Source organism: Aplidium turbinatum, chromosome 16 (assembly GCF_918807975.1).
Source record: "Aplidium turbinatum chromosome 16, kaAplTurb1.1, whole genome shotgun sequence".
In the NCBI taxonomy this organism is placed as follows: Eukaryota; Metazoa; Chordata; class Ascidiacea; order Aplousobranchia; family Polyclinidae; genus Aplidium; species Aplidium turbinatum.
Window position 1 is genome coordinate 6,598,694 of NC_137487.1, and position 72,089 is coordinate 6,670,782.

At 38.7% G+C, this 72,089-nt stretch overlaps 4 protein-coding genes and 1 long non-coding RNA gene across 5 annotated transcripts; all 5 read right to left on the reverse strand.

The window, feature by feature from the left end:
- Window positions 1-6,069: 6,069 nt before the first annotated feature.
- On the reverse strand, window positions 6,070-9,988 carry LOC145785840 (HIG1 domain family member 1A, mitochondrial-like). The gene is made up of 3 exons (XM_082597547.1): window positions 9,851-9,988; window positions 9,065-9,177; window positions 6,070-8,257 (listed from the first exon to the last, which is right to left on the reverse strand). Exons 1-3 carry the CDS (start codon window positions 9,942-9,944, stop codon window positions 8,162-8,164), a joined length of 303 nt encoding a protein of 100 aa, XP_082453673.1. The 5' UTR covers window positions 9,945-9,988; the 3' UTR covers window positions 6,070-8,161.
- A 13,905-nt stretch (window positions 9,989-23,893) lies between these two features.
- On the reverse strand, window positions 23,894-27,117 carry LOC145786018 (uncharacterized). Its single transcript, XM_082597707.1, has 3 exons — window positions 26,899-27,117; window positions 26,169-26,293; window positions 23,894-24,401 (listed from the first exon to the last, which is right to left on the reverse strand). Exons 1-3 carry the CDS (start codon window positions 27,080-27,082, stop codon window positions 24,387-24,389), a joined length of 324 nt encoding a protein of 107 aa, XP_082453833.1. The 5' UTR covers window positions 27,083-27,117; the 3' UTR covers window positions 23,894-24,386.
- Window positions 27,118-34,812: 7,695 nt separating this feature from the next.
- LOC145785565 (ribonucleases P/MRP protein subunit POP1-like) lies at window positions 34,813-53,374 on the reverse strand. The gene is made up of 20 exons (XM_082597224.1): window positions 49,078-53,374; window positions 48,435-48,498; window positions 47,675-47,776; window positions 47,279-47,341; window positions 46,782-46,879; window positions 46,252-46,362; window positions 45,862-45,937; window positions 45,349-45,515; window positions 44,654-44,867; window positions 44,217-44,316; window positions 43,636-43,742; window positions 38,435-38,524; window positions 37,999-38,142; window positions 37,683-37,768; window positions 37,079-37,256; window positions 36,664-36,851; window positions 36,404-36,504; window positions 35,873-36,258; window positions 35,548-35,785; window positions 34,813-35,238 (listed from the first exon to the last, which is right to left on the reverse strand). Exons 1-20 carry the CDS (start codon window positions 49,129-49,131, stop codon window positions 34,902-34,904), a joined length of 2,904 nt encoding a protein of 967 aa, XP_082453350.1. The 5' UTR covers window positions 49,132-53,374; the 3' UTR covers window positions 34,813-34,901.
- Window positions 53,375-55,988: 2,614 nt separating this feature from the next.
- LOC145785826 (DNA primase small subunit-like) lies at window positions 55,989-57,488 on the reverse strand. Its single transcript, XM_082597534.1, has one exon. The coding sequence runs from the start codon at window positions 57,486-57,488 to the stop codon at window positions 56,184-56,186; it is 1,305 nt and encodes a 434-aa protein (XP_082453660.1). The 3' UTR covers window positions 55,989-56,183.
- A 5,330-nt stretch (window positions 57,489-62,818) lies between these two features.
- Window positions 62,819-64,266, reverse strand: LOC145785343 (uncharacterized). The gene is made up of 3 exons (XR_014291160.1): window positions 64,132-64,266; window positions 63,374-63,495; window positions 62,819-62,931 (listed from the first exon to the last, which is right to left on the reverse strand). It is a non-coding gene; the product is annotated as an uncharacterized LOC145785343 (long non-coding RNA).
- Between the last annotated feature and the right edge of the window lie 7,823 nt (window positions 64,267-72,089).

A 72,089-nucleotide genomic window follows, 5' to 3' on the forward strand; every position in this document is an offset into this window, starting at 1 on the left:
AATTTTTCAATAACAGTCTGATTCAGCGTTTTTCAACTTACTTTTTCTTACTTGCTATTGCTTCCCCAAGGCAACAAAAAGCTTTTGCGGTATATCATTAGGAGACAGCAAAAAGTAAAAAAATCTCAGAAAATGTCAGTCAAACACTAGCAGTAGCTGTAATCAGGGCCTCTCAGAGACATTTTCACTAGGGTACGAATAGTAATTCTGGGGCTCCCTCTCACTCTGGGCCCCTTTTTTCATGGGCAAAACGCTTGATGTTTGCTTAGGCATATTGCACACCATACAACATTTTACTGCAGAATTGGACATCTGTGCGTAATAATAGTAGGCAGGCTGCAATAAAACTATTATTTAGTGTTTTGTGTTGTGCATATCTTGTGATCTGTCACTCGCCAATTTGTGCATCCTGCATTGAACTCGTGTGTCAGTTGTTGATGGTGCTGTTGAGAGGTGTCGCTTGTAGCCTACAGCTTAATGTAAAATTTTTAAATTCATTCATTTATTTCTCTTAGATGTAGCCTATAATTATTCCTGATGAGGACACTATGTGGTGTCGAAAACGTGGATTTAATAGTTTATTCTGTGTGTTTAATAGTACGGTAGTAGTCCAGTTTTAATCCGGTGATGTCCCCGTTACCGAGGGTGGCCGGATTCACCTCCAAGTGCCGCAATCGCCTTCACACCCTGCCTCCACATCGATCTGTCTAACGCGTCCTCTCTTGTCAAGCCCACCTTGCTGCTTTCCTCTTCAACTTGCCTTTTCCACGTTTTCTGGGGTCTTCCTTGTTTTCTACGACCCTCCACTTGCAACTCCAGCGCTCTTCTCAAAACATCATCTCCATCTCTTCTCAAAACATGCCCATACCACAATAAAACATGTTAAATCCGTTAACGTTACTGAGTGTAATACGTATCTAGTACAACAAATCAAGAGCTCTCTTCTGCCAAGGCTCAAATATAACACAGGCTATTAACTTTTTCATTCACCACATGCCTAGCAGAGGTGAACGAAGTCACTTTTTTTTTACTCTTGCTGCGCTCCCTGCTCCGAAGTCATTTTGAAGTAAAATAAGCGTGAAACTACCTTGCTCAAATAGTTTTTAAAAAACACAAAAAAACCCAAACTACCTGCGGGCTTTAAAAAAAACTAGCTGGTTGGGTTTTCAAAAAGCCCGGGTTTTTCTCAACCCTGCTTTTGCTCAGGGGCGCCGGAACGATTTTTGACTGGGGGGGCAAGATTACAAAAAAAGGGCACTTTTGTTTACTAAAAGGCCAATTTTTTTTCAAGTTTTGAGATAAGATATAGCGATAATGCTAATCTATCAGCTCACTATGTATTGAGTAATGATAGCCTACAAGTGTCCGGTAGCCTATACGAAGAAGGGCATCATGCTATGTTATATAATGATGTAACCTACTGTCCAGCCTTAAAGCAGCCTGCGGCCATGGTCGCTAAGTAGTGCTTGAATGACCGCCGGTGCAACCTCCTCAATCTGCCAAGTTTGGCCGCCGGTCTCTTCTAGCCAATTATTTAATTTCGCAATAGAATGATCGTGGATCAACTGTCGAAAATATGTAGTATCAAAGAGTGACGCAAAATTAGGTCAGCGCGTCATAATCGCCGCTGTTGCATTGTGCGGGAACATTTGTTATTGATGGAATATATTAGGGATACCATATGTCCTCTTTTAAGAGGATTTGTCATCTTTTTTGAAGAAAAATAAATTGTCCTCCGAGGACACCCAAAAATGCTCAAATGTCCTCTTTTTTTACACTTTCAGTTTTCTTGCTCATATTTTCAAAAGGATTTCATTGTTATGTAACTTTTTTGCGATTTCCAATCATTTTTGTACCAATGCAACAATGTTGATTTATAGATTTATTTTCAAAACAACATTGGTGTAGACCTACTAAGTTATTTGATCTGTTGTTCTAAAGTCTAAACAATCCTAGACACGTTCATTGAAACACTACATTGCTTTGCGATTGTCCTAGGTAGCTAAATGTCGGTCAGCGATGAGTGTGAGCGGAGCTGCAAATCTACTTGTGAGGGAATTTCCTCATTTGAGATCTGATCAACAATTTATAAAAAAGAAAAATTGGGACAAACTAAAAAAAATTGAGAAAAAAAAAGAGTAAATCACAAATAAAACACTAAACGCGAAAACTTGCAAAAGAGTTTGACATGTTTACATTTTAAGGTCCTCCCACTTTTACAATAAATTATTGTTTTACACAGATCTATTTCATATTAATTCAGCGCTTGTAGACGTTGCTGATTACCAACTTAATAGTTTGGCTAATTTGTCAAGTGAAGCAAGTCGAAAACAATATCCAACTACAGACAGCCTATTGCAAAATAAATCCTGGCATGGATACTTGATTGATTGAATCTTTATCCTGGGACTGGGAAAGCTTTTTGCAGAGCTTAATCCTGGCAGTTTCGCATACTTGTAGAGGCTTTGAATCACTGACGCAGGCCCGGTCACCGAGATTGACAGAGTGAAGTTTCCGATTGTTGAAGTTTTGTTGCCGGGGAATTATTCCATCCATTAGATGCCGCTGAATGGAGAGCAGTCCTTAACGTGCGTTGCTCAAGCGCACAACCCGAGAGTCGAACCAGCGCCGCTTGATCTTGAAGCTTCTTCGTTCCAGAAGTGACGCGCTAACCAACTGAGCTATCGGGGAGGACTTACAAATTATGTAGGTGCAAATGTAGAATGAATTTAATCTATGATGCAGCTACAATATGTTAGTATAAGGAAGGAAACAGCCTTTTAGTTGAGTCTGTCTTTAGCATTTCATTAACAGCTGTATACAACTTCAATTATATTTCATGCAAGTAATTTTATGATTTCGTTAAAGCTGATCCTTGTTTTTCTGAAAAAAGTTAAGGAATGGCTACCTGCAGATACTGCTTGATTTGTCACATTTTTATTTTGTCTCACAAATTTAACACATCAGCTTACAAAAAACAAATTTGTGTGTTTTTTTGTGTCTGTTTTTTTTGCTGTAACCTTTGCTGCATAGGTTTATAATTATCTAAAAGTATGTAAAAAATTCTTCATACGTAACCTTCTACTTGTATTTTACTCGCTGGCGAAACGTGTCCTCTTTTTAGGTGATGAAAATATGGTAGGCCTAGAATATATCCATCTGCGATCACCAGCGCTGTAAGTCTTGTTTGTAATTTCAGACGTTTATTTTAACAAAGTCTTAATCCGAAGTGCTAATTTACGTCGGCTGGCAATATTGTCATTTTTATGTCGATTCGATGTTGTCGGACATTGAATCGTTGTTTAAAAGAAGAACTGGGTTAGTTGAGATCCGAGGGGAAAACATTTTTTGATCATATTTTGCAAATATTATGCTTCTTTTAGTAATGTCCTTCATATCATTGAAATACTTATTTTATTACCTTGCCGTCATCGTCAACACATGTCGAACGTTGCTAAAAAGAATTCTAGGGGAGTGGCGAACTTTTTTAAAATCAGCCACATTGGAGACACTCATGCGAGTGTCGTTAGATGGTCCCGCAGTAATGGATTACAATCCCGATAAAGCAGTTATTGCGTGGTGCAACGATTCCATTGTAAGACGTCGCCCAGGCCTAGACTTCAACAACGCTAAGTGATTATTTTAGCATTGTTGCAAGTTTAATTCTATTTACTTGTGCTATCGATATTTTTAAATATTATTTTGAGGCAAAAATAAAAGATTATAATTAGGCTAAAAGCGAATAGCAGAAATTGTTATACTGCAAAATGTGCAGTAGCTTACATGACTTTAAAAGGGCAACCATTGCCCCCCCTGCCCCTCCATCTGCAGAAAAATTGAGGGCAGGGGGGGCATCCGCCCCCCCTGCTTCCGGCGCCCCTGCTTTTGCTACACTATGGCTATGCCTGGCTTTAATTGTTGGGGGGCCCGAAAAAAAATCACAATTTCGGGCTCCCCAACAATTATAGTTCTGGGCCCTCAAGGGTACGCCGTACCCCCCTCTCATAGGCCTTGGCTTTAATCAAAATCTGCAAAATGTGAAATTTGTTAATTTTTCTTGCTCGCTCAAACACGTTTTATTCACCTCGGCTATATTAGACACGTGTATAGTTGGGGATTGAGGGAGTAAAATGTTTAGTTGTGTCCCCCAAAAAAACTAACCAAATGATGCAACATTTCGAAGTAAACACTGCTCACTCACTCATATAAACTACAGTAGTTAATTAACAATTAAATATTGATAAATTTCAGTGTTATTCGAGATAGGATACGAAGTGAAAATACTATCGGTGAAGGTGGGGATATAATAAAGATAAATTTTGGAAGTTTTGACTTGCTGAAAGGCTACAATATCGCAACAGGCTATAGGCCTACTGACAAAATTTCAAAAAATAAATTGTTGAAATCCTTCTGTGGTCGTGAATGATTTTTTTTTGAAATGCTGGTAAGTTAACTTAATTTTTAAACTAAAACTTTTACCCAATCCAATTTGAATTTGATTCCATACAAAGTGTGCATCTTGATAAAAAAATATATTGTTGCTCCTAAAAATGTTTAAAAAGTGACCAAAACAAGATTGTATTTGTCAATTTCTTTCTGGGGGGCACTTAAGCCTCTCCACACCCTCTTTCAATTTTACGGACATTGAGTTATGCATTGTTCCTTTATAATATAAATTTTGCTATGTTAAAACTCTGGTGCTTTCCCAACTTTTTTCTAGATGCGCTACTGCATTGCCATTAGTGGTTCTTCGTGATCCTTATACATTTGCAGTTTGTAACCTATTATTTTGTTGTTTTGGGTATGGACAGCTTTGTCTGATGCAAACAAATAATTAACTATTTTTTTCTAGAGTTGTTCACTTTTTGCTAAAATGATGAATGTAAATTTTTCCCCCATATTGAAAGAGTTTGCGGCCTTAAACGTTTTCTGGTCCTATTTGAGCGATCACGAAACATAGGGGCTCAATTGCGGGTTTAGGGTGGGGGGACGAGATGGTGCTTACACGACCCTGGTCAGCTGAATTGAAGGACTTGGAGGCTGGAGCCAATGTTTCGTCAGATCGTCAAGTGTGCCGAGACCTGTTATTTCGTTGGGAGGGAAATACTTGGGACACCTGAAGATGGTGTGGGTTGGCTATTTGCTCCGTCGTATCTGCACCGGCACGCAGCAGATGCCTTCATGTCTCAACATGTCGAGCAAGCATTGAAACGTCCAACTAATAAGTAAAATTTCTTAATGATTATTTCATTGTTGATTTAATTATCGTGAAACCACACACATGTCTAAGAGATTGTTGGATTAAAATTTAAGAAATGCTCTTAGGCATTGCACACGACAATAGCAAATAGCCTACTGGCCGTGAACTGTGACAAAAATCCTGACTTTTACTGATAAGAAAATGAAAGCAAAAGACAAGCATAAGCTGAGTCGGATACTTTGCCAAAACATGGCAACCTTGTCCGCAGAAGTCTATAAATAGAAACTGACGTTCAAAGAAAAAAAGCGATTGAGTAAAACTGCTATGACGCCATGTCATTAGGCTACAACAGGAAGTAAATATGTGATTTGAAGTAAAGCCGCCTACAAAGCAGTTTTTCTTGGTTGGTAGTAGTTGAAGTGACCACCAACGTGAAGCCTTCGTTGTCTCTACCCTGAGCCCACATATGTTTGTAGACAGGGCTGTTGAAGGCAATTTTGCCTCGGTACCAATGAAATCCTAGGGCCCCAAATGGAGACACTTAAAATAACGCCTTAACCAATATTCAAAGAATGTGCTGTGGTTTTTTCAAGTATCTGGGCCCCTAAAATTACACCGCGCCCAAAAGTACCCCTTGCACACAGGCTAAATCACCAATTTCTTGAGCTCAACCACCTGCTTTAGGTCTAGGATATACAGTAGTAAGCTACATAAAAATTCACAACCACTTAAACATTTTTCAAAAATGGGAAAGCTAACTGGAAAAGGCAACCTGGTTCTAAAACACTCTCTCAAATGGGCAATCTGCCTAATATCAGAAGCAATCACTAAAAAAACAATAGTTTTGTTTGTTAAACGTCACATGCAAATTGTAGCAATAGTTGGGTATATCGTGTTGAACCAAAGATATAGTTGATTAAAAGCAGCAATACATGCAATTCACAACAAGATTGAAAAAAAGAAACATGTCTAAAATCTTATAGCGAACTTTGTTGAACGCAGACTCAAGAATGTAACTTATTGAAACCAATTCAGCAAAAGTTACTGATTTAACATCATTTCAACGTTTGGCGATATTAAAACGATGTAGGAAACGATAATTTTTGCTGAATGGGAGAAAATCACCTCAAATTAGTTGAAAGAATTTAGAATGTAAAAATAGCAACTGATTTGCAATTTCTGCGTTTGCAAAAGAATGAACGAGTAAAGTGGAAGTCTAATGGCTTGCAAAGTTCAATAAATTTAATGGCGTACCGGTATAGTTCGTCATTTCTATGTTTGCAAAAAAACGAACGAGTAAAGTGAAAGTTCATCTAGTGACTTGCAAAGTTCAATACATTTTAAAAATTTCATAGTTTTTAAACTTAACAAATAAAACATCACTAAAAATCTTATATTTCCAAGTCAAACATAACAAGAGTGCAGCAAATGATGGATTGTGGAATCTTTACTCCCGAATTAAGAAGCTTTTTGAGAGCTTAATCCTGGCAGTTTCGCATATTTGTAGAGGCTTTTGAACTACTGGCACAGGCTCGGTCACCGAGTTTGACAAAGTAAAGTTTTCTCTTGTTAAAAACAGAAATTTTACTAATTAATTTTATTTTCTCTTGTTGTTAAAATATTGTCTGTAAATTATTCCACCCACAAGCAGCCACTGAATGGAGATCTGTCCTTGAAATACGTTGCTCAAGCGCACACTCCGAGGGTCGAACCAGCGCCGCTTGACCTTGAATGCTAATGCAAACACATCCTTGGCCTTTCAAAATTATCTTTAACGGGTGATTAGGTCTGCTATTTGAAAAACTAAAGGACCACATTTTCATTTGTAGAAACGTCAAATACATGAAAGAAAAACTGTTTTTCAAAATTGCAAGACAATTAATACTACTTGACGTGGCAACGCAATATAACAGCCGATTGTAGCAAGAATTGATAGCGATTGACACCGGTGTTTCGCCATGAGGCTGGGCTCATCCGTATCGCACCAACAATTCATGCCACATAACATCGAAACGCCACCTTTACCAGTCAGTTGCAATCTTACGGTTGTAGAACGAAAACAACCAAACCAGCATGTGTCAAGGGTAAACAATTGACTAGCGAGCATATTACACCGCGATGGTGAGTGATTCGCAAAAAGCTCGCTGTTTTAGCGAGTTAAGCCTTGTGCAAAAAATTCTGCTACAATCGGATGCCGACAAATATATACTGTGCAGTAGTTAATCGGAGTCGTACTGACCAGCGAACATGCTACACCACGATGGTAAGCGACTTGCAAACAGCTCGCTGTGTAGCGAGTTTAGCGCTGTGCTGAATGCCAGGAAAAGAACCCTTTCTACATAACATTTAAAGTTGTAATGAAGCTAATTGACATCAAAAACGTTCATCATGCGTTTACAATTAATCTATTACATTTAAATTTATAAAAAGAAACAAGCATTGCCGCAGAAGCAGTTATTACGTTTACTATTCATAGATATTGACTAACAAACAAGCCTACAGGCCAGAAACAACTTGAAAGCTAGTTTACTCTGAGCAACTACTGCATTCACCAACAAATTGCGTGGTTTGTCAATAAAAAAAAACAAAAGCGGAGCTCAGTATATGAAAAGAGCAGAACTTGATGCAGATCTCATATTGCATAACACTGGACAAAGACAAAAAAGCACAATACAGTGTTGTGCAAAAGTTTCTGTTCATAAGTTTGGCTATGAACAACAAAATCGATATCTTCATAGCATTTCAGCACAAAAAAACGCTATTATACACAGATGCATTTGTGAGATCTTGAGCCATTTTCATGTAACATACACCTTAGCCTACATTTATATCTTTCAATTAAAAAGCATATTTAGAGTAAACGCTACACAAGAACACAACATCCATGCCTAAGACTAGATGTAACTGTTTTGGAAAAACACAAATTGAATTACCAAAGGCAGCAGAATTGAGCTAAAACAGCTAATCTCTTTTTGACGTCACTTTGTCATTCGAAGAATGTAAGCTCTGGTATCGATGATACAATGAATATGCCACACCACCAGTTAGAATAGCAACCTGGAAAAGCAAAACGCAGTCAGTAACAGAAAAATACATATTATAATTGCTACAGACCAATGGATTCAATGGAAAAAGGACAGTATCATTTCATTTGTAATATCAATAAGTTACTTCAAAAAGGTTTTTAGAACATGCATTATGAAGCTGAGCTATTAATGATGGGAAACTTTATCTCGAACTGAGAAAGTTTCTTTAAAACCTTAATCCTGGCAGTTCCACGTATGTTTTTAGTTTTTGAACCACCGAAGCAAGTCCGGTCACCGAGATTAAGTAAAAGCTTATGCTTGTAGGTGAAGTGTTGCTGCTGGGAACATTCCATCTACAAGACGCTTGGTTAGAAAATTGTCTTTGCAAACACTCCAAGTGCCAAACCATGATGTCATCGTTTCTTTGTTCGCAAAGTCAAGCTATCTATTTAACTGAGCTATCAGGCAGACTTAATTTGACAACCAAGTAGAAATTTTATGACTTTAGTCACCTTTATAATTGAGAGCAAGCTTGATAGTTTTCTACACGCATTTAAATGGATCTGACTGAATTGTGCCATGTTGATAATAATTGTTCAATGATAACTATTCTAGATGAATCTGATTGTATTAGTGATAATTTATCATCTTTTTCAAGATAACATTTAAAATCAACAATCAGAGAAACAATATTTTATATATTATATACTGTAGGTTGGACTTCAAAACATGAAGCACATTTCAAACAGTTTTATTCTAAGTACTTGCATGAAAACAATGATATCGCTTATTTTATGCTCAGCAAAAACTTCATGTTCATTTAAGCTTTTAAACTTACAAAACTTCCTTGAGCAGCCAAACGAAGGTTGATGAGATACAAAGAAAGGCGAATCCTTCTTGTCTTTAACCCATACAAACCCCCACCAACCACTGTTGCCAAAGCAATAGAACCTACAAAAATAAACATTCATTGAATTGCACATGTGCACAACATCATGACTCATACTAAAGGTGGCATGGTAAATAATTGATTGTGAATAGACATCAATTAAATATGATATCCTGTTAATTGCAATATCTCACCATAGGCAATGCACTGTGTTTGAAAGGTATATGTTTCCTGTGCAAATCCACATGTACGCTGTTATAGAGATGGGAATCAATACAAGTACCGTACTGTATATATATATATGCAATGAACAGATGATTATCACCATTACAAGACAGCCATTACAATGAGGTAAACTTGCTTAAAACTATTTACAATGTATGGCCCTTTAAAATTTCAGTTTAAAGCAATCGTTTTTCTTTTGTCAAGATGAATGTGGTTTAAATCCACTTAATATCTCCTTATCTGTGTGTCCAGTTTTGTAGCAAACAGACCGTGCAAGAGAACTGTTTAATTATGTAAAATAAAATAAAATTTTGTCACAATATCATTTGTTCAACAACTTATCATATATATCTCACTCTTCAACATTGGTATCCTACGTTAACTTGTTACCACAACAAAAAACAAGCATAATTTGTATCTAGCTAAAACATTATCCTAAACACATCAAGTTCTCAACAAAAATAGATAAAAGTGTGCACACTGCATAATGTACTAGCCTATATATTATACCTGTGTAAAAAACTGGCTTTTCTTGGAACTTTGCTAAGGCTTTGCTCAACCCTGATGGTGGGCTACTTGACGCAGTTGAAGATTTAGAGTCCATTTTTATTGAATTTCACATAAAATTATCTAGCCTATATATAAGTATTTTTCTTTAAAAGGAAAAACATGATTGTAAGCAACTAAAAATCCAAGCTACTTTGCTCATTATTTTATCATCAAATTACAAAAGTCAACTTGAAAAACAAGTTAAACACAATGGAAATTCATGCTAAGGCGTAGTTTACTTATCTACTTACAGTTTATCACTATGCAGTGCATAATGCATATACATAACTCGGAGCTGGTGCACAAGTTTCTGCCCTGGTCAATGGTCATAAACGTAACTCTACCAAAAGTATACAGATTGATAGAATATAATTCATGCTAAATGGTTTAAATTTCTAGGCTATTGTGCAATTCTGTATGTCTAAAATGTGTGTAGACTTTCACAAAGTACCTTTCAAACAAAGCTATATATTCCATTCTCTATATAAAATATAGTTACGATAATACTTTCTAAAACCTTTACAGGTTGTTTCACACTAAAAAAAAGATTCAGAAGGTCCTTAAATAAGGTGACAGACTAACACTGACAGTAGCTTGACCTTGACCAATAATCGAATATTCCCGAAAATCTTCACTTGATACTTGGAAGCGCAAGCGAATTTGCCAGATGTATTTAACATTACAAGCCCAATTACTATTGAAAAGTAGCGGAATCGCGGAACTGGCAACCTTCAGCGCGAAGAAGCCACCAGCTGATCTGCTGAAACTTCGCAGCTTTGCAAAACGCCCGTTGACAACTGCTGAACACAGTTGCCAGATTGTTGTTAATTGTTATGTCAATCATTATTCAATTCAATTCAATTTAATTCAATTTATTTTTCTTTGTCAGAATGTAAAAGAAATAATATTGTGAAAAAGAAATACGGTAACAAAACCAACAAAAGGAAAAGGTGGCAAAACCTTAATGGTTGAAGAGGTGCATGAAAGGATCTAATATTGCGGTATATGCATCAATAAATATAGTTAAGCACGCCACCAAACCTGATTATCTTGGTTGATTCCAAAGAATAACCATTTTTTGCGGTAATTATCAATTTTTTGTTGATACTTACCAATATCTCACCGTATTTCTGGTACCTACGCTGTACAATTCTCCCAGTAAGTTGCGTAGAACCTAGAACGAAACTGACATGCCCAGAAGTCTAAAATGAAAAATAAAACCAAGAAAAATAGTGTAACAACAAAACAATGTTGATCTAACTATTTTAAGGTCCTAATACTGACTCCAATTTTTGTACAGTAAGTTCAAAACAGTCAAAGTTCTAAAAATATCATAGCTTGGGATTTGGGAAAATGTGCACTGCACCCTGTGGTTTGCAGGATATATTGATTCACATTCATTGGTTACTTCACCTGGCAACATTTGCGTACGTGACTTCACTTTAGCAATGACGTAAGAAAATTTTTTCAAATAAATCTGATTTCGAAACAAGCTTTTCCTTTGACGTCAGTGCAGCATCAGTGCCATCGTCACCTTCCGCTTTCCTAAACGTGTCAAGTTGCAACGTGACAACAGCGTTTGACAAAGAAATCTAAGCTAGCGTAAGATTGTGAAATTTCCTGACAAATGATCTGGTCGATTTTCGATATGATAGTCTGTAGCAGTGGCTCTCAACTCAACCTTTTTCGGCTTACGGCACCCTGCAAACAACTAAATAATTTGGCGGCACCCACAGTCAAACCAAAAAGTTTCTGCATTAAGTTAAAATAATTTTGAAAAGAGTTTTCGCAAAAAAAAGCAACTAACTACAGCTCCAAATCATATCATGTAGGCGGCTAGGCCTACAATTCAATGAAGATCGCTTCAAACGAAGCCAGTGCGAAATTTGCGTTGAGTTTTAACGCAAATCCTTTGTCTTTTAACGCAAATCCTTCAAATATGCGCCTTGTCTGGGCGCATATTTGATAACGCTACGGTACTTTAATAACTTGCGACACCTTTGCGAAACGTAAATGGCATCTTTGGGTGCCGTGGCCCGTGGCACCCCGGTTGAGAACCACTGGTCTGTAGGCTATTGGTCACAGCGGTCAGTAGCGTAGCCAGGAATTTTAAAAGGGGGGGTTTTGACCACCCAGCGGCGGGGGGTCTGGGGGGCCTCCGCCAGAAAATTTTGAAAAATTACTTTGAATTTGGTGCATTCTGAGAGCATTTTCAACAAAAATGTGGGTACGAATCAGGGATATCTAGAGAAGGGGATATGAAGGCTCGCAGCGATTGCCTTATTCTCGTGACACTACCAGGGCGGTAGTTTGTAGTGCTTTAAACATGTGGTTCTGTTTAAAATCGTAGAGAGTTTTGTAGTGCAGCTGGTACAGTGAGCTACAGGAGACAGTTAGCAAATGTTACGTAGAGCATATTCAAAGAATACTTGCTTACAAAGACAGTTGAAAAGTTACCAGTAAGCTGTTTTTTTGAACAAAGCCTTCGCAGTAGGCTAGATGTAAAGCAAGTATATGGGTAGTTGAATTAACAAGCAACCATGAGCATGCTGTGAATATCCAGGCCTGATGCTAATAGCGCAATGCAAGTTATCATAACAAAATTTATTAAACTAGGCCTACTATCGGTGCCAATTGTCATTTTACGATAAACACAGATTATTTACGATAAACAAAAGCCCTTCTATTGTCAGACGTAATAAAAGCCTTCGTATCCCCTTCTTTAGATATCCCTGGTACGAATATTTCTGTAAAATGGTGCTGTCTGGTAGCATAACAAAAGAATAAGATCATGTTTTCTTCGGCATTTTTTGGAAATAAAGCTAAGTCTCTGTGTTTTCTTGTTGCTAATTCCTGGCTGAGATGTTTGAATGTTTGGTATTGGCAAAACTCGCTCTTTTAATGCAATTTTGTATAATACTAGGCAATTTTTTATTACACTGAAAGCATCATTCTCAATATCGTGACGTCACACGCGTGCCAAAGGGGGGTTGTAACCCCAACCCCCCCCCCTCCTTGGCAGGCTTGGCTACGCCACTGACAGCGGTAAACCATAATCTCTTCATGGGAAAATGGGGTGCATTCGCGGGTGCATTCACTATCGAAAATGGGGTGCAACGCGGTACACCACTAAAAACTTGTCACTACAATCTAAACTACTTAGTTAAAAGACGGAATTTTTGACAGCTAGCAAGCAATAAGCAAAACAGTTAAATATGCGACCAACTTCCAAGTAACAATTTTAAGAATGATCACAATACATGGCCATATCTCAAACGCACGTAAGCAGTTATGTGACGCAATAATGAAAGGAATTGTGAAGCAGTTCAAACAGGTGTTCAAAGGTGGTGATGCAATGTTTCATCAGGTCTTACAAACGATGGTGCAATATTGGCTCATTTTTTAGGAAAAATTCCATGACGTAATACGCTAAGATTCAGTAGACCTGAACGGCTTTACATGACGTTTGATTTGGTGAGCAATTGGCTGGAACAGCTATACATGAGTAAAGAATAGCAGTCCGCATGGGCTCCGTTAGAGGGGGGCCGCGGAGGTGATTACTCCCCCATCAATCGGAGTGGGGGGTAACTAATGCAATTACCCCCCCCCCCCCCACTAATGTAGAGATAAAAATCTCATTTTTGACATATTCTTTTACATTTGTGTTTTATTTTCATGTTTTTTTTTTTTTTGCACAACTTTTGAGGTTTTTGCTTGGAAGCTCCGACTCGCAAGACAACGCCAAGTCATCTAGTGATGCAAACCAGATGCATTTAATTTCGCTTTTACCACTCACGAACAAAACCACTACAGTTGCACTGTTTCAATGTCTTTATATTTTCGGTTGTTGTAAAAGATAATGCAGTTTAGCGTTTATTTTTTTTTTTCTGAATTGAATGTAGGCCTAGCCCTAGACCCAGTGGCGGATTCAGAACGTATTTTATGGGTGGGCCTAGGAAATATTTTGATGGGACTTCACCAGCAGTGCCACGGCGGGCCAGCATACAAAAACTTAGTGTTACCGAATATCTCTTACAAATGCTGTGAAATAATGAGGCCACAGACAATTTAGTGCCACTTGGTTGTTCAAGTGTTAAACATTAACATGTTTTTTTTTTCAAGAATCCGATTTTGTGTGGGCCCACTGTTAATCTGGGTGGGCCTGTTCTGTACCAGCCTGTACCAATTAGGTCCACCCGGTAGATCCACCCTTGCCTAGACCCTAGAATCCTAGATGCTGAAACTTTTTCTTTCACTGCGGAGGTTATGGCACAAGTTAGGCTATCGTGTTGTATTCATGCAATATTGTAAATTAAGTTATAGAAAGCTTTGACCTTAACGCTTTCGATTTTTATATCTGACCATTTAGCGTCTGAAGTGCAAAATTTGGAGGACTTGAGCCAAGGAAGAATACAGAGAGGAATTTTTGCGTACGTCCCCTTTTCCACTCAAAATTGTCTAAAAACCTCAAAAAATGTGGCAAATGTTAAAGAGCTTTTGCTCGCGATTTCAGATTCGTTGAAATAATTAATCGATTTTAAATCGTGCTTAAAGTGCCTCTGACAGGAAAATAAATTTGCTAAATTTACCTAAGATACCAAAGAGATGACACTAACAAACTTCCCTGACCAGCAAATAGTAAAAAATATCAACAGGCTAATAAGTTACACGCTTGCAAACTTTCGTTCACTTTCGGCAAATCTGGCACTCATTCAATTGCGAAAATAAAAACGGCAACCTCACTGTGACGTCACCGTGGGTGGGAAGGATACATTCTTTCTCTGTGGTGAGTTGGTAAGGTATGGTACGACTGCTTCAAAACGTCAATGTGTGGGGCTCTATTGGTCTAAAGCATGTGCAAAACGAGAATTACCGAAAGGAAAAAGTCAACTTATTATTACTATCAGGTTTACATCAAATAGATTGAGTTTATTTTTATCAAACAGCATCTCAATTCAATTGAAATTGCAGTTTTTTTAAACTCTTGTAGGGCTACAGTTTGGATAATTTTTTATTTGTCCTAATCTGGCTATAGCCATTTGCAGCGTAACGGCAGTATCTCACAGACAGTACACTTAATTTATGGTTGAGGTAGGCCGTTGCCTGGAAATTGCTGTTTATGTGACAGAGTCAGTGACAAAGACGTGTGCTATATTTTCATGCTTTCAAACAAAACAAGGTGCTGAGAAGAAAATAGTCAAAGTTTTCTTCAAGTGTTCGAAAGTGGATGGACCATACAAAACTAGTCGTATATGTTCACTTCAATGGAGATGATTTTGTTAACACCACCAACCCGATTTGGATCTTCTCAGCAATGAGTGGCGTGCTGGGAACTGTAGGTGGTGCGTTTGCCACAAGTGCGAGTCTATGTCCCAGCCCAATGATTGTGTATGTTGCCATGAAGTGCCATAGACGAAAGGACTTTTGAAGAAAGACGCATCTAGCTGTGTTACCAATTTGACCGATTTTGAGGCACACTTACATCTTGCAGTTCTGAGGACCTTTTTTTTATGAGGAGCCGGAAGAACTCGAGAAAAAAACAATAAACCGAAAGAAGAAAACGGAGACCTATCAAAAGAGTAAGGATGCTACATTAGGCTAAAAATACCCTAAACGCTAAAGAATGCACACTAAACGAAGTGATTTTATTTCCTTGCAGGCAGTATCGGTAATTAGTCGCTTACAGGTATGTATTGGAGTGGATACTACAAGGTGGTGCTCTCGGAAGCAACAATCGGATTGTGCTGCCTTCATGCATTGTTTGGCGAATCCGAAACAATTTTCAAGTCCAGATGGCCGTTACACCGGATTTCAATGGCCAACTGAAGGCACATTATGAGGGAGAGAGAGAGAACTTTTATTTATTTATGAATAGTGATGAATGATGATGAATTAAATATGAATGATGATTCGTACGATTTCTTCATTTTTCACTTCAAGTATATTTTAGGTTTTGTAGGAACGTATCCAGTACAGTTTTATTAAACTGCAAAAAACAATAAATCTTTGAAAAAAGCAACCACTTGTACCAACTCCGACCAAACTGTGATCCACCAATTACATCTAGAAAGCATTTGTTTCATCCGTCGCTAACAACGCCCACCCACGATGACGTAATACCACCAAAGTCGTCCCAGAGCAGTGAAATATGGAGTTTCGCCTGTGGTGGCGCTGCGGAACTGTCGTTTTGTATAAATTTCGCCCTAACCAGTCGAGCTTTGAGGTTAAGATTAAAAAGTTCGCTAAGCATAATTTTGCGCTAGAAAATGCTTAGAAAATTTACTATACTTGGGTCCAACCTGTCAGGGGCACTTTAAAGGCAAAAATTTTGCGCCTTCGGCGCGAAACGTGCCACCTAAAACGCTATATAAGAAACTGAAGCTTTCTGTAATGCGAGGTAGGGTCTGGGTGGCGACATCCCGGAAGTATAGGCTATGTGATGCAATAATCCAATAAGCCCCCTGTCGATGTCAAAACATCGTTCCGGCCCCTGCTTAAATTACCCCCACTTGTTACGGACAATCTCTGTACAAATCAAACGTCACATAAAACCGTTGTCTACTGAACCTGACGTCTTACGTCATATGGACTATTGCTAGAAATAAGCAAAGATTGCATCACCTTTGTCACACCTGTGAAGCATTACATCATCGTTAAATTTTGAATTACGAGATATGGTGTAAGCCAGATTTAACAGGTGCTTGAATTGCTTCATAATGCTTATCATTATTACGTCACAGAAGATGGTTACGTGCGTTTGGAATATTGCAATCTATTCTCTCATTCTTAAAATTGTTGCTTGAAAAGTTGGTCGCGTATTAAAACGGTTTTGTTTGTGCTTATACCAACTAGACGAAATTTCCGTCTTTATCTCAGGAATTTGTATTGTAGTGACAAGTTTTAGTGGGTACGGTGTTTCTTTCATTTTTCGACAGCCTTGGGGCTATTTTTACAGAAATAAAATTCTTGAATAGACGTTTTTCAGAAGAGTGTTTCTTTCGGTCATTGCATACAGACGAATGGATCCGGGAACTTTATGTTACAATTTTCCCACAAAGAGATTATGGTTTACCGTTGTGACCATAAATAATAAAGACGGATTGTTGTTGGTTGGTAGGCTACAGAAGCACAGAAATAATAAAGACGTATTGTTGTTGGTTGGTAAGCTACAGAAGCACAGAAATAATAAAGACGTGTTGTTGTCAGTCCCAGAAGCACAAAAGAAAACTAAAGACGTTTCTTCTCAGTTGGTACTGAAGAACTTCAAGCTGAAAATTAAAGACGTTTCTTTGTTGGTTCTGAAGAAAAACAACATTGACATTCATTGGCAAGAAAAAAGATTAAAGACAATCGATCTGTGCTTGAAGATTCAAGTGGACGAATCCAAGCAAGTTTGTGGAACTTTCAATAGCCTAGATTGGAAGTTTCCAGAAGTGGTAGGATTTCATATACCCCTACAACTACGGTATTGTGCATTTAAATTCTTTTTGTATTTTTACAGTCATTGCAGTTAAGTATTTTATAACTACTGTAATATTTTGTGTGTTTGTGTAACTTAATTTTTTAATTGTTAAATTAACCTCCAACATTTAATATGTCTACACTCGGTGGCGACAAGGACTTGACCGCCGTCGACTCAACTGAGTTTAAGCCTGATGATGTTCTTTGCGGTCGGGCAGGCCATTCTGGGGAGGGACCCAGTAACGATGAGGCTAAGTCAGTTCGAGAGGCCCGGCATATTAGAAGGGATATTTTGGCTCAAATTGGAAAACTTTCTGTAGCCCTAGGTTCTTTGGGTAATAAGCAGGAATTGTTAATTTTTAGATCTAAGTTATTTACTTTAGAATAAGAATTACGGCATTTCCATGCTCTTTTGAGTAAAATTTTTAACTCTGCAATTTTGGCAGAACTTCGTAATAGGGTAGATCCCGAATTTAACTCGTTAAAAAATAACTTCGAACAAAAAGTAAGTGAGTTCTCAGATATGTTGGATGCTGACATACATCCTGAGGATAGCGCCTCAAATGTAAGCACTAGGATGTCTAGGAGCTCGTCACGGATAGTTGCACAAATTAACCTGCAGCTGAGACGAGAGGAGCTCCAGATACAAGCCGAAGCGAGAGCTGCTGAGGCTGCCACGATAGCTGAGGCCGAAGCGAGAGCTGCTGAGGCTGCCGCGAGAGCCGAAGCGAGAGCTGCTGAGTTCGCATTCAAAGACGCTCTGTTGAGGGCTGAACAACGTAAAGAGGTAGTTTTAACTGAATATCGATCAGAGGTGATCTGTCGGCGTAGTTCTAAGAAGGGCTCTTCTAGCCATTCCAGAAGTGAACATCAATCGCAGTTTAATTTACATAACCTTTTCCAGACGCCTGTTCAATCCGTGGGTGGACCAGTGCAATCCACACGTTTTCAAGCTGTTTCAGGAGGTCTCGGGACCGCGGCTAAGGGTCTTCCGAAGGCTCTAGAGCCAACGCCCGAATTATAACCGAACTCCTATTCCAGAGCGTACAGGTCACGGGGCCGCCATTAGCAGTAATGTTTTGCCCCCTTCACAGTTTTCTGCGCCGCTAGTTTTTGATCGCCCAGCTACACGTAATCTGGGTGGTTGTGAGAGGCCTATCGCGTCTCCTGAATTTAACGTGTGTGAGGATCGTGATCGGGCTGTGCATGTGACTGAGCCCCCTGAGCCTCTTAAGGGATATAGCTTGTCTTCTCCCGCTAAATCGAGTTCTCAACAACAGGATTGCTTTTTTGAATACCAAAATAGTAGGACGTTTTTCGATAAGGCGGCCTTGATTGGTTACGATGGTAATAATATGCCATTTGTCTTCTTTAAAAATCGTATCATGGCATTGAGGTCAACTTCGCCTTTTAAAGGGGACTCGTTTGACTTTGTTACAAGCAGCTTGTGTTGAAACAGCTGCGCAAACGATTGCTAATTTGGTTTCTGACACTCCTGGCTTGTCGGAGAAAGACAGGATAGAAATGTCGTTAGCTCGCTTGTGCCAACGTTTTGGAGTTCGTGGAGGTCTTTTCGCCGAACCGGAAATTAGAAAGTACTGCTATGGTAGCAAATTAACTTCGATCTCTTCCAGTGATTTGAAAGAATTGAAAGATGAATTGTCGCAGTGTCTGCTTTACGCGCAAGCTTATGGTCAGCGTGATAAATTGGAAGGGTGTTTTGTTTTGGATTTGGCTAAGTGACTTCCGTTTGACGCTAAGCAACGTTATCTTGACTTTTTAGGTGATCAATATGGTAGCACTGATGAGTCTACTTTTCAGAGTTTGTTCGATTTTGTAGTACGGGAGGAAACGCGCAAGTCGACTGATTTTAGCATTATGCTAATGGGCGATTCTGGTGAGTCGCAGCATTTTAAAAAGTCTGGCAAAGGAAAATTGTCTTCATGTCCGGTTAGGCAGACGTCGGTAAAACCCCATGATAATGTGATGTCAGGGAGTTCGCAGTACTCGACTGCTGTTGGCGCACCGCGCGGTGGTGAGGCCAGACGAAGAGACCTACCGGCATGTATTTATTGTTCGTCACCGGGTCAAGTCAAACATCATTCTTTGTCTAATTGTAAAGAATTTTTGCGCTTGACACCTAAAGATCGGAGAGATGTTATTGTGAAAGCTGGCAAATGTTCGAATTGTTTGCGCCAGCATATGGTTAGGGACTATAATCATGCAAACAACTGCCATTAGTGTGGGCCTAACAACGATAGGAAACACTTTTTTCTTCTGCATGATTTTTATGTGACGTCACGTGATTCTCTGGATTCGATCGGCAAAGATGATGCTGGTGCCAGAGTTCCTGTGCGTGATGTTAAGATTGGAAATGTTAAAGCAGCCTTCAACCGCATTACTGCTGTTTGTGTTTTGAATCCAATGACGGGTAAATCCAAGTTGGTGTGTTGTCAGCATGATCCTGGTTCGCAGTTGACGTTTGTTTCGAGTGATTTGGTGTGCGAACTTGGCGTTAAACCGTACGATAAAGCCGATAAAGCGTCGTTTGAAATAGATACCCTGGTTGGTCAGAAAGCTACTTGTGCTGACATTGTTAAACTCAACATCAAGTTGTTAAAGACGGATGAATTGTTTTGTGATATAACTGCGGTGGTTAACCCAGCTTGGGCTGACGATGTTAAAACTTTACCGCATAAGCAGGATTTAAGTAGTTTCCGTCATTTTCATGACACGAATATGTTTTATTTGAGTGAATGTAGTACTGTAGATGTACTGATTGGCAACGACAACGCTTATTTAATGTGTGCTAAAGAAGAGCGTCTTAGTGAAAATCGTAGTGAACCACATGCTTTACTCACTCCTCTCGGCTGGTTGGCTTGTGGTGGTAAGTCACCCTTAGATGAAAGCGTTGCTAACGTGTGCAGAGTGCAGACGTCTTTAGAGTCGGATGTCATCTCTGGCTTTCAGTGTAAAATTGAGTCTCGTGATATGGAAATAGCAGACCTAAATAAAGTCATTCAGGATTTGACCTTGCAAAATGAAACCTGTGAATTGTCTCGCAATGACATTTTGGCTAGAGAACTTGTTGAACCGAATATTGAGTTGAAAGATGGTCGATTTAAGATACCTGTACCGTTGAAGGAAGATACTGATTTACCTAACAATTTTGTGTTGGCGTCAGATAGAGCTGCTGCTTTAAGAAAAAAGACTTTAAAACAACCTGAACTTTGTGATTTCCTTACTGACACCATGAAAGATCTTAAATCTAATGGTTATATTGAGCGTGCTGGTGAAGCAGGAAATGTCAAGGGATTTGAGTGGTATTTACCATACTTTGTGACGTCACAATTAAAAAAGCGCATTGTTTACAATGGCAAGTCTGAATTTCGAGGAACTTGTGTTAATGATGTAATGTTTTCGGGTCCTGACTTGTTAAACCTCTGGCAGATGTCTTGGCTAGATTTCGGCTTAGTAGATTTGGTTTCGTGGCCGATATGACCAAGTACTTTTTTCACATTTTGGACACTTCAACACGCAAGCCCAATTTCATTGAACTGCTTACGTACACAAGCAGTGCTGTTCGGATCGTGAAAGAACGCCCTTTGGTACCTTTGAGTGACGACCCTAGGGATTTTACTGTCATCACCCCTGCCTCACTGTTGACCCCATATTTAAACCCATACTGTGCTGTTGGGCAACCACATGATCGTGACCAACTAAGAAGGGATTATCGGTTCAATTTAGTACTTTCTCAGCAGTTTTAGAGTACTGTAAATGGATCGATTTTTACTTGCCAGGGCTTCAGGGCTGAAAAAATGGTTAAAAATGGCCGAGAATTCGGAGCCTGGTCAACTTGTAGTGGTGGGTTCTCTCCAAGACATTGGTAAACGTGGGAAGTATCAACTTGGGAGGGTGCATGAGGTAGTTCCACAAATTAGGAAAGGGAAGCCTGTGGTTCGTAGAGCTAAAGTTGCCGTTTGCAACTGTGATGAGAGTACGGGGAAAGTGAAAGTAGACTACGTGTTGAGGGATATTTCGTGCCTCGCCCCCGTAAAGAACACTTAAATGTTAGGGTTTGAGCCTAATTCTGTCTGCGGTGGTCGGCCATTGTCTGATCCCAGAACAGTCGGTTATTATCGCAACCATTGTATATAGTGTGTACCTATTATGGTACCAATTTCATGTATCTTCGCGTATTATTCTTATTGTTGTTCATTATTTGCATGCCCTTTGTATTTGCGTATTAACTTAAACGTAAGTGATTCAAACAATTTGTGTATCGTGTGTTTTTATTTATTGGCTCACGATTGTCCTTCAATTTTTTTTTAGTTATGCCATGTTAGACTGTCATAACTATTATAGGGGCCGCTATGTTACGGACAATCTCTGTACAAATCAAACGTCACATAAAACCGTTGTCTACTGAACCTGACGTCTTACGTCATATGGACTATTGCTAGAAATAAGCAAAGACTGCATCACCTTTGTCACACCTGTGTGTAAAGCATTACATCATCGTTAAATTTTGAATTACGAGATATGGTGTAAGCCAGATTTAACAGGTGCTTGAATAACTTTATAATGCTTATCATTATTACGTCACAGAAGATGGTTACGTGCGTTTGGAATATTGCAATCTATTCTCTCATTCTTAAAATTGTTGCTTGAAAAGTTGGTCGCATATTAAAACGGTTTTGTTTGTGCTTATACTAACTAGACGAAATTTCCGTCTTTATCTCAGTAATTTGTATTGTAATGACAAGTTTCAGTGGGTACGGTGTTTCTTTCATTTTTCGACAGCCTTGGGGTTATTTTTACAGAAATACAATTCTTGAATAGACGTTTTTCAGAAGAGTGTTTCTTTCGGTCATTGCATACAGACGAATGGATCCGGAAACTTTATGTTACAATTTCCCACGAAGAGATTATGGTTCACCGTTGTGACCACCACTCTCAGGAAGTGTCCGGAGCCCCTGGCAGTTCGTCTTGTTAGTTCACTATAAGTTACGCACCCGACTCAAGATCAAGCGGCGCTGGTTCGACTCTCGGGGTGTGCGCTTGAGCAACGCATTTTTAGGACTGCTCTCCAATCTCCACTCAGCGGCAGCTAGTGGGTGGAATAATTCCCTGGACACGACACTTCAACAATCAGAAACTTCACTCAGCTAGTCTCGGTAGCCCTCCCTGCGTGAAAAGCCTCTACTTCTACAAGTAGCCTATGCGAAACTACCAGGAATAACCTATCAAAGCTTTGTCAGTCCGAGGATAAAGATTCAAAACCTTTTATTTCGTCTGTTGCGAGAATTGTAGGCTATAGCCTACGGTACAAATATAAACAATGAAAATAAAAAAGCACCATAACTTATTTAGATTCCACAACAGATGACAAAGTCACATTTCAGTCATCACACAGACAAGTTTTGTTGCAGACACAAATGAGAAAATTGCACTTGTTCTTAAAAAAAGGTGCACTAAAAAGTTCCATTTATGCATGAGTATTTTTAAACCACAGTAGCCTACTTACTTATTCATGGGAATTTTTCAATAACAATGAGTGTAAATGCATGTTTTTTTGTTATTTCTAACATGTTTATGATAAAATAAAGGCAAGAGAAATATTTGTGAAACATTTTACCGATTCAGTCTCCTGTTTACGCTATAGGAGTAGACTAGGACGATATTGGTCTGGTTGGTTTTGCCCCTTAGACGCTACGCTGCTGGGAGCTTTTGTTTAGTTTTTGCCATGTCTCTTGCCTCCTGTGCCTTAAATTTACATTTGTCACAAGGAATTTCCACTAACATCATCTCTCACCATAATGGCCAATAACACAAAAAAAACTGGTGTGGTGTTACTGCATTGAACGATGGATAGTCGATGGATTATTTCCATTAATAGGCTAAATTTTGGTACCTTGGTACTTCGTAAGCGACTACGAGCTGTAGAAAAAATGAAAACTTGTTTTTGGATGAAATTATAAATGTATTGAATTTTCTTTCAATAGACTACACGTTAAAAATAGGCAGTGATGTACGCGCATACAAAACAATATTGACGCCGTCAGCGTAAACGCAAACGTTCGAAAAACCATACGCCGTATGCACCAACGTAACTTGTAAAAAATTTGGCGGCGTCAGCGTCAGCGCATGCACTAGCGTAAACTCATTTTGTTTGCTAGATGCCAAACATTCACATAGTATAAACTACTCGAAACAAATTTCATTTCGAATTTCGAATTCTCGAAACAAGTTTTATTTTGAATTTCCACAAAGAAACACAAGCATCTGAAAGTGTTCATCTGACATTTTGCTGCGTTTTGGTTTCAATATGTCTTTGCCCATTGAAAACATTCTTTCAACTGCAGCGCTGGAAGGTATTGGCGTGTTGTAGCAAAAAAAAAAAGACATTAAAAAGTATGCGTTGACGCTATGCGCTAAAAAACCGCGAAAACTTCACGGCGGAGTCTCAAGCGACAACTCTCCAAAAAAATGTGACCGTAAGCGTTAGCGTAAACAAAAAGATGCGGCGTAGAATTTGCGGCGTATACGTACATATGTGAAAATAGGCTAATTGCAACTCCAGGCTAACACAGTTTTGATCAGCGGAAGAACCGCTAAAAAGTCATCAAGATCTTGGAAAATTTAATTCACATCATAGCGTACGGTACAAAAGGAAACATGCAAAAAATATTTCATACAAACAAGAAAAGAAGAAGCCCATACCAATTGATTAAGTTTAACAAGCAGTAAAATAATTATACGTAAATAAAATTAGTAAAACACTTCTAGGTAGATTAAATAGCACTGAAAATGAAAACAACTTAGTTTCGAAGCGTTTGCTGGACATGGGTTTGATCCTATCTACATTTTGGGCATTTTATTTATTTTTTATCAAGTGAAAGAAATAAGAGAAAACACATGAGAATGAAATACTTTACAACAGGCTACTTTCGTTAGGAATCTGACTCCTTCAAAACAATTTACAAATCAGATAGCCTAAAATGATTGCAAACACCGAAGCTTCTCTCAAAAGATTTCATCCGACAATGTACTGCAAAGAATAATAATGAGTTAATTTTTATTGGAACTTCAAATAAATACATTTCAATTCCCGCTTTCAGGCAAAGATTATCTTTATTAGCCTACTTTCGCTTACTGGCTAATTGCTATAGTACGTTAAACAGTGGGCTAACCGAAAATTAAAAAGTTTGTCAGGCCGCCTTGTTGTGTCATAAAACTAAAAGCATAACTGACAGGAACAATGGGGCAACTACAAGACCTTGGATTTTTACAATAATAAAACATCACTACATGATTTTCCGTGTTTGCTTCTTAAGAGGATGTCATTAAAAATTGTTTTGACATTTTATTCAAACATTTTCTCGACAATCTTGCTCAAAGCTATAAGCCACATAGGTTGATGTCTGGTTCGGTTGTTGAGTAGGTTATCAGTGGTTCCCAACGCATGGGTCGCAACTCAAAGTTGGGTCGCCTGATTATTTTTTTGGGTCGCTTGTTTTTCAGGCATATTGCATCTTGGGTGAAAACATAACAATAAAAAATTTTTAAAACGTCAAGAGATCGATCACAAAACTGAAAAATATAAACACAAGTAAGCGTTTCATGTCGAGACATGGAAAGCTTTATAGCATGTTGGTAGTGCAAGAACTTTTAACAGTTTTCGTTTTCATTATTGTTATTAGGCTATTATTAAATGTAAACCCAACAGAAATTGCAGTCTCAATCATAAATTAACTTGCCAAAATTACGGGATAGGCCTATAGACCTACATTGAACGTGCACTGTATGTAAGCTATTTGCATCAAGTCTGGTGCGGTAATATACATCAAAGACAAAGCCCCAAATGCTGTATGGACTCATTAGTTTCTCCACAGAGAGGCCCTTGCCGCAAAAAAAGCTGTCTCAAGAGTCAAGAGCTGCACGAAGTGTTGAATGATGTTGTGAAGTGGGTAAAGTTCATCAAAGCAAGGCCACTAAATCGGCGTTTGTTTTCGTCTTTGTGCACCGACATGGAATCTGATTATCACGCATTGCTGCTGCACACTGAAGTGCGATGGTTGTCACGAGATCGTGTCCTGAAGCGAGTTTGTGATTTGCAGGAAGAGATTGCTATCTTCCTGAGACAACAGAACTGTGTTCGATTAGCCGAGGAGTTTTTGCAACAAGACTTTAGTGCAAAAGTTGCTTACCTTGCCGATATACTGTACTTGACTCTTTGAATTTTCTAAATTTATCTATGCAAAGCAATGGTTTGGCAAGGCAACAACTTGGCTTTGTGAGACTGGATTTATGTGTGCATTGAAAACTAAAAAGCAAAACCGGCTGAAAGTTGAAGCCGACATGCGGCTTTGCCTAAGAAAAATAACGCCTCGATTTCAAAAACTCGCTGACAGCAAGCGAGCACAGCTATCTCATTAGTAATTTGATAAACATATTATTTTCGGAAAAAGTTATTGCTTTTGTAGAGCTGTTTGTTTGCAACACAATCTTGTATGGCTTTTAAGACAATTTGCTTGGGTCACATGATTTTATCGAACTGAATTTTTTTTTAAATTGGTAGCCTTAAAAACGTGTTGGGAACCACTGGGCTATGCAAGCTTTGTCCTGTATATTTTATACAGCCCTTATATTTGTCAGAGAAAGTATTTGCTATTTTGATATCGAGACTTTGTGCGTTACTGATTTGTGATAATTTATGCTTATTTTTGTCACACATTAGGCTTGTGTATCTGACTCTAACAGCAATATAAAGCGTGATTTAAGCTCCGATAGAAAGCAGTTTCAAATACATACGTACGTTGTTACAAGTCCAATAATAAGCTGGATCGCAGATGCATTGATAACGCAGTGGATACCCTGAAAAAATACAGACCTCACGTGGTCCACATAGCTCCTGGCAACGTCCAGTAACTCTGGGTCCATCTAAAAATGACATTTCGAAAGTTTAACCACGTCTGGTGTGTAGGCTATGTAGCCTACTCTCTGAGGCAATAATTCTATACTCTCTATACACTCGATGGGAAGACGTCCTCAAACAGATTTGCAACATAGCTTTACCGCAAAGTACGATTACAGGCCAATGCAAAATATACTGCTTTTTCCTTTAATATATTATTTTCGAACATAGGCTACTGCAGTCAAGACTTCAACGAAAATGTTTGCTTGTAAAATATTATGAAATATATTTTTCAATTCTAAACAACAGGTTTATTGTCCTAACAAACTAGTAGCGCCAACGATCATCCAGCTGTCTTTTCAAAAGTTTTACGACATGGCAATCACTAGGCTACATAAAATATGTTATGAATAAACGCTATGGACATGTTTTTGTTGCTTTACAGCATTTTAAACATTTTTAAACTTGCACTTAAGTTTGGAACTTAAAAAAACAAAAATGAGTGATAGTCAATGGTGTCGCTGGTTCAAACGTTAAAAGCGTTTTATAAACTCACAGTACGATAAGTTAGTTTAATGATTGCCACTGCACTTTGCAGTCATAATCAAAGGTTGCTTATAAATTTTCGTACCATCCCCGTTATCGTCATCATTATCTTGATTACGTAATGCTCTCAAGAGAAGGTATGTGTTGAAATCGATAGCACCAGACAAATAAAGACTGAGAGTACTGCCCAGATTTTGAGCTTGAACAACCGGACCAAACATAAAGCCGAGTATGAGAAGTAAAACTAAACATTTATAATACTTTGACATATTTGAAAATTACTTTCTCAAAATCCAGCAGTCCTATGTTCAAAAGAAATACGGAAATAATCTATATGAAAAAATATACAGCAGGTGAGGCTTTCCTTGCTTGAATGGTTTTTAAATGGTCTGTTTGGTTATGTTTAGCGTCTTAATTGCGACGTCAGCAATATAAGCTAAGCATGTAACCAATAGGCATATCTTAAGTATAACCTATTTTCTACCTGATGAAAATCTCTATTTGGGCAACGTCGAACGTCACGATAATGGGAACTAACGGATGAAAGTAGCATACTAATATTGGGTTGATTGAGCACTTAGTGCTTTGTACAATGTTGGCTAAGGGATCAATTAATTTGGCAACATTCACATTCCACGCAATTATGATGTGTAGATCCTTCTTTTGTCTGAGTTTGATTTTTCAATGTTTGTTTAGAGCAGGTGGTGGACAGCCTGGTCAAAGTAGCTTCGCCAAGTGCTGCCATGCGATGCATTTGATTCAGAGAGTTATAATTCGATACCCTGCGCATTGCCACCATCGCGCTAATTCACGCTCCAGCAGAATACTATGCCCCTGTCTGGAGCCGCAGTGCCCACTGTCATCAAATCGACACTGCCATAAACGACGCCTTGCGTATCGTGACAGGATGCCTGCGACCTACATCATTGGAAAATCTCCCTGTCCTTGCAGGCATCCAACCAGCTGAGCATCGTCGCGAAAAAGCTATTCTGTCTCTTTCTCGTCGCGCTACGAACCCCAACCACTTGCTCTACTCAAGTCTCTATGAGTCTGTGAACGAGAAACCTCTGCGACTAAAATCGAGACACCCATTTGTACGTGCCGCACAACTCCTGATGAAAACCGCTGAAGACCAATCCATCAGTGCGGCTACCTGGGCGGACCACCAATGGAGCTCGGAGTAGAAGAAGAACTCCTCAAGACTCCAAAGTTTCATCTCCGACACCAGTGGCGTAGCCAGGAAAAAAATTTGGGGGGGGCCAAGTATTTAATGAATTGAAGAGAACGACAAAGTGTTTGATTTGAGCCATCGCCACCTGATGTGTAGTGGTGTATTCTGGTGGGTTGAGCAAGGGAAGCAATAAAGCTGGTGGATGGTTAGCGCGTGCCGAAGGCACGCGTATTCTAGGGGGGTCCGGGGGCATGCTCCCCCGGAAAATTTTTGCAAAATTACACTCAAATAATGGATTATAGCGCTTTCTGGAAACACTTTCAGGCCTCGAAATTCACGGCGGACACGGCGGTCATGTCCGCCGTCACAGCATGTGATGTCCGCGGGAAGTACCATCTAGATCGGTCATATTTGTCCGCCGAGAAATAACAAAGGAACTAGCGATACAAATCGTCATTGCATAGCACGAACGTCGAATTGTTGCGACTTGCGAGAATATGATTTCTCGCGCATTCTAGCGCGCATCTAGAAAATTAAAATACTGTACGATATCCTCAGCTTCCATTCAAGCAGGAAAACTTTCGATTTTTACGTTGCTTCAACGATTGATGACATCGAATCAGCGTAACAAAGGTTAATTCTTCGCTAAGAATCGATAGGAGTACGGTACGATTTTTCTACAGCAATCACGCGCAACTTAGTTCAAGCCTTACGTCACAATGTCTGGCTTTGATCTCCTACAGCAAGATGCAGCAAAATTTGTTAAGTTTTGGTATTACGTACAGTAAGTAAAAAAAAGGTCCAGGGAAAATCCACTTTCGCTCACATGACACGCAAAAATAAACTTAAAGAAAAAAATCCTAGTGAAACTTTGCACAGCAGAAAATAGTAGCGTTAGTGTAGAAGTTTTCCGACTCGTGTCCAGAGCATTGTGACGCAAGAAGCTACACAACCTCGTTCGGTAGAAGTTAATCAGATATGCGGCATATTAAACAGCTACACGGCGCTTTGACTCTTCAAACGCACGTCGTTGGTCTTTTCAAATGGCGAAGAATTATCAAGATAAACTGATTAAGCATGACGATCGACGCTAAAACTCGTGTGGCCGCCGTGAGACTTAATTTGTCCGCCGAGATAGCTGCTCAGACCGGACACGTTTGTCCGCCGTCAACAAAAACGAATTTCGAGGCCTGCACTTTTAAGGTAATATTTGTATGAAATTTATTAGCAGATAAACAGCTATTAACTTATTAAAGGTAGCTCTTACACACGAATAGGCAAAAACTGCGGCTAAAATTAGAGAACACCAAAAACTCACCTACACAAAAACCCAACGAAGTAAGCCCTTCTGAAATTGCTTCAACAAATTAGTAAAAAGAAACGTAGATCGCGTAAATTTGCGCGATTTACGATTTGCAAAATTTATTGGTGTCTTTCTGTGTGTCTAAAACAAGTCCTTGGGGGTGTTAATAGCCAGATCTTTTGGAAAACGTTACATGTTTCTACAAATTTTATTATATTTTCAACAAAGGGCTCAACTTTGGAATCTAAACTTTGAAAATTTGGGGGGGGCCATGGCCCCTTTCGCCCCCCCCTGGCTACGCCTATGTCCGACACCAGCAACCACCCAACCGGAATGCATTTGCCAAGGAAGGCCTGGGTGCGGCTCAACCGCCTGCGTACTGGCGTCGGACTATTCCGCTCCAACATGCACAAATGGGGGATGGCTCCATCCGCGATTTGTGAGTGTGGCAAGGAGGAACAAACCGTAGACCACACCATTTGTAATTGCGCCATCTACCATGCGCCAAATGGTGTGCGTGGTCTGCGTGAACTGGATGACAAATCAATTGAATGGCTGCTCGACACCTGCCCAAACGTCTAGACCGCGTCGCCGCCACTGCCCAAGGGTGGTAAAAGGCAGAGCCCCTCGACCCTTGGAGTGGCGAAGAAGGTTCAAACGAAGAAGAGAGAGTTATAATTTAATTTTGACGTCACAAAACATCATATTGAAATAGTTTAATCATGAGCATCAATGACAATTGGTTTATTTGCACAGAGTCTCATTTGATTTTTTTATGCTGCAATTTTTTAAACGTGTTGTAGTAGCGCCCTTTTTAAAATGCTAATAAGTTATATATTTTGCCCTAGGAAGCATTTGAGTTGGACAGAACTCAATCTGGTTTCTAATCGTTTATTCGTTAAAAAGGGGGATATTTATTATTTATCCAATGAGCTATAAAGAGGAAAACACATTGCTTCTTTATATACTACATTCCTAAACACGACAAGACAAGGTCTAGAAGCCTTATTCTATCTTTAACCATTTCTAACTAAATTTTGCCCAATTGTAATTTAATTTTTTAATTGCAACTCATCAATCCTCAGCCCCATCTCTTTTACAACGCTTTCTGAATAGCTGCCTTAATCTCTTAATATAACGAAAATCTTTTCAATTGATTTCATGCAATTAAGCCCACTGCTAAAACTTTTCTTTTTTTAAAGTTTATTATGCCCAGTAAATTTCTTACCGTACTTTACGGTACCAGGTGCTTATGCAGTAACGCTGCGTTAAAATTTATGGTTTTATTCTGCCTCAGGGACTATATCTTAGACATCAATCAATCGTAGCAAGACCTGGTTTAAATTACATGCTTGGCTTCAACTCTAACAAGCAAACGTTGCTCACTCTACTGTATTAGTTGCATTACTGTTTTGTAGGCTAGTTTTTGATGAAACAGTCAGAAATTTTGCATCGCTTCAACGTCTAGCAACTTTCCCGTTTGAGACATGCAAGACGTCACGATGATTAGATTTAGCTTAAAAGGTAAATTTACCACCGATTATTACGCTTTGTATTTATAGGGATATCTGGCATGTGCAAACATCTATACTTTGCTTCAACATATCTCACTGTATTGTGAAGAAAGGGGCGCTCTTCCCGGCTATCAGCACAAGGCTGAGCACTCACTAGTACAGCGAGCAGCTGCGATTCGCCAACCATAACGGTGTAGCTTCCACGCTAGCCATTCAGACCATCCAATCAACAATATGTTTCTCGGCAGCCGATTTGTAGCAAGAATTGACAGCGACAGACACGTGTTTCGCCCATGAGGCTGGGCTCATCAGTATCGCACCGTATTCTGCCACAAATTTATTCGACCACCGCTTTACCAGTCAGTTTAACTCTTATCTTTGTGGAAACAAAGAAAGAGCCAACAAAACCAGCAGGCGCCAGGGCAGAGGACATTGTGAAGAAAGGGGCGCTCTTCCCGGCTATCAGCACAGCCTTGTGCTGATAGCCGGGAACTTTGTGAGCAGTTGAACCTCGATGCTTTTTTATTTACTACGGGCGTCATATGTTATTTGGACGACGAATTATTAAAGCTTACGTTGAGTGAAATTCAAGAAATGAAATTGTCTAAAGCAGGAGTCGGCAAACTGCGGCCCGCGGGCCAAATGCGGACAAACTTTTTGCGGCCCTCGAACGATCTTACTTTTAGTGCATAAACTAAAGTTTCATCATTATGTACGCATGAATTTATTTTATATCATAACAATGTCTACTGTTGTTAAAATAATCAACTTTGTTTTGGCAAGAGGCCTTAACCACAGCCAAATCAAAAGTTTACTTGAAGAGATGAATGCTGTGGATCAAGATCTGGTGTATTTTTGCGAGGTTAGATGGCTAAGTCGCAATGCTATGTTACAACGATTTTATGATTTGCGAAAGGAAATAGTGACTTTCTTGAAACAAAAGAATGCAGGTTTCGGCATTGATGAACTTAGTGATCCTGATTGGTTAACAGATTTAGCCTTTCTCACTGATTTCACTTCTCATATGAACAAGCTATTACTGCCTTCGTAAACAAGCTACGTCTTTGGGAAACTCAATTAATCAATTCCAACTTTGCTCATTTTCCCAATTTTGGCCTTTGTAAACCTTCCAACCCTGATAAGTACGTATATCACTTATCGTTTCCACTAAAACTAACTTTGAATCTCGATTTCGCGATTTGAAAAATCAAAAAAACAGATTCGATTTATTTGCCTTACGTTTTCAATGGATGTCAATACTATGCCAAATGAGATGCAAATGGAAATAATTGAACTTCAATCATCCAACATATTGAAGGTCAAATACGATTCAGTTTCAATTGCTAACTTTTATACATAAAGAATATGTCCAGAAATCCACCTATCCTCATCTGTATGACAATGCAAAACGTGTAATGTGCATGTTTGGAAGCACATATTGCTGTGTCGAATGCTGTGAGCAGCTTTTTTCAAAAATGAATTACGCAAAGAATAAACTTCGCACTCGCCTGTCAGATCGTCATTTGAATTAAGTTACGTAATGCAAATACCATCAACAAAGTTGTCAGTTGATTTAAACACCTTGGCCATGACACAGAAACAACATCATCCTTCACATTGATAAATGATAAGTAAATAAAAGCAATGCATTGCGTTTTAATACGTGTTTGATAATAAATATGAAACGGCAACAAACACGTCTCATTGTGCAATAGACACAGGAACAGGGGTTGCAGGTGCGCCATGATTTTAAGGATAATGTAAGGATAAATATGTTTATATGTTGAAATTTATGCGGCCCGCACGTTACCGGAAGTTTGTAGATTTGGCCCAGTACTACAGAAAGTTTGCCGACCCCTGGTCTAAAGTATCCGTATATATCCATTAAAATATCTTACACCTGTACAGTGGCGTAGCCAGAAAAAAAATGGGGGAGGGCCAAATATTTGATGAATTGAAAAGAACAACAAAGTGTTTGATTTAAGCCATCGCCACTTGATGTGCAGTGGCGTATCCTGGTGGGTTGAGCAAGGGAAGCAATGAAAGTGGTGGGAAGTTAAAGCGTGCCGAAGGCACGCGTATTCTAGGGGGGTCCGGTGGCATGCTCCCCCGGGAAGTCTTCGTTTGTCCTCTCGGGAAGTCTTCGTTTGTCTCTTTTCTGAGGGGTTTCTCTTAAGCTTTACAATAATCCGTGACGCCGCAAAGGGTAGCCACTTTAACAAGTCGAAATTTTGCCACTGAAATTGACTAGAATGAAACCACCAACCAATCATAAGCTACGGTTTAAGTGACGTAAAAAATGGCGAAAAGAAGATCATAGAAAGCAAATTAAGTGATGGATTTTTTGTCAGCTGGTTGGCTTAGGGGATATGGTTAGGGCTAGAAAGTAGTCATTTCATTGACGCGTGTTCGATTCTCACCACTGCTATTGCTCTTTTTCTTCTGTAATTACCAAATAAAGTTCAAAACAAGCATTAACTCTCTGGATGAGTGCTAGAAGGGTCACAATTGGACGGTAGCCTCTTATAACACGTTCTGATTGGTTGGCGGTTGCATTGTAGTCAATTTCAGTGGCAGAATTTCGACTTGTTATAGTGGCTACCGCCGCAAAGCAACTAAATAATTATATAGGCAGGGTTGCCATACCGTCCTTATTTCTAAAATTTGTCCTTATTTTGAAGGGCAATTAGAAAAATTAATTGTCCTTATTTCTAAGAAATGTCCTTGTTTTTGACTTGAGTCCTTATTTTATCTTATTTTTAACAATTACAAATTTTCTATATTTTTTTGGGAATATAACTTATAAATAAATAAATTTGTGGCTAGAATACGGTGCGATACTGATGAGCCCAGCCTCATGGGCGAAACGCGTGTCTATCGCTGTCAATTCTTGCTACAAATCGGCTGCCGAGAAACTTATCAATGAGTGGTAACACTTTGATAAGCATCCAACATTCCAACACACATCAACTGGACCCTGCTAAGAGACTAACCAATTGAGTATGAGAAAGTTAAGGGGTTAGCGAAACAAATTGATCCGCCAATGGCAATGAAGCATGAGTTCTTCGATGAGGTCTCGGCTGTCATTGCTCTGCTCAAGAAGATTCCAGATGGGGGGTTCCGCAAGGATGAACCTGAGGACAAGTGGATGAATATCTTTACAAGTGACGAATATTTTATGTTGCTCTACAAGCTGGTTAGCGTCATCGTCTCTCTTCCGGTCAGTAATGCGTTTGTGGAGCAGGTGTTCTCTCTTGTTTCGGCTCAGTGAACCAAGAAAAGAAACAGACTTAGTGCAACGACAGTTAAATCTCGCCGCTACATTTAAAGGTACGGTACCGGTCAGCCTAGACTTGAGCTGTCATGAGATGCAGAAAGTATTTTCTACGAACAAGAAGTTGCTGGAACAGATCGTTTCTGGCAAAAACTATCGCCTTTAATATATCATGTTCAAAAACGTTTGTTTCGTTTCTTATGAAAATTTAATTTTTAGGTTGTCCTTATTTTGGGGTCTATGTCGATGGCAACCCTGTATATAAGTCACCATCGTTCCAAACGGCTAAACTTTCGCTACCGTTGCCCACATGGTCTCACGTAGATGTCGTGTACCGTGCTAACTAATCCTTCGTGAGGCACATTGTTTTGAGGAAATGAGCAGATCATTCTGGATTTAAGTGCCAAGCATGTTTTGTCCTAATTACGAGAACTATCATCAACCAGTAGCGTAGCAGGGAGTACTTTTGGACCCCCAGTCTTTCCAAAGGGCCTGAAAACTTGAAGAAACCACCGCGTATTAATTGGTAGCTTATAGTGCATTTTTCTTATAAGTATCTTGACTTGAGGGCCGAAAATCTTATTCATACCGGGGCCAAATTATTCTCTCAATTGGCCTGTCGTCACTCACTTGGCCTAGCAATCCTTTTGACTGTTTTCTAAATTTTTTAGCCTATAAAATGTAATTCTTATCTTAGTAGTTTCACAAAACCATTCAGGTCGAAACTAGTGAAGAGATTCACATAATGTTTTATTCATAATTGGAAGATTGAAAATGCAACCCTTACACAAAGCCATTGATCATTTAGCAATTGCTACTTCACCTTTTATAAAACTAAATCGAGCGTTACAAAGCGATATTGCGGGCAGTTGGCATTCCTCATTAAAGCAAGGAGCCCGCTGGATTGGGCATTATCTTTCAAAAAACTTGTCAACCACGAGTTATTTTCACGCAACTGAACGAGGGAAACGAGTCCTTTCAAACTGATAAAACCTATACCGCCTCCAGCGGCAAATGAAAAAAGAAAGTCTCCGGAAGTGACGAATCCTACGATGTTTCTCGAAGGAAGAACTTGAAAATGAAGCGGTTGTTTTCGAACCACTTCAACTTTTTCTTCTTTTCTCCGTTTGCGATTCTTTTTAGCTTCTTGAGTGGCCAGTTTTCTGGAAAACATAAAAAAAAAAAAACTTAACAAATTTTAGTAAAAAGGTTAAGATTGAAACACAATCTACAAAATTTACATAATCTGCCCAGCAAGCAAATCAGTAGGCTAATTTTTCGCATTTTTTCAACGCCTGAAGAAGTGAATGTAATAACGACTAATGAGATGTAAGAAGAGCTTTTTTTAGCAAGTGCTGTCTTGATTCACAAAATTAACACAAAGGAGCGTGCTGTATTTTTATAGTATGGTGCCGCAACTTATGTTGATTAAAAATACTGTGCAATGCTTTGAAAAAAAAATTACAACATACCTTTCTTTTCGATAAGGGTCCCAGTGCTTTGGTTCAATTGGTCCTGCACATTCAGATAATCCCTTTCCTTTCAGGTCGTGAAATGACTTGTGGAGATCTGCCACGTCCTCGGACATCGGGAGGTATATTGAGGACAACGGGAAAGGAATGCCCTTGTTTAGGGCAGATATTTTCACGCAGACCAACGTCTCTTCTTCCGCTGATGCGAATTGAGTCAAAGGTTTTATCGAATCATTTTCTGTAAAAATGACAAAAAAATAAAATAGATGCCAATGATGGCAAAAATAGTTAATAAAGCAAAGTAAAAAGAGATAAAGACAGTTACCTTTGGATGAAATAAATTGTTGTAAAATTCTCAATTTCTTTTTGTTTCTTAGCACGCGAAATGCATCCTTGGAAAAGCTATCATCACTTTTCTTTGGTACTTTACATGGCACATTTGAATCCGACTCTGGGTCATCACGAGGTCTTTTCAACGTTTTTGAATTAGAATTATTGCGGGAAGATGTTCTTTCAACTTCAATATTACTTGACACCAAAACACCTTCGCCAACCAACACTTTCTCACAGGGATTTGACTTGACTTTCTTTTTTTCAATTTCATTATTTTTCAATAACGAGTCGTTTTCTTTGAACAAATAAGGCCAATATGGAGCGAACGGAAAAGGTGATCCCAGCACGGACAAATTGGGACGTTTTGCAGGCGGTTTCCTACGGAAAATAAGTGTATTTTTATTCTACTCTGCTTTGATATGACAATAACAGGATTTCAAGCAACTGCGTGAGCAACTGAACATGTTACTGGAGCAAGTGCATCAGTGTGCGTTTTACGAGAACAGAACTTATTGACACTTACTTGTAATAATCTTTGTGGTTTTTCTGCTCTTCCGCTTTCCAAAACATCTTTCCGGCATCCGTATCGGGATAATCGCGAGGAAAATGAGGAATCTTGCATTCCTGGAACAGTAATGATACAAACTTATGCATATTATTGTTTAAAAAAATACAACAAACAAAAAGTGAAAAATCATGTTTTTATCTATAACTTCAACTGGCCAAATTTGGAAAGTAGGTTTAATACAAGTAGGCTAGTGCAAATGCTCCTTTTCAGCATACCAGAGATGTGTGTAGTTGCTGCTTTAATCCAACGGCTCGTCCTCTGTGGTATACAAGAGGAATCCAGAATGGCATGGACCAATTGGAAGGAAGAATGAGATCCCACCCGGAGCTGAAGTGATCTGGAGGTCCACCGTGAACGGATCTCACGGTTCTATTGGATGATTCTTCCTCATCGGTGGAGGAGTCTGTAAAAAGCTTCAAAAACTTAGACCTGTTGTGCGAAAAGACAACTTTACGTGACTTTCAGGTTGTACCGAAGATATACCTATTGTGGTGGGTAGGAGAATAGTTTTATGTAGTCTACTTCATACAGATCGCATGAAACACTGTTTTGATTAACCATTTTGAACTTTCGATGAACTGTGGCGAGATGAACTACTTGCGGTGTCGAAGCCATCAAAAGAGAACGTACCAACTGAAAGGTTCAGTTTCGAAGATTCAGCGTTCTTATATCCTGCCCTCCTCACAACCATCACAGGAACAGGAGTGGAAAGATTCGTCAACCATTTCTTTTTGTCAATTTCAGTTTCGAATTTTGATTCATTCCTCCGAGTACTGACAACGTGATCAGGCAGACGGGATGAAGAAATCTGTATGATATCCACGAGATTGAAAAACATTAAGGTGCAGTGCATAGCAACCCCTAGTAACACACCACAGGTCGACCCAGAACAGTATATACTGTGAAATGAACAGACTAATTTAATGAGTTTCGCTTTTCAATGGCCATCAGAACAATGAGACATGGAGGAGCAGTGATGGGCTGAAGATTGTCAAGAAGGTTATCTTGCCTAGATACTTGTTCTCGCACATAGAGTTTACAATACACCAGTGGTGCTCACTGCTCACTAGGGCCTAGGCGTATTTACATAACTTCGAACATGAGTAAACATAAATCCCCTAGCTTAGCACTCAAAGTGTTAATACAATTTTTAAAAGAATAGAAAGAACATGAACAACCACAAAGAAATTATCAACCATTTCATTATCAAGGGAATCCTTGAAGAATAACTCACTTCTTTTCTGAGCGAGCTGTGCCATAAAGGTGAAGCGGAGAGGTTCTTCATGTCTTCTGTTGATGTCTCGGCGACGCCGATAGACTCTGCGACAAAGTGGTGCGTTAAAGTTCAAAGTTAGAGCAATCTGGATAGCAAACTGGAATTTAATGCTGACAAGTTTGATTATATCACAATTTTTCACAAGTTAGCAGGGCATATACTGTACAATACGGAAAGTCGAACTTTTTTGGTTCGGCCTTCCGTATTGTACACAGCACAGCAGAAAAATATAAAGAAATTAAACGCTTTTGCTTCTTCACTGAGCTGCTCCTACCTTTAGTAGCTTTGAAGGAAGGCATCGTCTTCTGCAGTGGCAGAGTGAGCCTGGGGTCATCAACAACGAGCGGAAACATCGCTCCATCAAAGCAAATACTTTCAGTAGCAGCTTTTGTCCCATGGTAATAATGCTGGTGACAGCCTGCGTGGTAAGCATGCTTTGGTCAGTTAAAGAGTTTAATCCGAAATGTACTAAATTTACACTGCTTTCCTTTCTCTCAGCTCCCTTTTCTTCAGCAACGACATCCACCCAGTTTTCTACACCCTGGGTTAGATGTAAGCAATTTTCCACAATTTAAATATCTTTCTAGCAATCACTTTGTAAGTGGTTGTTGTCGATTTTATGAATCGCATACCAATAGGGAGAGAGCAGTGCTCAACGTTATTGTTGAGAAACTTATTAGTAATTCAATTAATCAACAATGTCCACGTACCTTTCATCACAGAAACAAAGATGGAATATTGCTTCTCAATCTCTTCATCGTGTCTATTAACAAACGTTTTCACGCTCTCCGCATCGTTTTCTGCATAAAATGAGCAGCTGGTCGTTACGGTACGTTTCTCCACGAATTAATTCAAAGTAAATGCTGATATTGGTGACAAAGTTTAGTGTGTAAGAACCAATTTTAACGACAAAGGGCTTCCTGAACTCTTCCACCAACAAGCAAAGAAAATTAACTAATTTCTACTCAGTTGTTGTGTAGAATTCGTGAAGTGTTTGTTTCTAACTATAGTAGAGTCATTTTCAGAGGATCCGTGACCGTGTTGAGGATACCAAAGTTTCTCAGTGGATTTAACAAGGGCAACTGATACTAAAAAAAATAAGCTCCCATATACCTCGCGAAAATGGCGGGAAAGTTGTTATTTTAGACGTTTTTCAAAATGGCCGCCACCGCCATCTTGGAAAACTGATAAAGTTCTATTTCTTGACATGGATGGCCAAAAATGACAATTTAGATGTCAATTCCCACTAATTTTGGTGTCAGAAACACAATGGGATGGCGTAATTCATGATTCAGAGTCCCCTTGACCTCAAAATCCAAGATGGCTGACGTATGCGGTCCCCTACTGTATTAAGATTCACTATCACTGCAGGACAAATATGATGCTTTTAAATTCACTGAAAAACTTTGGTATCCTAAACACGGTCACGGATCCTCTGAAACTAAAATGTAAACCAAGAATGCTGACTGATCAAGATTTCTGTTTACTTTCTGCAGGTCTATTGCTTAAGATTCATTAAGCATGGATGGTAGAGATAGTGATGGGCCTAACCCAGGGCCTGAATTAAAATGTATATTATGTCAACAACCGTGTATAGCTGATGATCGTATGGACAATGCATCTGATACAAAGTGGGAGAATCTAAAGAGCAAGACTTTTAGGTGTAAGGAACTTGATAAATTTCAGCATGCCTATGCAGCAGTGGAATGGGACAAGAGGCCTAAAGGCCTGTACATGCATAGTAAATGTTACATCCAGATCAGCAGTAATCGCTATATTCAGCAAGCACAGAATCGTAAACGGAAATCTGAATAGGAAGAAGAAGCTCAAGCATCAACTTCAAGTCAACAACTGCCAGGAAATGTGCCTAAAAAGCTTCGTTCTAGTACTGGAGTGGTTCATGATAAGAATCTCTGTGTGTGGTGTATGAAGGGACCACAAAAAACAGTAATCCTGGCAAATCTAAACTTTTGCTTCTGTCAACAGAAGACGCATGGAACCGGTTCAAATTGCATACAGTTTGTCTGTTAGATGAGCTTATAAGAGAAAGATTGAATACCCTACTCGCATCTATCCCAGACAGTTCGTTATCATCGTCGATGTTGGCGCAATTATGTCAACAATCCTCTGAAGAAATCTTTGTCTGATGAAACTACACAGCATCTGCAACAGGTTAATCTTCGAGAGGCCCAAGCAATCTTCTTTCATCATGTCTGTCAAGTTATCTTTAAAAATCATGAAATCCGTACACTGCAAGGTCTACTATTGGATTACAAACGCATTACCGGTACTTCAAATTATGGGTACTATTCCACAGCAAAGTCCAGTTTCTTGAAGGAAATTCTGATCAAGGAATTCGGAAATGACATAGTATTTCATGAACGAGGTCAAAAGAATGTGAGTGAACTGGTATATGATACGAGAGCTGTAGGTTCATATCTTGAGGCTGCAATATACTCTCTAAGTGTATGCGACGATAACCTGCTGAAGAATGTAGCTGGGAGGTTCAGAGATCAGATCATCAAAACAAAAACTATTCCTTGGCCTCCATACATACATGAGTTAGAAAATGAAGACCTAAATAATCTCCTCTTGAAGCTCATCACTTGGTTAAAGCACCCCACTAAGTCTGAAGTCGATGAGACGCCCCCAGTTAGATCAATTGCATCTATTTTGACCAGCTACATCACTGGAAGACGTACTGCATTTGAGACAAACCTAGCTGTACTGCTACATGGTATGGCAAAGAGAAGAGAAATGGTAGACATATTACATAAGGATGGCCTGGGAATCAGTTACAACGATGTACCTATGCTTAGAGATTTCTGGTCAGTTACTGACCTGAAGCATTCAACTGAGTGTCCATTTGAACTTTCTGAAGGAACACCCGCAACATGTATACATTGTATAGTCGACAACGATGACTTCGAAAGTGACACTTTGACTGGAAGTGGCCAATCACATCGTACAAATGTCATGTTTGTCCAACCAGACCTGCCTGAGTTAAATCTACCTTCTGGCTTCCAGGCCAAGCTATCACCAGAAACCCAGAAAAGTCAAGCAATTTATCACATGACTTATCCTGATCCACCAAGCAAGACCATTCTGTGTGAAGTCCGGCGGAAGCTTGCGAAGGCAAGTGATGACAAGAAGATGCCATTTGCCGTTATTGTCGGTGATTATCCTGTCTACGCAATATTGCTAGAATTGAAAAGTGAGAATCCAGACATGACTGCTGACATATTGCCATCATGGGACCCTTTCATATCCAGATGTCTTTCATCAATGCGGTCTACAAGAGGCTCAAAGGCTCAGATATTTCAGATGTACTGGTGGCTGCAGGTGTCGTTGCAGATGGATCCGTAGATCAAGCTCTGCGTGGAAAACACTTTAACCGCAGTGTGCGTTGCCTTGGACTCTTCTACGAGGCTTTATAGTCCACCATGCACTAGACAAACGTTTGGAAGGTTCCACTCTATCTGAAGAGATCCAGGTAGCTCTCAGTAAGTTACGCTGTACAGTAGACCAACAAGATTGCGGTAGAGACACTTACTCAAATATCCATGCCATAAGGAAAAGAAACTGGATGAAGTTCAAGTCCTCACTGAAGTTTATGCTTTCTTGGATGCGTATCTATGATAACGATAGATATGGACGTCATCTTCCAGATTTCATTGCAGTCCTGGAAAGTTTTCCCCATATCCAAGCACAATTCATGGAGTGTGGCATGTTTACACAATCAATGACTGGTAAACCCTACTCATGAAATGCCCTGGCCTAGACATATGGACAGAGTCAACGATGAATAAAGGTTCCAAGCTTAAGTCTGGATGGTTGGCTATTCTCAAGAATGAGAAGCAACTGCTGTCAAACACCCGGAATGTTAATAACATCAACCGGATAGAAGTTTGTGTCCATCGTCACGCAAATCACAAGAGGCTAGGTTCAAGAAAGCATGCAGATTGTGCCCCAAGTAAGATGAAGATAGATGAACAATCTGTGCAGAATATCAGTGCATGTCTCACCGAGTTCCATGGTGATCCAATTGACCAGTCAGATCAGACACTAAGATCCCTACAATCTGGAATTAAGAAGAAGAGTAAGCTACAGGAAAAGCTGACAATGACATCCATGCCTTACCCTGATATTTACACATCAATAGTAGATATTGGACTAATATGGCGTCTAACAACCCCTAGTACTGAAGACAGAGAAAAAGCAGATGGAACCAAGTTAACGTGGGTAGAGTATCGTGAGAAACTTGTGAACTTTGTCCTGAACCGATATACGAATGCAGAACGTATTATCTTGGTGAAAGACTCGTACGAGCAAGACTTCTCCATCAAAGATAGTGAAAGACAAAACCGTCAAAAAAATCAGTCCATTCGCAATGTGTTTATGAAATCAGAGGACAAATTTCCTTCTACTAGAGACTTTCATGCTCTTCTTAGTAAGCCAGAGAATAAATTTCGCCTTCAAGCATTCATCGAGGCTGCCTTCAAAAGAAGGACATTTACAATTACTACTCAGCTCATATATTGTGTTGTTGGCAAACCAGCAAGGAATCTCACCACAGATGAAGTATTGCAGAATCTCACATGCGCCCATGCAGAAGCAGACACAGCTCTGTGCACATTCTATGGTAAGCTGCGATCCGAGGGGTATTCAGAAGCGGTTGTCATAGACACTAAGGATACCGATAACTATGTTCAGGCAGCCTATGTGGCTCGGCAAATATCAGGACTCTTGTGCTTGAAACGCAAATCTCAGCTGATAAGTGCTCGGTGTTTGTGTTATGAGGCAATGGCAGAGTCTTTGATCCCACTTCATGTTCTTACCGGATGCGATCATAACTCCGGCTTTTATGGAGTAGGCAAGAAAACTATTGTTGACAGTGTAGAACAATCATCAGAAGCTCACAACCTCCTTAAGAGTTGTGGCACAATCTTCACGGTCACACAAGAAATCATCAATGACTTACAGAAATTTGTTATCCGGTACATCTATCGTGACACCAAACAGAAGACACTGTCACACTGGGAGAGGTGAGAGCAGCGAAGTGGTCAGAACTCAAGAAAAAGACGATCATCAGACTGGTACCTGACTCTGACAGTCTACGACCACACTTAGAGCGCACCAATTACCTCACATATCTGCAGAAAAACTTCTAGCTTCAGAATCATCCATCACCAATTGGCCATGGATGGTACCTTGTAAATGGCATATGCCTCCCAGTACGCTATACCCAACCTGCACTTCCACCATCCCTGGATCTTCCAACAACTACAAGTCATCTATGTATAGGGAACAGCGATGATGATAGCGGAAGTGATTCTGACAGCTGTGCATCATATTTGTCCTGCAGTGATAGTCAATCTTAATACAGTAGGGGACCGCTTACGTCACCCATCTTGGATTTTAAGGTCAAGGGGACTCTGAATCATGAATTATGCCATCCCATTGTGTTTCTGACACCAAAATTAGTAGGAATTGGCATCTAAATTGTCATTTTTGGCCATACACGTCAACCAATAGAACTTTATCAGTTTTCCAAGATGGCGGTGGCGGCCATTTTGAAAAACGTCTAAAATAACAACTTTCCCGCCATTTTCGCGAGGTATATGGGAGCTTATTTTTTTTAGTATCAGTTGCCCTTGTTAAATCCACTGAGAAACTTTGGTATCCTAAACACGGTCACGGATCCTCTGAAAATGACTCTACTAACTATGTCCAATTTAACATTACTAGAGCAGCAGTCGATAGTCTGTGACATGAATTAGTGGTGCTACGCTGACGAGCCCAGCCTCATAGCCAAAATACGTGTCTATCGCTGTCAATTCTTGCTGCAATCGGTTGCTGAGAAACAAAATCTACACGGTAAGTTAAAGTTGAACAAATTTAAAAGGTCCACCTTTTACTGTTTCTATGTTAATGTTGTAATTGCGCAAAACAGACAGAAGGGTCACACTGGACTTGGGCCCAACAAGACTGATCCTGTTCAAAGAGCTCGATATATCTCTGAAAAAGAAAAAAACATCGGCTTAAATAGTGAAAACTTTAGATGTTCATCGAGACTAGTTACTTCCATCGCATTATAGTAGTTGCTACGTTCATCTGATGAATAAAAAAAGAAAAGCAGAAACATCGGAAGCAATTAAAACAACTTACATGTTTCTGCTTTTGCTTTCTCCTTCAGCAGACGAACGTTGCAACTTTTGTTAAAAAATGCATCCAGCTTTGCTTAATAATTTCATAACCTTATTCGATATTAATATAATATAAACAAATTACAAAATATAATGATACCAACACACGTAGAAAAATGCGAGCAAAAATAAAACAAGATTGTTATATTTCGGTATGAGAAATGGCTACACTTTTATGATTACTTCATATTAAATCTGATACTGAAGATTCTGTATAATTTCAAGACTCTAAATGAGTAGTTTTGCAATGTTTGAACAAAAATATAACAACTTCTTGTTCAGCTACCTGACATCAATAGATAAGGTGGAAGCTAGCCTTGTCATTAACATCAGCAATTGCTCAAGGATGATAGGATGAACCCATATCCAAAAAGCACTTGATGGAACTGTAAAGATGAGAGGAAGTTTATATAGAATGCTAGGAAAGAGTGTGGACAGTATCACATTACTCAGTTAGGCGCAGTAGTCATAACTGTAGAAGAGCGGAATTGCACGGCAGTCTTCAACTGCATATGATGTCACCACTTCAGCAATTGTGAAGACGAAGAGTGGGTGCAGCATATCGCCAGCTCCCACCCCTTGCCATTGAATAATATTGTTATAATGCTCAATCCTGTTGTATTGTTGTGTCGTTATGTCTTGCCTGTCTTTGGTACAAAAAATCAAACTCTCTCCCGAAACTATAAAACAATATTTAAATTCAAATAATCAACAGTACGGCACCTGGTCTGTTAGGAATCCACATAACTGATGCAGGGCCAATGCACATCGCTGGAGTCTGGTCTTTGTCGTACAAATCGAGTTTCATTTCCTTCTGGCTATCAGCAGCGTTCTGCATTGTGGCTAGGTTTTCTTCGTCGTGCAAAAAACACATTAAGAATTTTTGGAGATTCTTCTTCGAGCCTTCGACTTCTATGCATCTCATGTAGGAGATATCCTGGAAAGTGGGCAGGAATTGTAAACAATGAACACTATCTATTTATTGTAGCTTAACGATTCACCCATAGACCGGTAGACCTGGGTTTGAAACCAGGTCGAGCTATCACTAAAACACTTAAATACTTGGTCTCCGCAGTTTTCCTTCGGAGAATGCGATACTAAAGCAAATCGAGAAAACACAACTACACAATTTAACCAGGTCAGTCCATATTGGGCTTGAGACAGGTGCGTGGCCAAAGATTAGAAACCACCGATTAGTGCCGCCCGACGCCCAAACTTTGCAAAGTTAATGTCATTTTTGACGCTACAATTATTACCTCAGTCCTGCAGTTTAAGTGGACAAGTATCAACGTTTATAAAATCTTTATTGTTGTAACAATATGTGGAAAGTGGAAACACAGCTTTCCAAAGTTTCCACTCTTTCATTCATATCATGTAAGTTAGCTGTCCACACATTGGACATGAATAACTAGACATACTTGAATGACACAGTGCTTAGCGACCCCTCTGTAGCCCGCGCGGTAGGACTTGTCAGTCGGTCTCAATGGCACCCGGTGACCCCAGTTGCTGAAATGAGGATCAGTACTCTCGGACATATGGAACCTCTTGGCATGCCAGAGGTGGGTTTCCAACCATCCTTGCTTCCCTAGGACACAACATGTGGTCAGGAAGATCAATGGAAACTTATTTTATAAAATTACTCACTGCCTTTAGCTGGAAATTGTTACTCAGTCGGTGTTAGTATGATTCTTATTAGCGATGATCTGGTTTGGATTTAATAAACTTCACACAAATACTTTATGAAGAAACAACCACGCGAAACTACTATAGACGTATCAGAAGTGCAGGTTGAAAAAGAATACAAATTTGAGGCCAGCCTTGAAGGTGTATGAGTTTACAACACAATCAATTTAGACCCTACATTTGTAGTGTGTGTAAAAAAAGGAATTTTCTGATTTCTCTGAGCAATTATTACACAGTTGTCTAAAAACCTGTTCGCTTGGCGTATTCCTTTTGAAGGTCGGGATGTCTCCGTCTCTTTTTTCGTTTCACATTTTTCGCTCCTTTCTAAAAGAAACAAAATCAGCTGATACAAAACAAAACTCCGTTGGCAGCCCTTGTTTGTATGTAATAAAATCAATCGCTACCGTACTGAAATATATCATCACATGCACAATACTGTATAATCAAACCAGGCGTATAAGCCACACAGCAAAAAAACAAAACAACTAAGCTCAAAATGTTAAACCCAGCTGCACTGTATAGCTTTATTAACTTTCTTGTGTAACTGTTGTGAAGCACAACGGAAAATTTTTCTTTGCAAGATTAAAATACCAATACACTAAACCAGCTTAGGCTGATAAAAACGGAAATCAACTCACCCCATCGCCACCGGTAGCTAGGTGCTGCTGTTTCGCCAGCTCTCTTAGCCGCACTGGTAACCTTTTGTTGTTGTGTGAGGCAGCCCTTCTGCGCATGTGGCGTGGCAAACACTAAAATTAGAACGTTATGTTACATTATACATATTTTGTGGATACTGAGTGGCATGAGTGACCGTTTGACCAAACTACGTACGTGCTATATGTGATTGTGAAATATACAAAAGACTCGGAATGTTTCGCTTGTGTTAGCATTAGTAATGTATGAGAATAACTTGCCGTTGTAGTAATGTACGAGGAGTTTCATGTGAGATGGTTGGATGCAGTATCGGCCGCCAATTTGTTTGATACTAAAGTATTATAACTGTTTGGTTTACTTACATAGCAACATGCGTGTTGGAAAAGCATGCAAAACGTAGAGAAAAGTTTGGTTCATCTTCTGAGATTTATTGAGATATTTCCAAATACGATTTAAAACGAGAGACTTATACAACACAACGCAACTTTTTAGTAAAGAATCTTAACAAAGTTACCTGCAGAGCAGTTTTGTTGCTAGAATGTTGTTTGATTGCAGCCATCATAGCATTGACTTCTTGAGTATATTGCGATGCATGTTGAAGAACTGACAATGCTGTATATATACAACACAAAACCTCGAAAAAAGACAGTTCTCAGTTTGTAGCCTAATGTTCATTAAGATTCGTAATTAAGCAGATTAGTTACAGCTTTGCCCACTTCAATCAAGCCTGCACCAGAAAAAAGGTGCTTGTTTAATGTTGCTACAGCGTCGATTCATAATGGCAGGCAGAGAGAGTCAAGATTTCAGTCAAAGGATGCAGTGCAACGAATTGCTTTTAAGTAATAACAACAATGTGTTTCATATAGCGCAGTATTCCGCATACATGCGTTGATCTCAGCACTTTACAAGGCAGAAGGTGTTACTCTCTTATGAACTTCAAAAGAAGTTCAGACTTCAGGACTATGAACTGGCATGATGTTGAAAAGGTAATTTGAACGGTAGAAACATCACCTCTAGGAATTTCGAGATTTTCATTGCTGTCGACAAGCTTCTTATAATAGTCATGGTTTTCTTCTGAAACAACAATCCAAAGGTGATAAACTGATAACATGTTTTCTTTTTGATACCCTTTTTCTTCACACAATACATTGTACAAGTCATTTGCATAATTGTCAATGAATGTCAGCATATGTTCCTGATCTAAAGTCCGAGAGTGTCAGAAAAAAAAGTGGATGCAAATCGTAAACCTTCCAGTGTTACGACTCGACAGTAAAACAGCACACGATCGTGGTGCGTGAAGAAACGAAACCCGCACAAAACATAAGAATCGACATGGTGTGCGGTCCAACACTCAAATCTACGTAATCTAGGAGAATGCACTGAACAGTAGTGGTACTTCCAAGTCACCTTGTTTTACTGTGATGCTTTTTGGTTGGAAGCGCATTTTCTTTTCCCATCTTCTTATGCGAGCCTCTTTGGCACTATCTAGCTTTGCAAGAGGTTGAGGGTCTGGTACAAATATGGGAAAAAGTGAAAAGAGACTGCTTCGATCTAAGGTATTGTACTCAACTATATTATCAAATATCACACAGCAAAAAACAGTAAAAATGACACAGACCACATGTATACTGACACTTTACTAGAGGCACCTTGCTATGCATTGCGCAAAGCTCACTGCTTGCAGTTTGAGCACTTTGGCAAGGTTGGCAGAAGTACCATTTTTGGAACTTACGTACCACAAATGGGAAAATGTCACATGTCAGTGTACGAGTACCTACTGCACTGAGGAGACCAGAAGGCCGAAACGGTGTACACTGTCTGCAGTTATATACCGTACTGAATAATGTATTTGTTGGCCAAACCGACAGTTTAGGGTTAAATATTTTGTCACTCGTTTGCAGTTGCAAGCATACTGGAAACAGTGCTAAACTTATGAAGTTAAACACAATACTATTGTAATCACATTTCAATCTATATCTTAGACTTTATGTAAAAGCTGCAGGCAATGTACCGGCCCACAGGCAAAACCTTGCAAAGTATGGCTTCAATACACCCAACACAGTGAATACAACAGCAATGGGATTATTTTCACTAATTCAACAAACAATGTTGCTATGTTCCTATCTTAAACATTGATACTAACTAACCGAACCGTCTTCATAAATACCTGGTTTAGGTTTGCCATCTTCTGATATTGATTCAACTCCGTCACTTTTGACTTTCATTTCAGCCTGCATATGAACATACGTACGAACAATAAACCATAAGTTGCAAAGTCAATGAACAACAAGCACAAAAAAGACAAAACTTTTTGTACTTAAAATATGTAAGTGACGCTCAACTATTGCCCCTTCGAATGTATAATACGTAGTTTTAATATATTGCAGATTTAAGTATTCCCTGATAAGGACACACGTACGTGTAGAAAACGTTTGAGTTGATTTTTTTTAACAATGTGTAATACATGTTAAAACCGCTAAGATTACTTTGTTTTGTTTGTCTATGGTTCAACAAAGCGGGTCTGCTACTATTCGGTGAGTCCGATTCGGTGAGTCTGATTCGGTGAGTTCCTAACTTCTAACCCCTAACCTTAACCCCTAAAACGGCAATGATAATTAGGCTACGGTACCCCATAATTTTAAAAAAAAATTTAAAAATCCCCCGTTAAGGGATCGGATTCACCGAATCGGACTAACCGAATCGGACTCACCGAATCGGACTCACCGAAACGGGCCATTCCGCAACAAATCAAATTTTCTACCAAAGCTTTATATATAAGTGATTGGCAGAAAATAGTGCACTTTTGTCACCTTCACATTGTTCTCATCATTTTTTGTTTCTTTGCTTGTTTTGATCATTGCCATTTTTGTCTTCTTACAATAAAGCACATAGCATCAAGTGAAGTTATAAACTTGATTTTAAGGATAAACTACGAAACAATTACACAAAACATGTTACAAAATCACTGTACAAATTCTCCTCCCAACGAAAATAACAGGTCTCCGCACACTTGACGATCTGACGAAAAGTTGGTTCCAGGTCCTTTCGGCTGACCACAAACTTTCTGCTTCATACGAACGATGACGACTGTACAAACGCTTTTACTATAAATTGGCAGTATATGTATAAGCAAATATATTTTTAAAGCATAGCAGTATGAAGTTGAAGACACAATACAGGCCTCGAAATTTGTACTTTTTTCCGGCGATCAAGCATGTCCTACCGGACTGGCCCTTTCAGCGGACATTTAATGTCTCAACCGGACATATTTTTTACATGTAGATTTTGCACAAAATCACACTACAGTATTGTGAAGTCGTGTTTGTAGAAAGAAGATTTTCTACAACAGAATAACTCTGCAATAGTTGATGGCTTAATTAACCGACCCTGAAGTATACTGGAGCAGATTGCTTGCAAATAAATCAGTGCGTTAATGACAGTCGTGTAATGACGCAATAAACACAATTGAAAACAACAATCCAAATTTCCTTATTTCAAAAGCAACTACGATCACTTATTCAGTGGTTTTCGCATTATAGAATCGTTGTGCCAAGCGATTACTGCCGGCGCGGGGTTGTAAATCTCCATGTCAGGACCGTCCAGACAAATGCGCATTAGTGACTCAATAGTGTTAGCTATTAACTAACTAACTAACACAATAATGTTAGTCTAATACCCTCCCTTCTGTGCAGAAATTCTATTTCTATCAGTATCAGCGTGAATAAGGTCGCCTGCGGAACCCAGCTGAGACTTGCTTCTCTGTGACGTTTCTTTTTAACAAACGATCAATGTAACGCAATAATCCTCATTGTTAAAATTAGAATACATATCCTGCCGAAAAGTTCAGACAACTTTATTTCAAGGCAACATTGCAAGGCGTTGAAATGATGTAAAAATGGCTACTTTTGCCATCAGCTCGTTAACCACGCCACTCTAATGGAATCTTTAAAGCAATTGCCTGTACTATTATTGTTTCAGCTTCGTATTTGTTCGCGTTAAACGGTTATAGGCAAATTGTTCGTAAGCAATTGTTCGTAAAGCAATTGTTCGTAAGCAATAATTGTTCATAAAACAATTGTTCGTAAACTGTTTTTCGTAAAATGAAATCCGTAAAAGAATTCTTCATAAAGCATTTCTTCGTATACATCAAATTTTAACTGCATGCACGAAAAAATGCTTTAGGAAGAATTGTTTTACGAAGAATTAATTTTACAAACAATTGTTTTACGAACAATTGCTTACGAACAATTGCTTCACGAACAATTGCTTACAAACAATTTGTCGGACACCGCGTTAAACAAACAATTGTAACAATTCAAATTTAAAATATATTTTTGCTGCATTAGCTCTATTTTTGTCAAGAATTTTGCGGCGGTCATTTATGACCGACCAATGAGTCGGCTTCAGCAGACATTCAAGGTCATTCCGGAGGTCATGTCCGCCATGACCGCCGGAATTTCGAGGCCTGCAATATAGATAGACACTACGGCAGAAATATAAGCAACCAAGCTTAGCCAGTTGCTTTTACAAGCATTTCTTTGTATATCCAGAGGAACATATTTTTGTACAAGTGACTTACACTACAGAATAGTATTTTATTTTTTTTACAAAAAAATTAACATTTAATGCAACAACAAAATTAAAAAGTGATTTAAACTTTAAAAATATAATTGAATAAGCCAGAGAAAATAGGAAACACAGGGTAACCTTAATGTGTGCTTTATCCACACCAGCCAAAGTGGACAAAATAAAAAAGCATGCAAATCACATATGTTTCCACAGCAATGCACATTGCACAATATAGTAGTACAGTTGGGGAAGGTGGAGCAAAAGGGACATTTGCTTTTTTGGAAAAACTACAAGTAAAAATAACACATTTTTTCTCAAACTTCTAAAACTAATTGAATGAATATTCCACACAAAAATTTAAAACTTTCATGCCACATTCGGCGGCCTAGAGGTCAAAATAGTTTTCTCAGTAGTTTGTTATAAAAACTTGTCTTCTAAAATGTGATGATATTTAGATGTTTTTTGAAAGTTTCTACTTCTCTTTTAGTTTTGAACATTGGTGGACAATGGATCACTATCCTCCAAAAATGAGCTTTCTACATATTTTAGTTTATAATTAAAGACTTTCTTAGGAAGCTTGTTGGGGGCAAAACAGACAATGGATGATCGAGGAAAAACGAATATATTGATATCATTTGTAACACAGCCTAAAAGAAGCAATAGTTTTTTGGCGCGAAAATTGTTTTCCAACAGCTAACTAGTTTGTTTTGGAGAGCTGAAACAGCAAAGATGCATTTGTCAAGCACTGTTTGACAAACATTTAGTTTGATTCTATTTGAATAAGACTACTGAGGAAGCTGGCTTTATGGCGGCGAAAATTTCATTTAACTCTGCGCAGCGGTGGGATGGCGCAGCGGATAAGGAGCTCGCTTTCCAATCATGCAATCCTGGTTCGACTCCCGGCTTAAGCTGGTTGTTGAAAAACACCGCTCACCTCTACCCAGGGTGTAACAAATTGGGTGGGCGTAGTTGCTGAAGGAAAGGCGGCTGAGAGAAAGGAACTGGCCACCCTACTCTCGTTAGTGCCGAAGGCTTAGTCTAATGAGAACCTTATCTTCTTGTTCCCCGAGGCTTGAATCAAGTATGGGACTCACCTTTACCTTTTTTTTTTTACTGAGGAAGCTGGCTTTATGGCGGCGAAAATTTCATTTAAAATAACTTTAATAGTTACCAAACCTGACTGTTTTTGTTCATAGACATTGGACATTCATTCTAACAAGTTCACAAAAATTTGCTTGACCTTGACAACTAATTAACAAAATCAAATACGAGGTAGAGTGGTTCTATACTATGTCCGTCTAGCCTCATGCACAGGGCAAAACGAACACCCAAAATAAAAATCGTCTTTGGTAAATAAACAAAAAAGTAAAAACACAATAAGTTTCACACTCTGGGCAGTTGTTGTTAAGTGACATGTTAATTCAAAAAACGCAATAGTTCCATAATATCTAATTTGTTTGCCCAAATAGAGCACTTTGAAGTTAGAGTGTCCGTTTTACCCTACCTTCTCCTATTTCTGTTTGCAAAACTTGAACCCACCATATAAACAACATAGTTTTTGTGGCCGCTAGAACAAGTAAATGAGTGCAATATCATAACTAGTTTATGAAATGAAGAACCAACAAAACATCAGTCTGGGCCAACCATCCTATAAAGAATCGAATCAAATATACTTTTCATATTATATACTGTATGTACACTTATTTTAGGAAGCTTGACATAATTATGACGTTTACTGTAGTGCTTTTTCACAATCAGAGGCCTTGAAATATTCTAAATAACTTCAACACTTCAGGCCAAATTACTTTTGTTGGGTATGCTTGTGTAATGTGTAGACTAATGAGCTGCGGACAAATCCAGAAGAACAAACACAATCCGTCCCCCAAGTAGTAACTGAGCACCAAAAGGAACCGTCTCATGAGACTAGTTGAGAATCCAGAGACCAAAGTATTGTGAACATTGTAAACACATAAAAAGAAATATTTACATATTGTTGTTATACAACATTTGATAACTGCTGCTGCTGACAGTTTTATCTTTGTGTTATTACATCTCAGCCATGTCAAATTGTTTTTGCATTGAGCTTTAAACATTAATTGTCATTTAAAACAAAACCTCTTCTCCACCAAATAGAACCAATGTTGAAAGCGCCCATACAATTTCCTCAAATTTAAGGTTTTAGCTACATATAAGAACCACCCTAGTACAACATGCTTTTGCTGACAGTGCACTGTGTTGTGTAATACAGCACATTCAACTAACAAGAATTGTGAACAGTTGTAGGATTGTATCGCACTAACCTTTGGCACATTTCCAACAATTTATCAAAGAGACTTTTTTGTGAGTAAATTGATTAAATGCATTGATCAGATAATAATCATATCAAAAGGAGCAGAAAATAAAATAACCTTATTTTGTATTGATAATCGATTTTGTCTACATCGTATCTTCAATTGTGATCTCTTATACAGTAGACAAATACATCCTCGCAACCACACGGCATGTAACATAATAATACAATAAAAGTGAAGATAAATCATTATGTTTTCGGCCATACACATGTTAGCCCTTATCAAGAAACAAAATGACTTATCCAATAGCATAAATAATCTACATACAGTTGAATCGAAACTGTATTTTCAATTTATATATAGGATCAGGGCTGCGATTTTTGCCTTTTTCGGTGACGAGGTCACTCGACACGCGCCATCACTATTCGACAAACGCCGTGCCGTACGCAAAAAAAACAAAAAAAAAGGAAAATAAAAAGGAAAAAAACTGAGAGAGGACTAAACGTCGTCAGGTCGAGGAACAATCGGGGGAAGGGCATCACGTGATGCAATCATAAAAGTGCTGACTTACGTAAACCAGGTAGCCTACGGTACTTCAAAGCAAGGTCTAAAAGCGACGCTTCACACGAGAAACTCCCAAGGCGCCAGCGCCGCCATTTTGAACACTGCGGGAGATTGCTTTGATCGAAGTTCCAACGCCTGGCATCAAACATTTCGCAACACACGTTTCGTGCTACTCGACACAACGGGTTTCTTTTCTAGATGAAACCTAGGCTACGTTGAGTTGTCAACGTCTATGCCAGTTTGTATTTCGCCGTTTGTGCCAATTAACAATAATGCTTTGGTAAAATGACTGTTGGATACTTGCTATGAAAGTTTTTCACATGTAGAAAACAGCCTAGTTTCCGACCAGATGTTCAGAAATACAGATGAAAAAGGCCGCTATTTTTATGAAAAGGAGTTCTCTTCCAGAACATTTTGAACGCTGCGGGAAAATGCTGTGATCGAAGTTCTAACGCCTGCCATCAAACATTTCGCCACACACGTTTCATGCTATTCGACACAACGGGTTTCTTTTATAGATAAAATAACCGAAGTAGGCTACTTTTAGTTGTCAACGTGTTTGCAAGTTTGTATTTATGTCTGACTTATGCACTTGTTGTTCCAAGATTGCAGAAATGTTTTGCAATGTAAATAAAGAATAGTAGACATATAAACACGGTTGCAACTGGACTTCCTTCCACTAAAAGAGTTTCTGTGATTACGTAATGGGCGATTTTGCACATTCACAAAAGCACACAAACCAGTTAGCAAAACCCGTCGTTTTTACATTGATTCAACGTCTGCAAACATTGAATCACAATGCATAACATGTATAAACAAGTTTGCTGACTGGGAAGTTTGGACATCTGCAGGAAATTTGTCTCGCACCAGGCGAGATGCCATTCTTTGAAAGATTTAACAATGATGGATTCATGTAGCCAGTGCATGATGACAAAAACAAATTTAAGATTTCCTTTCCGTTATATAACTTAAAGCAGGTGATTGATACAGGAGAAAATGATCGCAGAAGCACACAATAAAAGAACACAATAAAGCCTACTTATTACGCAAGTTTTTTGCATTAGAAAATAGCCTAGTTTCCAACCAGATGTTCAGAATCAGAAACACAGATAAGAAAGGTCGCTATATATAAGAGTTCGCTTCTAGAAGAATAGTAGGTGGTCACTGAGAGTGGACAAGGCAAAGTATTAGGCAAGTTGCATTATCGTGGTATTGTTCCGTTTTCTTTTATCTGCAGTTCATTTTTTGCTTTATCTTTGCTGTGTTTCTTGGTAACTTGCATGTTTCGCTCCTAACTGTGTTTGCATGCAGGTGCGTGCATAACCATTAAAGTCATACTAAAGGAAAAACCTGACTTGGCGATTTTCCACGTTCTTTGTGTTTAACATGCTACCATAAAACGATTTTGAAAAAAATTTGGCCCCATTGCGGTCTGATCACCATTTTGCGTGTGCTTTTGTCTAAACTTTCAAAATGGGAATGGGCTTGAGCAGCAAAGCGTGCGATTATACAGTCTACGTCACCGGCGACTCGCAATCAGCTGATCGGGCAAGAGTTTTTACTGCATGAGTTTCAAATGGCAGATCTTGTTCTTCAAACAGTAAATCAGCCTCTTTTACATGGATTTAACGAATTCAGGCCTTCAATCAATGTAAAAAAACAAGTTTTTGAAGGCAAATTCCACAAAGGCATGTGAAACGATTTCAGCTAGGCAATTCAGAAAGCGTGGGGTAATCAGCATTTTTTACATGGATTCAACGTGTCCAGGCCTTGAATCAATGTGAAAATTCTTGGAACGCAACACCTCTGAACTTTCCAATCAACGCACGAAACGACTTTTGATATCGCTACAGCTACGCCAGTCGCTGGTGACGTATTCTCAAGCAGTTTTTCCACTTCTTGGTCATTTTGCAAAAAATAAAAAACAAATGAAACACTGGACTTTGCGCCTTGCCAGCGCCATTGAAAACAATTTTTTTTTCATTAATTTTTTATGAAATGTATTCTTGAGTGATCAGTTTACGCATTTTAATGCTTAATTCCCGTTTGAAATTTTTATTTAGTAGGCCATTAACGTACTAAGCCAGACTAAAAGAGATGCCAAAGGAAAAATTCTCCATCACGCAGTAATTCGCAGCCAAACGCTTATAATCTGACTCGTGTGACGTCATACCACTATTCGACAAACAAACGCAGAATTTTTGGTCGTTCGACAAGAAAAAATTGCAGCCCTGTATAGGATAAGTCAATAAATCATTTTTTTACTTGATAAGTGCTAACATGTGTATGGCCGAAAATGTTATGATTTATCTTCACTTTATTGTATTATTTGTTGTGTTAAATGTTGTGCGGTTGCTAGGATGTATTTGTTTATAGTTCCAGAAAATCACTTCTTTACCAAAATTGTCTAATACTGTAATCACTATTTTATTCCGATATCTTTCCTGTTTCACAGAAGGCATACGTTCAATTTATCATTTCTCAGCAACTTTCTAAAAGTCCCCTTTTAAATCGCTTTTCTCGATGGCTTGGAGCTGGCAATCCTCTTGCAAAAGTTTTGTTAAAAACTCATCGAATCCTTTCATATATGATTGCAACCTAGTTTTCTTGTAGAGCTGGGTTACAGGTTTTTTTGGTGTTGCTTCATTTGAATCTTCCATTGGTGTCGTTTCGTTTTGAGCTTTTTCAACTTCCATGCAAAGTTCGCTGATAGTTGGAACGGTAAAAGGATCAAACTCATCGACTGCATTTACATCTATAGGCACACACACTCTGCCGGTTTTTGGGTGAACACAAAACGGACTTTTCAATAAATGGTTGACACCTTTGCTCACATTTACATCAAGTCGAGGAAAACAATACTGCAGCATTATTTCAAGAGATGTGTAACGAGTTTTGTGACTTTTTGGATCAGTGTTAAAAGCATTCAAACATGTTTCCCTGAGTTTATTCCAACGTTGAGAAGAATTACCTCTTTCATTTCTGAGGACAGACTCTAATTCTTTAGAAACTTTCCCATCTGGGATGAGCTTTAATATTTTCTTAATGTCATTATCATCTTCAAGAACTTTTTGATTTTCTAGTCCATACTTGCTCCAGTAAAGCTTGATAACTTGCAAGCAATGTCGAATGTATGGATGAACAGGATCTTTCAGAACTACTCGTTTGTCCGCATTTCCGCCTTTCACCAAACTTAAATACTCAACAATAGCAGAGCGTGCGTGTGCTGATAACTGTTGAGCTTTTTTATCACATACCCAACAATGAACACCACGACGACCAGAATAGACCCATAAAATATGCTGAAATCCGAAATCATCTTTTAAAGCACGATGAATAACTTTGATTGCAATCTTCATTAAAACCCAACATTTTGGACAAATATCAGCCCCCTGGCAGCACTTTCGAACATCATCATAATCAGTCATGTCAATATCAAAAACCAGCTCTTTTGTTAATGCTTTGAAAGTGCCACCATGAAATTTGTTATGGTCTTTTGGTGGATGAGTATACATAGCGCCAATGTCAATTTTGTATGGATTCACTCTTTGTAACTCCTTTTCCAAGTCTTTTTGATTAGCGAAGGATTGATATCTCACATAAATGTCATTTTGAAGAGTGAATGAAAATTCTCTGTTGGAAAAAGAAGCATTTAATGCGGGAGACATTCCATAGTGCAGCCACTTGCAGTAAGGAGTATATGGAAAAACATATTTGTAATATATAGGAAGCAAACTTGGTAGACTACTGGCATCATATGAAGGATTAGCATCACAACAATTATTTTCTTCCTCCATTTTTGACATATTTATACCCACCTTCGTCTAATGCCTGAACAACAAAGTAATGAAACTTTAGTGTTAATTTAGCTCAAAATAGTATACCGCATGGCGTATAGGCTATAAACATTTTTTGAAAAAAAAATGTAACTTTGAAATCTTCTTCTTCGAGTTTGTCGCCGTCACAGGTCACATTGCTATATCCCTAGGTAGGCACAGTAGCCAAAACTTTTAAAACTTCTAAAAGTTTTAAAACTAACTCCTTGTTACGGTAGGCTACAGTACATCACAATGAGCAAAAATCATTCATAGGGGCAGTCATGCAATACGTCCCACAATTCAAGTTTTTATTGAAACAACGCATTTTTGAATACCGAAAGAAGGAAAACATATTTAGAGTAAGCCAAACAACAATAATACAACTGTAGTCTAGCATTGAGAGGAAGAGAGTGAAGTTCGGTTAATTTTGAAATGTTTGCAGCAACTCCGATCAGCGACTTGTAGGTGCTGATAGTTTACCATAAAAAAGCTCAAAGAGACAAAAGTACCTTAGCCTATCAGTCCACATTAGAAAATATTACGGTACACTGTGAATCAACTTTAATAATTAGAGTTAATAATTAATTTAATTAGATTTAGTGGTAATAATATAACCGCAGTCTAGCATTGAGAGACGAAATGTTTGCGGCAACTCTGACCAGCAACTTTGTTTTTGTTCTATTTTTTCTCTTGATTTTTTCAGGATACGAAGTGTTCAGCGTAGGCTACAAAATATGTTGCACCCTTCAAGTTTAACCAGAATCGTAAACAATTGGCAGAATTACATCAGTTGTAATGTACGGTACATGTCTATAGTTAGCACATGCACATTTGCAGGAATATCGCTTTTACTATATATATATGTATATAAACTTTTTTTTAGCAGATTGGTTAACCAATCAATTGAATGGTCGCATCACACTGTCTGATAGGGGACGAAATAGGTTGCACCCATACGATTACCCGAATTCGTCTGTATAACTCTTACAATCTCATTGTATTATATCTGAATGTCATTTGTACGACTTGATTGAGACACCTCTCTTTACCAAATGTCCTCTCGGTCCATCTCGTGGCGACAACGACTTTAGAACCATCTGCGTTTTGTCACTTCTTCATCTCTCAAATAGACCTCTGCTATTTATGGCAAATTTTATTTTTTGTTGTGACTGGTCACAAATAAAACAAACTATGCTGAATTAACAACGCTCTTAACTTTCTGGCTCTGACACTGGCTGACTGCCTGGCCGTGACAAGTCGTTAAGTGTGAATGAATTTGCATTTGGTAGAAATTGGTAACCAGTACTGGGAGGGTGATTTGCTCAAATTGGCTACATGCAGGCAATATCAATAATTACGTCATAATAAACTACCCGCCAAGAGTAACGCAATGAACCGGAAAAACGTGAACAGGATTGAAAAATACAATCCATTCGTTTTTATTTCTTTCTGTAGGTTTAGCCTTAAAATTAAATTGACACATGGCACTTTAGCTTCAAGCCTACAATCTGGCACGTAAGAAACCGCAATGGCAAGACATTTTAGCGCAACTGAAAACCAGTATTAGTATAACTGGCAACCAGTTTGCGGTCCTAATCATAGATCAATGAATTAGATTCTAATTCCGTGATCCATGTCCTAATTCACCGTCTTTACCATAGACATCTTATTATAACTAGACCGCGCATCGTCACTTCTCTCGTTTACGATTTTTGAAGAAAGCAGGTTCAGACGTCAGCCATTATTAGTGTACCTATTCCGCGCGTTTGCCAATGCTTTTGTAGGGACCCGTAATGAATTTTCATTGTTTTGAATTCAATTCAATTTATTTTTCCTTGTCAGAATGCAAAACAAATGATATTGTGAAAAAGAAATACAGGAACAAAACCAACAAAAGGAAAAGGTGGCAAAACTATTATGGTTTAAGACGTGCATGAACGGATTTAATATTGCGGTATATGAATCGATAAATATACAGTAGTTAAGCACGGCCACCAAACCTGATACTTTAAAACAAGTAGAAGTAGATGAATTAATTAGTTAAGAATCAGTCGCCTCCTCGTTCCTGAAACAACTGGAGCGCCAATTCTTAAAGCAATGAGAACACGACTGAACACAACTTAACTTTCTACAAAATGTAATTCTCCTATAATATTTGCGTTTCTTAAAAAACTCAGTTGTTGTGAACAAATAATTGACAAAACAAATAGTTTTCTATGCAACAACACAACCGCAGCTTTTACCAGGATTCTGTTCAATAGAGATTGATGGCTTTCGATTTTCTCCGTTGTAGCAAAACGTTGCATTATGACGTAAATTCGTGTGATTTCATCAACAATAACTTTTAAAGAAATAGCTTCAGTTTCAAGTTGCTGTGAAATAACAACTAATAAATATCTCCGCAATTCACCTAGTATGACGAAATCTTTATATGATTTCACCTTTGCTGTTCTACAATCGCAAACATATTGTTAGAATTTGTTAATTTATGCTGCCAAAATGTGCGCAAAGATAACGTTATGTGCAAGGTGCCGCTTTGAACTGAGTTCACACACTTTACCTGTTCAACCCAGCTTCTTATCATTTAAAGATAGAAGTGGACTTTTTAAACCTTCTTTCAGTGTTGTATATATTTGTGAAGAAACTGAATTATGCATTAAACGGTTACTAACTACCACAGCTGGGAGATTACCTCTTCATCCAGGCATTGTGGAAGCTATTGCGGTAGCTGTGCTTGGAAATATAAACCATTCCAAGATATTTACTAATCTCACGGATCTTGTGTTTGAATGCACCGTTACCGATAATCACATTTTTACGCTAGTCAAAACTGTGTCCAAATGTTATTTAAAAATTAGGTTTTACCACATTGGTAAGGAAACCTGCAAGCAAATACAAGGCAAATTGGTTCGTAAAACGCTTAACAAAACAGTACTTTTCAAACACCAATAAACTACTTCCTTTCGACATCACATCAGTATTGGTGAATATTTAATTTGTTTTGATTTTGTTGAGCTATAGGCCTACGTTATAGCCGCTATAATATAGCGTATCATTTGCTTAGGTTTGATGTAATACACTGTTTGTTGCTGTTTTTACAATAGGCTAATCATCAGCTCAGCTGTAACGCCAAATTGAATACGGTAAGAGTTCTGCTGAACTGCTGGAAATGATGCATTCAGTGTATCGTATACGTGCTCTCGCATCGCAGTGTTTTTGCTTTATATTATAGACTGTATGTATAATTCTGTGCAATTTAACACATGCTTTTATTCATTTCATAGATGAATAAAACCTCTATTACACCAAAGTTCTAAATTATAGTTAACAAGTTAGTTTTCTGCAGAAGCGCAACCAGCTCAGAAATGTTATCGTTAACAGCGCAGCTTTCACGCGAGTTTGAGACACTAACAATGGCCGCCGCCTTTTTTCAATTTCTTCAATCGAAATACGAGAAGCGCAGTCTAGTTATAATAAGATGTCTGTGGTCTTTACTAAACATAGGGCCCACTAGTGGATTTAGAGTGGGGGACCAAAATGGTGCTTACACGCAACTGTGTACATGAGCCGGAGTTTTGGAGTATTTAGGAGCTGGAGTCTCGGTTTTCAGTGGAAATTGGAATGGATCCGGAATCTGAAATTCTTGACAAAAACAGGAGAGGGAGTCTGATTTTTTTGCTATTGACGCTTTTAATATTCAATTCAATTTATTTTTTGCTGCTGGCGCAAACACGCATGCAAACAAAAATTTCAACCATGCAGGTAAGTTATTTACTCTGTACCGTAGGCTATTTGGCACAGTTGTAATTTTTGTGCACTTCTATGGTTTTATTTTCTAAGCAGTAACTTTTTATTTGAAAATATCTTTTTATTTTCATGACAGAGGATACTTATCACAGAAGGATACTAGGCTATATCACAGATAGGCAAGAAATAATTGTTGTGTAAAAGGCTATAAAATTCCAGATAGGCAAGAAATAATTGTTGTGTAAAAGGCTATAAAATTCCACATTGGTTTGGTTTGATTGTTGAATCTTTATTTCCCGACTAATAAAGCCTTCCCGCACAACAACGTGTCGTTGGTCCAATGTTAGACCACCGGAAACGTCCCGTGGGCCCTCCGTTGGTTTCCGACGTTGGCGCGTAACAAATTTGGCCAGCGGGCCACCTTGGGCGAATCGTCAGTCACAAAAATCGGTTGGTTAAACGTCGATCCCCCGGTGGCACACTGTTGGCCAACCCTTTCCCGACCATTTGCCACCTGCGACCAACCTGCGACCATACGCTTTCGTTGGTTCGACGTGGGATCCACGACGCAATTTACAACTGTCCTCACTGTGGCGAAAAAAGGCTTGGCTAATCGTAGACCCAACGTTGATGCACTGTTGGCCAACCCTTTCCCGACCATTTGCCACCTGCGACCAACCTGACGACCAAACGCTTTCGTCGGTTCGACGTGGAATCCACGACGCAATTTACAACTATCCTCACTGTGGCGAAAAAAGGCTTGGCTAATCGTAGACCCAACGTTGATGCACTGTTGGCCAACCCTTTCCCGACCATTTGCCACCTACGATCAAACGCTTTCGTCGGTTCGACGTGGAATCCATGACGCAATTTAAAACTATCCTCACTGTGGCAAAAAAAATGCTTGGCTAATCATAGACCCAACTTTGGTGCACTGTTGGCCAACCTGACGACCAAACGCTTCGTTGGTTCAATGTGGGATCCACGACGCAATTTAGCCTACAACTATCCTCACTGTGGCAAAAAAGAGTTGTTTAATCGTAGAACCAACGTTAGTGCACTGTTGGCCAACCTACGACCAAACGCTTTCGTTGGGTCGACGTGGAAGACGCAATTTACTATCATCCCCTCTGGCGAAAACGATTTGGTTACTCGTGGGCCTAGCGTTGGCCATCATTTGCTAATCTACGACCAAACGCTCACGTTTTGCTCTGACAAGGGTTAGACATTACGACCTCACCAAACCGAAAACGTTTCTTAACTTTGACCACATAGTGGCGTGTTGTTAACTCACTTTTTTCGAGTTAATCTGTGCTGAAAATGATGACCACGAAGACGTGGGATCGAGGCCTCAATTCGCAGTAAACCTTATCACTTACCATACTAGCATTCCACTCGGTACAACATTGCTAGAAAAGGCACTCATACAAGCAAAGAGTAGGACAGATGGCAGTTAAGTTTGTTTTTATTTCTAACCATCACAGCAAAAACAAAGAACATGCTAAATATAACAGCGGTCTAGAAAAGGGCATGAGGCAAATTAAATCAAATTTCCTGTCTTTCTCTTCTCAAACTTCTCAGTCCTCATCTCTTGCGTATTTCAGCCAGTCTGAAATAGCGGCATGGATATTTGAATTTGTTGCTGTGGACAAGTTATGGGTTCTTCGTACTCCATCTAAAAATAATAATGTCATTGGGACAAATTGCCAATAGCTGGTCCAAACCAATATGTCTAGTGGAAAAGGTTGGTTGCTGAAGCCACGTAACTAACTCTAACAAGCAACTTTTTCCCATAAAGCAATGAACTAATCACATTGAAAAAGTTCTGAAAGTATCTCCCATGGATAAACTCAGAATTACATTGATTACAACAGTCTGGAAAAAAATGAGAATTATCCTGCTACAAATAAACTTTGAAATCATTTCTCCAAAGATTTTGCGAATTACTTCTATTACAAATACAAAATTATGATTTTTCGTCACTGTAATAAACACCTTTTTCATGCAACCTTGCATTAAATTAACTACAGAAGCTTTGTCTGTAGTTATTATTCATTAAAAACTGAAAGTTTGTTGAAAAAGAAACATAAGGTAAAGGGGTAAATGCTTAAGCTGACCATGCTTGTGCTTGTAGTGAAAAAGGATTATCGAAATCTGATGTAGCCTCATCATCATCCGTCATCACCATCATCCATCATCATCAGCCTATTCCTCACAAATAGAGCAAGTTTTCATCGACCTGAATATTCAAAACAATTTACTTTAAAATGTGAAAATGACCTAACAAAAACTTGACCCAATAATTTAGTGTTTTTTTAGATTTTATGTTAAAACTAATTGCTTTTAATCAATTAGATCGTACCAAAATTGCAAAATTGCGATACAAGACAGTCGTCTGAGCCACGAAACTGGCGACATAAAAATAAACAAATTATTGAGGGTGAGCTTTTTTTATCAATGTAGGAGGAAACATTTTGCTTACCAGTGTCCATTTAAAACAAACTGACTTAAAATAAGTAATGGTATTGAATTGACTTTTCATTGATCTATTAAACAAGCATCTGGAACCTTTTCGTTACTTTCAGAATCCTTACAAAAAACGCACCGCGCAAGCTTGCTACAAAAAGTTGACTTCATCGAAAAAACAGGAGATAAGCTATTTAGTATTATCGAAACTAACACAAAAATCAATGCACTGCACAGTACACACCCAGGTGTGTCCTAAAATCTAAATTTATGAATAATTATGTATCGGTATTGCATTATATTTAATTATAGTAGGCTACTACATTGAACTAATTGAACCATCTCATGCTTTATCAAAAATGCTAACAACAATAAAAACAGCGATATGCAGTACCTAGTATACACTCACCAATGCTTTTCCAGGCGACTAATGATAGTATTCGAGGCTGGAGCTTGTAGGCTTAAAATCTTTCGCAATTTCATTGGTTGGACCTTGCTGACATACCAAAGCAACGCAATATTATCTTTGTAATTCGTACAAGCCCTCAAGCCGTCACAACTCACTGTGAATAAATTTGAAAGCAGGGCAGCATGGGAAAAAAATGAAAAAAGAAGAGGATGACCTAATTAACACCAATGCATGACCTAATTAACAAAAAGCTGTTTATTGCCAGCCAGCAAAGCATGCTTTTGTATCAACATCTGTGAACGTTGAATCAATGAAAATCAATTTCTGCTCTGTTGTCCGGGTGAATCTAGTAGTTAAACTTAATTCAATTCAATCAAACTTTGGATTTAATTAAACCACAATTCTATTTGGGTTAAATCACTGGCGAACAAAATCAGGCATTTTACATTGATTCAACATCTTCAAACATTGGATGAATGTGAAAAAATTGGACTTTGCTTTTCAATAGAAACTTTTAGGTCGAAACGAAATACTTCGAAAATTCGAAGCAAACGAGATGAGAACAACAAGTTTTGTGGCTAAAGGAAGTAATTTGTATTGAACACTCGAAAGTCTGAATGGTTGAGAAATAGTTTTGCCCACCACAAAAATTCATATGATCATTTGTAGGCTACTTTATGGGGGATATTTGCGGTTACTGTAAAAACATGATGAAATCATTTTTTTGGTCCAAATTAAATTATTTTATTTTGATGTAGTTAATTCTAGTCAAACGTTAAATACGGCAGATGTAGGCTAACGAAAATCCTTATCCTCAAACAAGACAAAATTTTTGCATTTTGAGTTTTCTTGGTTGTATTTTCAACAAAATATTATTTTTATATGAATTTTTGGCGACGGCTTATATTTCATTTTCAAAAATTTCCGATATCCAACCGATTTACTGACTTATAAACTATTGAAAAGCTGTAAAAACGTTTATCAAAAGATGAATTTCTTTAATCAAATTTATGCAGCATTTGGTCATGCAACATTTTAATATAGGCTATTTGTATGAGTGATTGTAACACTTTGTTTCGTGAGACTTGTGTTTTCTCTAATTGAAAACTATTTGATTCAATTGCGTAGGCTAAGCATTTTGAATTCTATGGACTTTGAGTCTGATTGCAAATAAATAAATAAAATAAAATTAAGATTTTTTGGCAAAAGGTTTGCTCACAACCGAATGCCCACGGCGACGAACGCGCTGTGGGGCCCACCATTGACTCAACGTCACTTCAACAAAATATTTTTTACATAGCGTTTTTGTTAGAATAAACCTTTGTTCACTTTAATTTTGTCAAATTGTAACATATACTGGCCAATACTTCGAATTATTTTGTTGTGAATACGAAAAATGATATTTGTTGTAGAAAGGTTAATTCACAACCGAATGCCCACGGCGACAAACGCGCTGTGGGGCCCACCATTGGCTCAACGTCGCGTCAACAAACTATTTTTTACATAGCGTTTTTGTTAGAATAAACCTTTGTTCACTTTAATTTTGTCAAATTGTAGCATATACTGGCCAATACTTCGAATTATTTTGTTGTGAATACGAAAAATGATATTTGTTGTAGAAAGGTTGGTTCACAACCTAATGCCCACGGCGACGAACGCGCTGTGGGGTCCACCATTGGCACAACGTCGCGTCAACAACTATATTAGTCATATTAAATTTTTGTTGAAATGAACTTTAAAAATTCTTCATTTCACAGAATTATAATACATACTTGCCATATCTCTTAATTCGTTTGCCAGAAACACCAAAATTGAGATTTATTCTCAAAAGGTTGGCTGACAACCGAATGCCCACGGTGACGTACGTGACGTTGGTTCTTCGTTGGTTCAACGTTGTGTTAACAACCTATTTATGATATTGACGTTTGTTGAAATAAAAATTTATAAAAGCTTCAATTCACAGAATTGTAATGGGTACTTTTCATTATGTAAGATTATTTCACCCGGAATATCAAAATAAACAATCGGTGGCTGGAGGTTGGTTTTCAACTGAATGCCCACGACGACAAATGCGACGTTGGCCCACCATTGTCTTAGCATTATGTCCACAACCAAGTTTTACACAATATATATTTGGTAAAAAAAATGTTTTATGTGGTTTATATCACCAAATTATAACATGTTGTACCCTTTTTTACTGATTCTTTGTCCAGTTAAAGAAATAATGTTAGTTGGCAAATGGTTGTTTTGCGGCGAAAAGCCGACCGCGACGTTCGCGACCGTTGACCAACGATCAGCCGACATTGTTTGCTGTGCGGGTTTGTTAAGTTTTTCCGATCACCGAGGTTGACAAAATGAAGTTTCGATTGTTGAAGTTTTGTTTGTTTGTTTGTTTGTTTATCTTTATCCTGCATTGCGGGAAAGCGGACTTGAGCGCTATGCATCGGTGTACGCCTTCCGACATACACCTGACCCACGCTGCAGCCGACGGCAATGTTTGTTTCCGGTTGTCTACTCTACTTATGACGTAAATTTGGTACTACCCATTACTCGAAATCGATCACTGGGTAGAGGCAATTATCGTAAAGTTTCTTGCCCAAAGAAACAACAGCAAGTGCGGGTGGCTGGAGTCGAACATGCAGGCTCTCGACTGCGAGCCCAACGCGCTAACCACTCGGCCACAACGCGCTAACCACAGTGTTGTTGCTGGAGAATCATTCCATCCACTAGGTAGGCTACTGCCGAATGGAGAGCAATCCTGAAATGCGTTGACCATCAAGGCCTATGAGAGGGGGTACGACGTACCCTTGAGGGCCCATGTGTGTGATTGTTGGGGGGCCCGAAATTGTGATTTTATAGTTTACGCGCAAAATTGTTTGGTTAAAACCACCCTAAACGACTAAATTCAAGCAAAAAAGTTGTTATTCTTTAGTCTCGCGGGGGCCGTAATGTAGAAAATGGGCCCGGAAAGGTAATTGAATGCATTGCAGTGCCCAAAGTGGTAATTTAATGCTTTACGTGCAAAAATGTTTTGTTGAAAGCACCTTAAATTAAATCATAAAAGTCAGTCATTCTCCTGTCCGGGGGGGGAGGGGGCATAGTGTAGCAAAAGTAGGGTTGAGAAAAAACCCGGGCTTTTTTTGAAAACCCAACCCGCTAGGTTTTTTTTTAAAAGCCCGAGTATTTTTGGGCTTTTTTGTGTTTTTTTAAAACTTTTTGAAAAAGGTAGTTTCACGCTTATTTCACTTCAAAATGAATTTCGGAGTTGGAGCAGGAGCTGGAGTTAATACTTTCGGAGCAGAAGCGTAGCCGGAGTGAAAACAAAAGTGATTTCGTTCACCTCTGCTAGGCATGTGGTGAATGCAAAAGTTAATAAAGAAAGGTTATTGGTCAGATGATTAATTTGATTATATTTTAACAAGATGTTTTATTTGAGCCTTGGTAGAGAGCTTGACTTGTTTGACCAGATGCATATAACACTCAGTAACGTTAACGGATTTCACATTTTTTATTAAACACACAAAAAAGCAAGAAAAAACTAATAAATCCAACGTTTACAACACCACATAGTGTTCTCATCAGGAATAAGTATAGACTACATTTAAGAGAAATAAATAAATGAATTTGAAAATTTTGCATTAAAGCTGTAGGCAACAATAAGCGACACCTCTCAACAGCACCATCAACAACTGACACACGAATTCAATGCAGAATAGCCTACACAAATTGGTGAGGGACAGATACAAAACACTAAATAATAGTTTTATCGCAGCCTGATATAGGCCTACTATTATTGCGCACAGATGTCCAAATCTGCAGTAAAATGTTGTATGGTGTGCTACTGTGCAATATGTCTAACCAAACATCATGAATTTTGCTGAAGACAAAAGGGTCCCGTAGTAAGAAAAGGGGTCCGGAATGACTCTTCGTACCCCTAGTGAAAATGTCTCTCAGAGGCCCTCTTGACCATGCGCACATTCCAAGAGTCGGCCAGTGCTACTGCTGCGTGATCTTGAGTCGAGCGTGTAGCCTAACGACTGAGCTAACGGCGCGGACAAATGTTTTGCGTGAGAGTAGGATTGAAGTTTGAAGTCAATATTCTCAAAATGTTTGGAGTAGGGGTGGATTTTGAGTCGCATAGGCCTACTATTATAGTCGGAGTAAAGATACAGCAGGAGTCCAGAAAACCTGACGCCGTATAATCTACACCTTTGGTCCATGGATGAAGCAGTTTTTTAGAGGGCATTGAATTTTACAATGCAGTATTTTATACAAAAATCAAACTTTACAAAAGTGTCACGTGATAGTTTGTTATGATGCTCTATTCCAAGAGTGGTCAATTTTTCGTCGATCGTGATCAACTAGAAAATTTCCTAATTAGGCCCTACAGGGGCGCCGGAAGCGGGGGATAGGGGGGGGGGGCGGATGCCCCCCTTGCCCTCAATTTTTCTGTAAATGGGGGAGCAGGAGGGGCAATGGTGCCCTTTTGAGGTCATGTAAGCTACTGCATATTTTACAATATAACAATTTCTGTTATTCGATTTTAGCCTAATTATAATCTTTCATTTTGCCTCAAAATAATATTCACGACACAAAACTCTATATCACAGTAGGCTAGTCAGTAGGTTACATCATTATAACATAGCATGATGTCCTTCCGTGCCATTGTTCTTTGTATACAGGACGGCAGACACCTATATCATTACTCGATAATGAGCTGATAGATGAACATTATCGCTATATCTTAAAAACTTTTAAAAAAATTGGCCTTTCAGCCACAAAAGTGCCCTTTTTTCATAATCCTGCCTCCCCAGTCAAAAATCGTTCCGGCGCCCCTGAGGCCCTACTAGCTATCGACAGTTCAAAAGGTTGAAAGCTAAGTGAAATTAAGTTGTTTTTTTATTGATTATGCGTTGTTCATCTAAAAGAAATATAAGGTAGTTTAACAGCTCAGTGGAGCAATGGAGGCAGATGTTATTTTTGATTGATTGTGTAATTTTGCTTAGCCAAAATGTATTATTTATTCAAAAAAACAATAGGCCTAACTAGTAAATAAGGTAGTTTTTTTTTGATTGAGTGTGAAAATTTTATTGAACTGAAAAAAGGCAGGCGCAGCAATAGCCTATCACCTTCAAAATTTTAACATATTTTTACTTCGGCAAAATTATTGCCTACGTAGCCTAGCCTACTATTCCGGATTGTAAAATGGCGTCTGCAATTGCCGAAATAAAATCACGAGACAAAATAGCTACGGTACTCTTTGGAAAGTAACATTCCCTGCTCAGTAGGCCTAAGTAAATAAATGCTTTGGACAGCTTCCATTTTCAAATATTGTTTCTGTGAGGAGTGGATAAATTAAAGTTGTGGGATATTGTAAATTTTGGGATAGATTTACGAAAAAAGTAGCCTATCTGCTTATATTTGAGAAAGTCACAAAAGCATTTTTGCCGAAAAAAGCCTGGCAAAAATTTTATTTAACGCACCCTACTCTGAGAAGGTTTTACATAGGCTACCGTAGGCTGCTATTAGAAGTTCCTCAGTTCCTGTTAACTGTAGCCAGAACTTGTGTAGGCCTATGAATGATAGGTTAATAATATTGCAATCGTGAATGTCTACAACGGCTCTCTATCTCTATTATTACAGCACTACAGTGTGTTTAGTAATATGCAATAGATTGAGTTTCGCTTTTAGCAGCATGGAGTTGCTTAGGCTAGGCTATTTCACACAGGGATATCTAAAGAAGGGGATACGAAGGCTTTTATTACGTCTGACAATAGAAGGGCTTTTGTTTACCGTATCGTAATATAATCTGTGTTTACCGTAAAATGACAACTGACATCAGGCCTGGATATTCGCAGCATGCTCGTGGTTGCTTGTTAATTCAACTACCCATCTGCTTTGCATCTTTTTTCATCGTTTTCAACTACACTTTTTGCTGATGACTCAAACTTTCATATGTCAGATAAATGCCTGTCATCTCTCCAAAAAAATGTTAATAGAGAAATAGAAAAAATTGATGTGTGGATGAAATCCAATAAACTTTCATTAAATTATAGTAAAACTACTTATATGATCCTCTGCAACAAAAAAAGTGCAGCAGAAAATTTTAGTCTGTCCATCAGTGGCCGATCCATCGAAAGGAAGAAATGTATAAACTATCTAGGTGTAACTTTGGATGAGCGATTGACATGGGATAGTCATATTATTAATCTTAGAAAGCAGCTTGCAAAGGTCTGCGGCATAGCATTTAAGCTGAGATACATTGCCCCTTTAACAGTATTACGGGCTTTATATTATGCTTTGTTTCAATCCAAGATCCAATACTCGATTATAAATTGGGGAAGAGCAAACTCTACATTGCTTGCTCCACTACAAGTGTTACAAAACAAGTTCATTCGATCCTGCTTATTTTTGCCGAGGTCAACAAATACAACTGTTCTTTATCACCAATTTAATGTGCTCAGAATTGACGATATTATTAAATTAGAAACTGCAAAATTTATGTACAAATATGTGCACAAAATGCTGCCCCGGGCCTTTGCTGGCTGCTTTATTTTTGTAAATGAAATTCACCATCATAAAACCCGTCAGAACCAAAAAAATGATTTATATTTGCCTTCTACAACGTCAAACTCTGGTAAGAAGATGCTATGTTTTAATGGAGTGAAACTATGGAATCAAGTAGCCTACCAAAAGAAATAAAAGAAAAGTCTTACAATGTTTTTAAATTTAAATATAAATGTTTATTAAAGAATTTGTACAATGATCACTCCTGAAACGCATCATCCGCTTATTTCTCTACACAATGTTTTTTATGTTGCCCTGTGTTATTCCATTGTTAATGTATTGTTAATTCCATTGTTAATTTTTACAAATTAAAGTGCTGGTATTGTGCTATATATTATACACCGTATGTGTTAACGTTCTTATCTTTGGGTCTTTTGTTTAAATGTTCGGGTGGCAGCTGACTTTGGTGACCTTTTGGTCTTTCGCTGCCATCCTTGTTGTGCGAATTATTTGTGTTTATTGTTTTTTTGTTTTTGTGTCTTTCTTTTTCGCCAACAAAACAAAAAATAAACTGAACTGAACATCTAGCCTCCTGCAAAGGCTTTGTTATAAAAAAAAGCTTACTGGTAACTTTTCAACTGTCTTTGTAAACAAGTATTTTTTAAATATACTCTACGTAACATTTGCTAACTGTCTTCTGTAGGTGTAGCTCATTGTACCAGCTGCACTACAAAACTTTCTACGATTTTAAAAAGAACCACATGTTTAAAGCACTACAAACTACCGCCCTGGTAGTGTCATGAGAATAAGGCAATCGCTGAGAGCCTTCATATCCCCTTCTCTAGATATCCCTGACTTCACAATGTAGTAGATATAGTAACGACCTGTTTTAATCTGATGCTGCGAGTTCGCTGTAGTAGGCTAATAGTGAATTGCACTAGTTTTCGAAACACAGTTCCCTAGTGATGTGCTATTGCAATTCGTTACTACCACAGCGAACTCGCAGCATCAGGCTAAAACAAGTCGTTAATATCTACATTGTGAAGATATTTAGTAAAACTTGTTATTACAAACCTTCAGGTAACTTATTTGAAGGGAATGGTAACAACCAGAGACGCAACTCACAGGGTACCCGGAGCGGTAAAAGGATAAATCATCGGCCCAGTGTCCAACGAGAGGAACTCATCCTCCTGATCCTAAGCAAGTGGACTTTTCAATACAGGCAGTTTCACCTGTCGTAAGCGTCAGAGTAACACTGTCTGTTGCAGTTAAACGTGGAAGGATATTACAGTACAAGTGGCAACAAGCCTATAGCCCACTAGGCTACATTAAGTTCTAACACTTCAATTCGCATCAACAGAGTATCAAAATTAACTGAAGATTACAGCTGTTGTTGATTTAGACACGATAATATTGTTTCAGAATGACACACCAACACAAGCTGACAAAAA

What these genes read in the sequence shown, in the direction of transcription:
- LOC145785840 (XM_082597547.1), bottom strand. Translation starts at nt 9,944, where the DNA reads ATGGACTCTAAATCTTCAACTGCGTCAAGTAGCCCACCATCAGGGTTG. An exon ending in AAAGCCAGTTTTTTACACAG is followed by an intron (nt 9,178 to 9,850) that starts GTATAATATATA and finishes TTATTTTTGTAG; the next exon opens with GTTCTATTGCTTTGGCAACA. An exon ending in TGGCTGCTCAAGGAAGTTTT is followed by an intron (nt 8,258 to 9,064) that starts GTAAGTTTAAAA and finishes TTGCTTTTCCAG; the next exon opens with GTTGCTATTCTAACTGGTGG.
- LOC145786018 (XM_082597707.1), bottom strand. Translation starts at nt 27,082, where the DNA reads ATGTCAAAGTATTATAAATGTTTAGTTTTACTTCTCATACTCGGCTTT. An exon ending in TGATGACGATAACGGGGATG is followed by an intron (nt 26,294 to 26,898) that starts GTACGAAAATTT and finishes TGTCATTTTTAG; the next exon opens with ATGGACCCAGAGTTACTGGA.
- LOC145785826 (XM_082597534.1), bottom strand. Translation starts at nt 57,488, where the DNA reads ATGGAGGAAGAAAATAATTGTTGTGATGCTAATCCTTCATATGATGCC.
- LOC145785565 (XM_082597224.1), bottom strand. Translation starts at nt 49,131, where the DNA reads ATGGCAATGATCAAAACAAGCAAAGAAACAAAAAATGATGAGAACAAT. An exon ending in AGATGGCAAACCTAAACCAG is followed by an intron (nt 47,777 to 48,434) that starts GTATTTATGAAG and finishes TATTTGTACCAG; the next exon opens with ACCCTCAACCTCTTGCAAAG. An exon ending in ACCTTATCTATTGATGTCAG is followed by an intron (nt 43,743 to 44,216) that starts GTAGCTGAACAA and finishes TTTCTTTTTCAG; the next exon opens with AGATATATCGAGCTCTTTGA.